The 71,716-nt window shown below is 37.0% G+C and overlaps 6 protein-coding genes across 7 annotated transcripts; 2 read left to right on the forward strand and 4 right to left on the reverse strand.

The window, feature by feature from the left end:
- Positions 1-1,462: 1,462 nt before the first annotated feature.
- Positions 1,463-8,990, reverse strand: LOC594532 (pancreatic triacylglycerol lipase). The gene is made up of 9 exons (XM_030986443.1): positions 8,756-8,990; positions 8,255-8,406; positions 7,519-7,823; positions 5,578-5,684; positions 4,639-4,925; positions 4,009-4,237; positions 3,122-3,252; positions 2,416-2,579; positions 1,463-1,724 (listed from the first exon to the last, which is right to left on the reverse strand). Exons 1-9 carry the CDS (start codon positions 8,988-8,990, stop codon positions 1,592-1,594), a joined length of 1,743 nt encoding a protein of 580 aa, XP_030842303.1. The 3' UTR covers positions 1,463-1,591.
- Positions 8,991-11,439: 2,449 nt separating this feature from the next.
- Positions 11,440-15,005, reverse strand: LOC592819 (pancreatic lipase-related protein 2). The gene is made up of 5 exons (XM_792324.5): positions 14,852-15,005; positions 13,869-14,152; positions 13,120-13,348; positions 12,604-12,758; positions 11,440-12,058 (listed from the first exon to the last, which is right to left on the reverse strand). Exons 1-5 carry the CDS (start codon positions 14,901-14,903, stop codon positions 11,753-11,755), a joined length of 1,026 nt encoding a protein of 341 aa, XP_797417.4. The 5' UTR covers positions 14,904-15,005; the 3' UTR covers positions 11,440-11,752.
- A 1,306-nt stretch (positions 15,006-16,311) lies between these two features.
- Positions 16,312-19,400, reverse strand: LOC583538 (pancreatic triacylglycerol lipase). The gene is made up of 5 exons (XM_783443.4): positions 19,334-19,400; positions 18,589-18,872; positions 17,795-18,026; positions 17,103-17,254; positions 16,312-16,753 (listed from the first exon to the last, which is right to left on the reverse strand). The coding sequence occupies exons 1-5, from the start codon at positions 19,380-19,382 to the stop codon at positions 16,451-16,453; spliced, it is 1,020 nt and encodes a 339-aa protein (XP_788536.1). The 5' UTR covers positions 19,383-19,400; the 3' UTR covers positions 16,312-16,450.
- Positions 19,401-20,243: 843 nt separating this feature from the next.
- On the forward strand, positions 20,244-24,756 carry LOC592851 (pancreatic lipase-related protein 2). The gene is made up of 4 exons (XM_030986444.1): positions 20,244-20,393; positions 20,971-21,263; positions 23,228-23,352; positions 24,639-24,756. The coding sequence occupies exons 1-4, from the start codon at positions 20,342-20,344 to the stop codon at positions 24,754-24,756; spliced, it is 588 nt and encodes a 195-aa protein (XP_030842304.1). The 5' UTR covers positions 20,244-20,341.
- A 2,745-nt stretch (positions 24,757-27,501) lies between these two features.
- LOC584027 (pancreatic lipase-related protein 2) lies at positions 27,502-28,396 on the forward strand. Its single transcript, XM_783911.5, has 2 exons — positions 27,502-27,657; positions 27,957-28,396. The coding sequence occupies exons 1-2, from the start codon at positions 27,502-27,504 to the stop codon at positions 28,248-28,250; spliced, it is 450 nt and encodes a 149-aa protein (XP_789004.4). The 3' UTR covers positions 28,251-28,396.
- A 3,009-nt stretch (positions 28,397-31,405) lies between these two features.
- LOC584043 (zinc transporter ZIP13) lies at positions 31,406-60,481 on the reverse strand. 2 transcript variants are annotated; one of them, XM_030985473.1, is made up of 10 exons: positions 60,029-60,481; positions 58,115-58,216; positions 46,585-46,748; positions 38,964-39,209; positions 38,046-38,135; positions 36,137-36,187; positions 35,364-35,496; positions 34,461-34,560; positions 33,320-33,402; positions 31,406-32,440 (listed from the first exon to the last, which is right to left on the reverse strand). In XM_030985473.1, the coding sequence occupies exons 1-9, from the start codon at positions 60,405-60,407 to the stop codon at positions 33,327-33,329; spliced, it is 1,341 nt and encodes a 446-aa protein (XP_030841333.1). In that variant the 5' UTR covers positions 60,408-60,481; the 3' UTR covers positions 31,406-32,440; positions 33,320-33,326. The 2 variants fall into 2 exon arrangements, with proteins under 2 accessions (XP_030841333.1, XP_030841334.1); XM_030985474.1 differs by lacking the exons at positions 31,406-32,440; positions 33,320-33,402 and adding an exon at positions 33,477-33,532.
- Positions 60,482-71,716: the final 11,235 nt, after the last annotated feature.

Here is a 71,716-nt window from a genome sequence, read left to right on the forward strand (position 1 = left end):
TCGTGTAGTATTGTCCCAAAACCCACTTAAGTACCCTCATATTTATTCCCTTACAAGATGCCCAGTTTGAGATGCACTTAAAAAGCCAAGTATATAAACTATATAATCCTTCCCCATAGAAAGACCAAGCGCATTCATAATCCACTTCACAGGTTTAAGCCCCATACATAAAACTACCAAGTTTCTATTGTTATGGCAAGTCCATTTATTCCTTTGTTTTGGTGGCCCTCATTCATGTCTTTGTTCCCTTGACACAATGTAAAAGGTTCTACCGTTCAATTATGCTCGTTACGAAAAGCATTTTAAATTGAATTTTCCAAGTTCATTTATTGGCATGAATTTAAAAGAGAACTACGCTATCGCCATATAACCTAAGGCCATTAACAAAAATACACATGTTTAGCGTCCCCACCCGCTTCCTTTTGGGGGCCGCCTCCTATTTTTTTTATTTTTTATTTTTTATTTATTTATTTATTTTTAATAATTTTTTTCTTCTTCAATGAATCAAAACATGAAAAATATACTGCTAAAATGATCTATTTCTGATTTTTTTTTTTTTTAATAAAAAATTATACCGGCGGCCATCTTAAAAAATAGCCCGACTGTCAGGAAAAATGTACCGAGCGGCCATTTAAAAAAAAAAGAAGGGCCTCCTCCTTCCTATTTTTCAAAAAGGCAGGACGCGAAACATGTTTTTTTTTTTTGGGGGGGGGGGGGGCCTTATGACATTGAGAAACAAAAGATCAAACAGATTTGTTTGATTAATTACGTCAATACATCAATTTAATGTGGATTTCAAAAACATTAATTTATTTAGATTTAGGGATAAGTATTGATTTCATAATATGTAACGCATGAACATAACTTTACATTTCTCTCTAGTCGGACTATACAAAACGAAATTTGAATATTATTCTAACTTTCACTTTTTTATCATTATAAAAAAGTGTTTTGGTATTCAATTTTTTTTCATAAAGTTGCAGGTCGATTTGGCATCGTACAATTAATCATTTCAATGTTGTATCATTATCATGAAGAATCGGAAGATAATATGAAGTTATTCCTAAATTGATATCTCTTTGAATGAGAGCACGATAATTATAAAGAGATTATAAACATAAATTATACAAATAAAAACGACCTCGGGGACTATTTAACCTAAAACTTGTAAAATAACAAGTTTTCAATGAAAGATGATAGCAAAAAATCACAAATTTGTTATCATTATATGTATTTATTTTATTGTACATTCATGTATTTTTATATACGTTATATTTCTTGTGGAATGAAGTTTAATAAATTGAAACAGTAATTGATTCTCCCACAAAAGCAAAAAATAGACAACACAGTTATTGTATTCCCCGACAACTACAACTCAGAATAGTTCCCCCCCCCCCCCCCCCAAAAAAAAATACTCTTAAGGAAACTATCACCCTGGAAAAGTTATTGACCCCCGAAGGGGACATTTTGGGGGATAGTAATTGTCCTCGCACTATTGTCCGAGGGGATAATTTCTGGGATGATTGTCCGGGTTAGTTGTCCGTCCGGGAGGGTATATTCACTGTCCTGGAAATCTGTCTTGATCAATATTCTATTCTATACAGTAGAGAGACTCGGCGTTTGTACGGAGGTAGTATGAACCTTTTATCGGGTTGATCTCAGCATTGATGCCCATTGACGGGCAGCCCTCATCACCGCACGAATTGCATCGACCGAGACGATAGCTGACAAAGAATAAGATTGGGATACCAATATCAATACTTTTTTAAAAATGAATAACGTGTTTAGGATGTTTATTTACATGACTTCCATTTTGAAGAGGTGAAAAATTGCAAATTAATAGTTCATAACAGTTATCACAAGGAAATGGTGTCATCAATTAGCTTTGTCTTTTTAATGTGACCATTTCTGTGTTTGTCATCTTTGCATTCTTCATTTCTTTTTGATTCATTCTGACCCTCTCTCTCTCTCTCTCTCTCTTGCTTCTCTCTCTCTCTCTCTCTCTCTCTCTCTCTCTCAGTGCACCTCTATTCTTCACTCTAACCATCTCTCAATCAACCTCTCCCTCTCTATATTCCTCTATTCTTTTCTCTAACCTTCTTATCACCCCTCTCTCTCCCCTTTTTTTCTCCCTCGCCTCCCTTCGATCCCCTCTCTGTATTTCTCTATTATTCTCTTTAACCGTCTCTCACTCTATCTTTCTCTCTCTCTCTCCCCTCCCTCTCTTTCTTTTTCCTCCCTTCCCCTTTCTCTATTTCTCCATTCTTCTCTCTAACCGTCTGTCCATCTCCCCTCTCTCTCTTTTTCTGTCGCCTCCTTCCCCTCTCCTAACCCCCTCTTTTTCTCTCTCTAACCGTCTCTCCACCCTCTCCTTCTCTCCTTCTCAATAATTCTTCTCTCTGGCTTAACCCTTACCTATTCCAGTCCGAGCACGGATAGGATGTAAACTGACAGTCTTTGTTGATCAAGCTCTCTAGGAAGTAGTCTCTTCCTCTCATATGACTGCATACAGAGACAACATCAAGAGAGCATCCTTCCTGGTCCGAACCGCCATTGGGATAGAAATCCATGTGACCGAACTGAAAAATAAAATAAGAACAAAAATCGGCAACATTAGATTAAAGGGATCCGATAACGTTGTTTCAGATTCTGAAACAAAATTCTGGATTTAGCTCATGCTGCAATGATAATTATAAACCTTTAGGTCAGTCAGGAACCCCATAACTTTTACAAGCCGATCGCCTGTCTGATTATCAAGATATTTATGATTGGAATTACACATCTTACACTACAGTCTATTGGGGATAACGTATGGTAAAACCGGTCACTCAAAGATTTTTACTTTTTTGAGGCACTTCTTGATCATTTTGAAGCGCAATTTTTTAGGGCGTCAATATTACACCATATCACAGACACTGACAACATGTAGGGCCGTGTATCTCAGATTTAACATTGTTAAACGATCCCTTTAAGATGGTCAACTCCTTTTATCGAAAAAGAAGAATCACACATGAATAAAAGGGGAATCAAACCGAGAAAAATAAATTGAAATTAAAAATAAAATTAAATTAAATCTCAATCTGAAGCAAATTACAAACAACTACAACAATAAGAAACATACCGGTGTTTGTGTTCCATATCCAACTGGTCTCCCGTCGGTGTGTATCACATCTACCAAAATCGCATCACTTTTATCCAGTCTACATTCAGGGACGTCAGTGTTCTGAAAACCTGGTCCAGCAGGGTCGAGACCTATAATGAAGATTAGACCCTGATAATTTTGTTTACATCGAGTTATCATTATATAGTTCAATTTGTAATACTTTTGTTATGAAGCCATCTTAATTTTTTTCAAACAAAAAATTCTCCATTTTGATTTTGATATTAAAATGATTACTGCGACGGTGTATCATTTTTGCAAGTTGTAATGAATAAATAGAGAAAATCTAAACAATGAAAACGGTCAAAGTATCATAAAAAAACGGACGAAAAATAAGAAAGTTATGGAATTTGGGCCGAACTTGGACAATCCTCGTCTTTCAAACTTTACTATCTAATAGCACGTACTGCATTTTGCAATATATTTTTGTTTTCAATCTTATGCAGGTCCTCCATTCCGGTTATATGTGTTGTAAATTTCATTTAAAATCAAATACCATAACGCATAACGGCTTTGATATGACCAGATTCAAATTGAAAAAAATATAGTGTTTAATTTCATGGTAAACAGGAGAGGATATATTACAACAAAAAATAGTCGATCTGTTTACGTTTTGTTTCATGCCTTTAAAATACTTTCGTTATGGTCGTTTAGCATTTTATTTTCGTTTTTTCTATCATTATACAATCGCGTTTGTTGGTTTTTGATTTTTTTCATGAGAACATAAAATGAATGTAGTAGTAGTAGTAGTGGTGGTTATTTTTACGTGACTGCTAAGAAAGCATAAATGCTTGTTAGTAAGCAATTAGAGGGCCGACGGCTTTAGAACCTCTCCGAGGGATACTTACCAGTAATCCTGCCTAGACCAGGGATCTCTTGCCCTACGTACCCGGCTACATGCCCGCCAAGGCTGTACCCCATGATGTGGAAGTCCCGGTAGTACGCTCCGAACTCCCTGTTGAACGCCTGGACGAGGAGACTGAGCTGGCGACCCACCACCCGGGCGTTCTGCATGGCCCGTGGGTAGAGGGTGACGGCCCCTTCTCGCCAGTCGAGCAGGATGAAATTCACATCTTCCTGACGGTGAAGAGAATGATACAAGCCGATCGAGTAAAGACTGTTTAATCTCCTCTAAAGATGAGATAATAGGCCTATATGCAGGGCCGTAGGGGAGGGGGGGGGGCACATACATGTAATTGATCGACGCCCTGGGGAGGGGTCTAAGAAAGTTCTACCGATCTTGGAAATTTTTGGAGGGCACGTGCCCCCCCCCCCCTGCCGATATGACACATCGCTTGCACTTGCATAAAGCTCGTTGTACATAAGTGATTGCAATTTGAAAAGTACATATATGTTTTTATCAATAGGCAAATAGGCTAATTGCATTCACTGGCGCATCTGATTAGCGCATTAATTAGCGTAATCGGAATGACGCCTCGTTCAGTGTGCACCGGGCTCTAGAAAGTAAAATATCTTACCCTGGCAATGAAGGCATCCTTAAACTCGGCGTAGATAGGCTCCGAATAGTTCCCTAGGAATCCGTGCGTCAAAATCTTCGTCTTCTTCTTGGGATCAAAGTTCGAGTTCCGAATGGACCCGACGTCATTCCAGAATAGCTCATAGGGCGTGTCGCGATTGCGGCGCGTGTAGAGGTAAAAATGGAGGTCGATTTCCTCCAATGTTTGTGGCGGGAAACGGTATTTATGGCACTCGAGGTCGTCTGTAAAGCAGCCCAGGCCGTCGTAACAGATCTCCTCGGCTTGAACTTGGAAGGGGGGGGGGGGGGGGGAAAGAGATAGTTTATCATTGACAAACGAAATTCTTCATTAATTTCACAATTTCAGGGGGTGGGGTTGAAGTATTTGTTATGATTAAAAACATAGGGGACCTATACAAGACTAGACCGGGATTTGCCGAATAGCTTGAATGAATGGAAGAGAAGAAAGACAGAGGGAAGGAAAAGATAAAGAAGAGGAAGAGAATGAAAAAGAAGAGAAGAAGAAGGAGGATAAGAAGGAGAAGAAAGAGAAGAAGAAGAAAATTAAGAAGAAGAAAAAGGAGAGTGAGAAAGAAAAAAGAAGAAAAAGAAGAAGCAACTAATATCTATTTTATGCACGGACCCATGTACCATAATCTACGAAATATGAATTTTCTTTTTCTTTTTTAATTTCAGCAAAGTTTTTTAGAAAATGAAAAATTTAATATTTTCATTTGGTTAGACAAATTGTGTCAATTATCGACAAATCAATAACTGATAACCTTCACAGGCCTGTTATCATGACCATCACAAATGAATGAAACTCGATACAAATTGTTATTATTCCCGTAAGAGTACCCCAACAAATCCAAACTGTTATCATATTTGTCTCGAAAAATATAGAATACTTCGTTCAAATAAAATGAGGGGCATAACTCACCAAGATACACATGAAAGAAAGCGAAGAGTAGAACCAAGATGTTCATGATTGCCTTTAAATCTTTAAGTATCGAGAAAACTTGCAGTGTCTTCTGGTTTCGTCTGAGGCTTTACGAGTATGATGGAATTGTAAATAACATGGCCCGATCAACAACTGACCAAGACTGATTCTTTTGCAAAAATTCTCCTGAGAAAAATTGCATCTGTTACTTTATATTAGCCATAAGAAGATTAGCATATCTTCGCTTCAAGAGTGTCTCATCGTAAATGTAAATATTCTTCTTTTCTTTGTATAGGGGCAAACGCCCATTTTTTTGTTACTTAATAAAATATATTAATGTTTCAACATTTTACTTCGTGGGAAGTAGATAATGTTCATACTACAGGCAGATCGCTAGGTGTGAAACGCGTTTATAGTTTCTGAGATGCAACGACGTTGTGCAGCATCTTAGTAATAAAAACATAGATTATTACAAAACAATAAAATCACAAATATACATATATTCATGAAAACAATATGAATATTGAGGGTATAAAGTGAATCATAATATCTGTAGGCCTACTCTAGCGTCCCCAACCAGCCCAATCACAACACCATTGATTCTATAGATGAATAAGCGTGAATATAATTGTTATTGAGAAGCATATTCTAGTGAAATATATCTTCTTTCGAAAAGTTTCGAAAATAAATGAACAAAAACACACACAAACGAACAGGTCATTACATAACATATGTAAAGCGCTTATTGGTACGTATCTAATCGCCGCACAATAATTCTGATCCCCCCCCCCCGATCATTGGAAGCTAGAAATTATTATTTTTATACAATAGTCCACACGCTCCGCTCCCTGGGGAGTACCCCGGTGCCATTTTACAAGTGCACAGAAGCCAATTAAACCACATAAAAGTTTGTAGCCTACCGGGTATCCATTTAAAACCTGGAAGAAGAGTGGCAAATATAGATAATGGTCTTAATTGCAAACGGACACCAGTGCCGTGCCGGGTCTCAAATCCCTATCATAGGGCTTATCGTCATGATCGTTATAATCTTTAATTTTATTATCTTTCATCCTCAACGTAATCGCTGTGATTACCCAAACACCAACACCACCACCACCATCATCGATGTCATCATCACACAACCATGGCCGACGTCACCATTTAAGTACCATTGCAATCAACATCAAGATTATTATCAGCGGTAATGCATCATTTATTATTGTCATCATTGTCATTATGACGTATGTCGCTACCTTCAGTCTTAAGGCCTGACATATCATGAAGCGGTAAATCCGCGGCGGTTTAAAACAAAAGCGTGTACATGAATGGCAACTGCGCTCAACAAAGGTCCTAGAAGGTGTTCACTGAGCTCTGTGTTATAAGATACAGATAAATAAAGCGAATAACAATTACATCATTATATTAAAACAAAATGATATTCCCGCAGTTTACCGTGTCATATTTGAACAAGGCTGTAGATTCTAAACATACTTTGTACATTCCCCCATTGAACCCAGTGCCATTTCTTTTCATTTACTGGAGGCCATACAAATATTTTTCTAAGAAAAAAGAAATACAAAAAAAAAATGTATTGAATATACACTGGTGCCCTGCCATTATAATTATACCCCAGCAATGGCAAGCTACACAAATACACCCGGTTGAAGAATGGCAAATGTGGATTAATATCTTGCCAAAGGACATTAGTGCCGGGCTGAGACTCGAACCATCGGCCCTTGGATTGTGAATCAAGTGAATTAACCACTATACACCTCAATGACAACTAGTTTTCTATGTTAGCTATATCTGCTCTTTATTCGGCAAACAAATTTAATCCAAAATTCTTTATGGTCCAGTTTATATTTTGCACATTTTTCTTCATCTGTGACGAACTAGATCTGTTTATTTTCATCTTAAATCTTCCGGCATAATATATCTTGTCAGTCCTGAAAGCAATACGGCGATCGCGGATTGGTCTGCAGGTAGAATTTACCGGTGACCGCGGTATTCTGATCGGCGTGGTAACCCATAACGGCGCAACCGCTTTCTCCGCAGTCACCGCATTCACCCGCCGTAAACATTCTCCAGCTATCGCACGGATACGCGGTAAAACTGCACGCGGTTGACCGCGCGCTCTCGCTGAATAGAGCAACCGCTCGCATGTGACTGCAGCCTGAGAGGAGGTCGGACTCGGAGCAACCGGGCTGGGTTCGACCGCCGTTTGGGTAAAAGTCCTGATGCCCCATCTGTGAAATAAACGGAATATGATAATGGTTAGATGAAGGGAAGGGGAAGAGTATTAAATCACGAGCAAATAGATATTTGAGATTGTCTTATGTCAAAGATGATAAAGGTTTTTCCCAGAGATTGTAACAACGTGGCTAAGATTATGATGATGATGATGATGATGATAATACTAATAATAATGATAATAATAATATTGATGATTATAAAGATAGTCTTTTACCGGACTTAAATTTTGAAGGACTGTATCAAATTGAATGAAATAAGAGAAGAAAGCAACATGCATATGGAAAGGAACGGAGCTACGCAGTACTAAATATGAATCCGTGTTTAGATTCATTCTCAAGGGTATACGGAGAAGGGTTGTGATGACTTGGATGTTTCTGTGCGTTGTTCTTATTGAAAAAGAACAAAACAAAACAAAGAAACAAACCTGTTGCATCTGTCCCAGTCCTGTGATGTCATTTGAATCTGTGTGCATGACGTCGACAAAGATGGCGTCCGTAGGATCGAGACGACACGCTGGTCCGTTGTTCCGGAAGTCGAGACCCTCGTCACGAAAGTATGGACCAGCGGGGTCGAGACCTAGAACAAGATTAAACAATTATTTTTGGTTTATTTCTGATGCCTAATTCTGGGTTGTTTAGGAGGCTAGGGGTATTTTATGAGATGGTGTTTGTAAGGGGTCACTCTAGAGGCGGCTTGTGGAGGGAAAGGAATGGTTAAGGGAATGAGAAGCTCAGGGAATCTGAGTTGTTTGACAGTGGATAATATGGATTTTGAAAAGGGGGCGGACTCTTCCCCGGAAAAGGAAGGGGATTTATTTAACAAGCTCTTTGAAATCACCTGCTTACTTACGAGCATACACATTCTTTCCTCACAGTTAGGTAAAACCAACCAACCAACCAACCAACCAAACTCATATTTTACCCACCTGTTATTCTTCCGATACCGGGTTGAAACTCGCCGGCGTACCCCACGGCATGTGCCCCTAGACTCATTCCTATCAAATGGACGTCCCTGTAATACATGCCGGTCTCGAGGTTGAGGAAGCGGGCCAGGAGACCGATCTCTCGCCCTACTACCCGGGTGTTCTGATGGCACTTGCTGTAGAGACCTAATGCACCTTCACCCCAGTCCACGCATATGACGTTTGAGTCTTCCTGCATTCGATGATGGTTGAGGGAATAGATACGAACAAAGGAACAATATCAACAAGACTTTCGAGAAATAATCCTTAGGCAATTTCAGCCATGTGCGTCAGCTTTTGAAAATTTGCGAACGCCGGTACGTGGGCATAATCCGAACGTTGTTTCCAAAGCACATTGGTGTCATGAAATTGCTCTAAACACGATTTTTCGAAAGTCCTTGCGATTATGTTAAACAGAACGAGAAAAAAAACACGACAAACCAACATCATTTTGTGACGTCACAGTAGGTCGATAATGATAATGTCTTTCACTGCCTTGATATTAGCTGTTTGCATTTTTTTTTTTAAATATTCCTATTTTACAGAATGCAGTTAAACAATAATACTTAAAGGTTATATTAGGGGATAAAACAAATATACATCAACTTCATTCGAGATATTGGGTAAATCGACCACCGGAATGTTATTTAGGCCTACTTGCGGGTCTCACCTCGAAATCACATATTCAATAGTCTCTCAAACCAGTACATATTTTGATAATTTAATTGGTTTCGTTTGCTAGATATATTTGAAAGTTGATGTCAAAAATAGGATATAGCCAACAGGACAAGAAAGAATAAAACGATATCAAGAGAAAATGCACCTACCGCCTCTAGAAGGGCGTTCTTTTTACCCAGCTCCCACGAAGTGAACGAATCGGAAGTATAACCGTGAGACGAGAATATCGTCTTCTTCATCGAGTCGAAGTTTGACGCTCGGAGACCGTCGACATCGCCTCGTCTTAGTTCCTGAGGTTCGAACTGATTACGTCTCGTGTAGAGAAAGAACCGGGTGTTGATTTCGGATGGTGGTTCGGGCGGGAAGCCTAACCAATGGCAATCTTCGTCCGTAAAACATCCGACATCATCGTAGCAAATTTCTTCGGATAAAACTTTAAATGAAAGGGGCATGATGAAAATGGAAACGAAAATATCAGTTATTGTTCATTGGAAATGTCCCCATGATAATTAAGCTCATCTTCTGCGTCTTTTCTTTCTAACAACAGAAGAGCTTGTTGTTCTTAATGCTGTTCTGTTACACATATCCTTTGCCTTCATTTAAAGGCAAACAGTTCTTTCCCGAGCAAAACAGTTATTCATTATTAATCAAGTCATGTTTAACCTAAACTATTTGTTTTCGCTCGGGTTTATAACCTTGTTGAATCTACGATAGTATTTAGCCAAAAGTGGTACATGGAATATTACTTTCTGGGAAAAATATAAAGATATCATACAAAACATTATAAAATTTGCAACGATCCAGTTTATCCCATCATACCCAAACCAAAAACCTGCCCGTTATTGATACACAGCCCCGGGTATACGTTGGTGCATATACTCGAGATTCATAAGAGCAATTTTCCCACAATATAAATATCTTACCTTGTCTTGAGGCAAAGCTAAGCCAGATCAAAATTATGAAGTGGAAATCCATAATAAACATGTAAAACACATCACTCTGTTGTACTTTTCGACCAAATGTGACCACTCAATATTTGTTTCGGTAAAAAAAAAAAAATGACGATGATTAGTATTATCCGGGTACATGTAAATCATTATCAAATATTTAAGTAGATATATATACCGAATCTGAAGCTTAGAACTGTGTGTACCTTTACATCTGTTATCTGATAATATTGTCGAAAAGGATAAGGAACCTCGTCATAATCTCCAAGCTGAACAAAGTCAACTGTGAGGGTAAAATACTAAGATGAGGACTAGAGAGAGAGGGGGAATTGGATGGAGGGAGAGAGGAGAGGAAGAGAGAAAGAGAGAAAGAGAGAGAAAGAGAGAGAGAGAGAGAGAGGAAGAGAGAGAGAGAGAGAGAGAGAGGGACAGTGTGAAGTATTCGTGACAGAAAGCAGAACGGGAGAGACTAGGGAAAGATAGAGAGAACATAGAACAATGAGAGAGAGAGAGAGAGAGAGAGGACGAGAGTTAGAAAAATAACGAATAAAACGTTTCTTTTTTTTGGCTTGATGGATATTTTGTTATAATTTCTCTCACACGGTTTTTCCCCTCTTCTTTTCTTTTCCTTTTTTACCCTTTCCTTGTACTCTCTTCACTGTTCTATTTTCTTACTCCAAGTATTTTTCTTGTTTTCCTCTCCTGCTCACACCTCTCTTTTTTTAAATACTTTTTCATACTTTTCGCTTTGTTTTCTTCTCCTCTCCTCTACTTTATTCACTCTCTCCTTTTCTCTCCTCTACACATTGTCTTCTTTTCCCTTCTTCACTCACTTCGACTGTTTCTGTAAAATATTAATTCATATCTGAATTAAAACTATACAAAATACAAAGGCACTCACTAACTAAAGGCCTAAATGCAGTGAAATTAACGTAGCAACGAACTAGTACAAACGAAATATCACCCGGACCTGTTCACTAAATCAAACATCGAAATAATCATAATGCAAATCAATAATTGTGCAAATAATAACCGTAACAATTTTATTTCATTTTTGAAGAACAAAAAATACATGGGAGAGAAAAAAATATTGCCATCTGTTTCATATCTAATTAACAAAGTTGTATTTCCTTCAAATACCAAACATCACTAATTGCGTGACTAAATGTATATTGAATACACATATTGATTTACCTAAAAGATTGATTATAAACGACAGACAAAATAGCATTAGGTTTAAAACTTAATCGAAAACAATGTCCCCCTAAAAATTTCGAAATTGATAAAAAAATCATTCACAACGTGCTCTTGGTTATCTCACATCAAATTCATTATGCTATTCGGGTATGCAATAGGGAATGTCCGCGTTTGTAGACAAGTAGAACTTGCCCGTTACCGCGGTATTCTGGTCGGCGTGGTAACCCATGATAGCGCAACCACGTTCACCGCATTCACCGCAGTTACCGGCAACGAACCGAACCCAACTATCGCAAGGGTACGCGGTAAAACTGCACGTCGAGAATCGGATACTGTCTGTAAACAACATCCATGCCCATGAATGACTGCAACCTGTTGTCAGGTCGGGGCCGTCGCAACCGGGTTGATGGCGTCCACCGTTTGGATAGAAGTCTTGATGGCCAAGCTACACAAAAATATAATTTATGTCAAGTCCACATGTGAAGGTTCAGAAAATAGCATACATCAACGAATGAGATGATGATACGCCACTATTTCCGGGTTTTATTGTTTCGTGGTCGATTTGTGACACTGTTCAAATCTTCAACTTTATCCATAGACTACCCTTAATCCAAACCTAACCCAAAACCAAAGCACCATCCCAGTCAATATAATCTTTGGCGGGAAAAGCCGAAACATAAATCACCGGAGCAAATGACGTTTTACGGAGTGCATTGATTTCTTAAAAAATCGAGATGAAAATCACTACGTTTATAAAACCTCACAAAAGCAACCTTCATCAGTTGTGAATCAGGGCACCGGGTGGGGTTGTCGGGATCGCCTTCCGGTTAATCCCAATAACTATGGCAAATTTTAGGTATAACATTTTCATTATAAAAAAATTCCATTTATAACTGTGCCTCTCGGCAGCCTTTTGGTTTCGTACGTTCGTAAAAGAATTTGGTACTTAAGTCCCCTGGCACAGAATCCTGGATCTGTCACCATTCTCACCTGCCCCATTTGACCTGCTCCTATAATATCATTGCCATCCGTATGGATGACGTCAACAAAGATGGCGTCGGTAGGATCGAGACGACACTCGGGACCGTTGTTGAAGAATTCGAAACCTAGCTCGTCACGAAAATACGGACCAGCGGGATCGAGACCTATTGAAAATGGTAATGAATTTGATTTTTACAATAATAGTTTTGCAGACAACATTGAGAGGTAGAACCTCGCATTTAAGGTATCAAGGTGACGAATTAATGCCGATTTAGGATGTTCAAAAATAATAGTCTTTTTCAGGGAAAGTTTTCAAAAAGGTCTTAATTTATACGAAGAATCGTTTAGAGGCGGATTAGAGAAAACTCATGACCAGGGCTTGTTTAAAGTTGCCTGATATTGAAGGATGAGCCATGTTCGTTCCAGAGCTAGCGAATCAAACAGGTAATATTGTTGTTTGATTGGCTACTGCAAATAATGAATATGAGAAGATCGAAGGCGATGGGAATTACCCTCGTCATATACCTGTTATTCTTGCAATTCCAGGCTGAAACTCGCCGGCGTACCCTACTGCGTGTGCCCCCAGACTCATGCCGATGACGTGGAGATCCTTGTAGAACATGCCCATCTCCAAGTTGAGAAAACGAATGAGAAGACCGATCTCTCGCCCGACCACACGAACGTTCTGGTGACTCTTGCTGTACAGATCATTAGCGCCACCGGACCAGTCAACGCAGATGACGTTTGCATCTTCCTGTGTTCGATAAGATGGAGATAATCATGATGGATCGAGGAATTAATTACAGACGCAAAATAAAAGTAGCATCGAGTTGGTAAAAGATAAGTGATTTGATAACTAAATGTGTTGATACCAAAGAAAGAGGTCGTCCCCCTGCAGTAGACATACAGTCAAAAGCAGTCAAAATAAACAAAGACAAAAGAAAAGGAAACAAAAAAGAAATGGCCTACGACCCTACGAGGTTGACAACACGAATAAGTAAGGTAGAGTTGAAGAATGTCCATCTGGATGGCCATCGGTTTAGCGAACCCTCTGAAAAGTGGCCCTATAAATGCGAACGAGACCGAAACTCTTGGTATCATGATGAACCATGGTGTCGGCCTCGTGGGCTCTAACCAAAGAAAACAGAGACACAGGGTTGATTTTAAAGGAAGTTGCCATTATCTTCAAGGCTTGGTTGATGTGTTTTAATTTTAATTTCTCCAAGATTAATAATTATCAGAGAGGAAAATTAAATTGACAATTGTTAAGTTACCGCTTCGAGGAAAGCATCCTTTTTATCCAGTTCCCAGGGCCTAAAGGAATCCGCAGTGTACCCGTGAGAAGAGATCTTCGTCTTCTTCCTCGGGTCAAAGTTCGACGCTCGGAGACCGTCGACATCACCACGTCGTAGCTCTTGAGGTTCGAACTGATTACGTCTCGTATAGAGAAAGAACATGGTGTTGATTTCGGATGGTGGCTTGGGCGGGAAGCCTAACCAATGGCAACCTTCGTCGGTAAAACATCCGACATCATCGTAGCAAACTTCTTCGGATAAAACTTTAAATTAGAACAAAGAGATGGATAATGAGTGGACATTAATAATAGGCTGTCGTACCGGTGCCATTTACGACGAAGTTGATGCCATCTATCTTTTGGTAAATCTACAAGCATTCTCGATGTTATTTGCCCTCATTATTATCCCTTCAAAATTTACGACGATGGATCTATGCATGTATTAGCAGTAAATTATCGACCCAAACGCCAGTGCATTTTAACCTGTAATCTGCGTCAATCACATCTGCCCTTTATTCAACAGCAATGTTATCTAACATTCAACATACACAAATCAGCGTTGTGCACATAACTTTTTAAAAATAACGAAAACATTATAAAAGACAGACATTCCAACCAATATATTCGACACCTCATATTTAAAGCACAAGAACAAAACGATGAAAGTGTGTGAGTCGGTTTGTGTATGTTGTGTGAGGGGGGGGGGGGGGGGTGTCCACACCCCTTGGATACCGAACGCCGAAACTTTCTACATCATCAAAATAATTTCCTAATGTTACACTACATTTCCCCCATCTCATTTTGACAAATTATATCATCTCTACAAAATACCCCCAAACTAGCAACGATAATATTACATATATTATCCTCTTCTCTCTCCCCCCCCCCCCCACACAGCAATCAGCCCAGTATCCGTAAATATTACGTAGGCCTACTTGATTGAAGGAAACGTTTTTGCCTTACCTTGTTTTGAAACGAAACCAAGCAAGAACAAAACCACAATGTGGAAATCCATGGTAAACGACGAAAATAAGCCACTTTAATAACTATCCGGGCGATCAAACTCACAACTAAAACACATCAAGACCAACATGACAAGCGCGTCATGCGTTTTGCTGAAATAATAATCGTGAGGAAACGATTGATTAATTACTATATTATCACAAATTATTTCAAGGGCTATTGCTTATTTAACAATTCATTATATTAATATTTAGCGTGTGAAATTCGGCAGGTGCAGTTGATTAGATTAACAAAACCCCGTTATATCATACGTGATAATCTCTTAACTAAACATCGTCATATAGACGAACGGTTTAATTTTGTTTTTCAGCAAAATGTATATCTGGACGATAGTAAATGAAAAGGGTGTATAATTAAAAATAAGGTAGCCAGACAGACGTGGACAATGAAAGATGGAAAGTGATTAAGATAGATAGCTTAGAGAGCGAAGCGAGAAAAAGAGAAAGAGAGAGAAAAAAAAGAACGATATAACATAGATATATAGAATAAACGGTGAATGAAAGAGAGGTATATACGCACAGAGAGAAAGAGAGAGAGAGAGAAAAAAAAAAGAGAGAGAGATAGAGAAAGAAAGAGAGAGAGAGATAGAGAAAGAAAATAGAGCGGAGTGAAGAAAGTAGGCATGATGTGCCTTCCCCTTTTTTAATTTATACATATATATATATATTTTTTTTTTTAATCCGGTGTTCTCCTCTGAAGTCATCAAGTCTGAAACCAAAGCTAGAAGAAGAACAAGACCAAGGCGTAAATATTCATAATTGGATGACACACGCCCTTAAAACTAAAACAACAACAACAACCTAATAAATAACTAACATCCTCCCTGTATTCACACCACATGTAGAGATGGTCAATGTAATGTTACTCTCAATCTCTGCCATCTCTCTCTCTCTCTCTTATTTTCCCCTACTCTTTCTCTTGTCAACCTATCCTTCCAACATGTTATTTTCTCTCATCTCTTCTCATTGCTTCACTTTTGCTTCTGTTCTGTTCCTTTCTTCTTCACATTTTTTTGCAAATCTGTCGGGGGGGGGGGGGGGCAATGGCACCCCTCCCCCTTTCAAATACAATGGGTCTAATACGGTGTAATGATAAATTGGTAGTATAAAACATACCATTTGCTTGATGGATCATACATTAACGATACCACTCAATAATCACTCATAGGTTTGGAATGTTAATGTTCATTTAATGTTCAAATCATTCTGTTTTCAACATAATATTCATGGAGAAAATGAATCACAACAATTAATGATCATCAGTATAACTCATGATTTATTCGCCTTCTATACGCTATTGTGGTAAAGTCGTAGGCTGGTAGACCTAAATGCTCTCCTTTCCTAAAATCTGACATGGTTTTTCTGGTACTCACAAGAAAACTGTGTATGCCTAATGATAAATATCTCCAATAATTTCCATTGAGATATCTTAAACATGTTGAAGATTCATCGAAACTATGATTCGACATAATGAAATAAAATGAAAATCGAAATTACGATATAACGATCTTAATTCAAATACATGTATATCATTGGTTAACTAGTCCGCCATGCAATATGGACGCTCCCCATTTGTGTACAAGTAGAATTTGCCGGTCACCGCAGTGCTTTCGTCAGCGCGGTAACCCATGATAGGGCAACCGCGTGCACCGCAATCAACGCAGTTCCCGGCCACGAACTGAGCCCAGCTCTCGCAAGGGTACGCGGTAAAGCTGCACGCAGACCGGATACTCTCGGTAAAAAGCTTCCATGACCGCGAATGACTGCATCCCGAGAAGAGGTCCGCGCGGTTGCACCCGGCTTGCCTGCGTCCACCGTTCGGGTAGAAGTCTATATGTCCCAGCTGTTCGGATAGAGGAATATAATTATATTCTAATAAAGGGAATGTTCATATTAGATTTAACAGGCTTCACCAAGATTATTTCTTAACAGGTAAATTCGAAAAAACCAGAGCAGTGGTGCCCGAACATTTTCGAAATAACAAATTATGTTTGTAATATTGAATACATTCTTTGAGTGTTTTTGTGTGCGTTAATTTTGAAAATATGGAGGGAAACCACCCCTTCAAATTTTATTTTGTTGGTCAGATGTTTGGAACTGTAGCCCCCCCCCCCCCCCCCCTGCAGAATACCGGAGTTGCTTGGGTGTGCTTGCCATTAAAAAAACTCACCACTATAGAATTGGTCACTAACCTGAAGCATCTGTCCAAGTCCTGTGATTTCATTGGCATCGGTGTGTATGACGTCAACAAAGATGGCGTCCGTGGGGTCGAGGCGACACTCTGGTCCGTTGTCACGGAATTCGAAGCCCTCGTCGCGGAAGAATGGACCAGCGGGGTCGAGACCTGTAGTAAGAAGTCAAAGGACAAAAATATCTCACCGTGACTTAATCGACACTCACTTACTATGAGCAGTAGAGTATCCAGCAAAGGATTGAACAAGCATTATCATGAAGGCCTTATTTAAAACCTCCCCATTCCAAAATAAAAAGAACATTTAAAACCTGCAGTTGGTTTAGGGCATGCAAGGATGTGCTTTGGCAGCTGAGATATTCCATCTCTAGTGTCAATAGTTGGATATACGCAACTGTAATTTTGCAGTGTCAGACATCAATCGAAGTTTGTAGGCCTATATTTCTTTTTTAATATATCGCTTTCTTTCACTATTTTATTTTCACTTTTATTATCTTGTATTCTCACATGATTCTTACAAGTGCCAAAATGGCATTGCCGATTAATTTTTGTTTGTTGTTGTTGTTTTTATTTATTTTATTTTATTTTATTTTTTTTGGGGGGGGGGGATTTATCCAAATATAGTGACGATAATCCGTAATTTTATTTCTCCAACTTGATTCGTCATCGAAGCAAGAGGAGAAAGTTTCTCACCTGAAATCCGCCCAAATCCAGGCTGATTCTCGCCAGCATACCCTGCCGCGTGCGCACCGAGACTCATCCCTATCAGATGAACATCCTTGAAGAACATCCCAGTCTCGAGGTTGAGGAAGCGAGCTAGAAGCCCGATCTCTCGCCCGACTACCCGGGTGTTCTGATGAGCTACCCCGTAGAGGGGCTCCGCCGCACCCCTCTGCCAGTCAACCACGATGACATTAGCATCCTCCTAGTTTTGATAAGTGATGAAAAAAGAGGATGAATAATGATCAATGGTAAACCTTTTTATATGTTTCAAGACAATGTTGAACACAAGAAATATGAGCGACATGTTAAAAGAACACGGGGGTCTCGATCGTTGATTATCTGACAGGTATATAGGAGTGTCACATATATTACAAAAAAGTTTACAGACGCTTATGCAAATAGCTAAAACGACAGGATAATTTCAAAAAAGTGTATCATCGATTAGGGTTACAAATAAAGTGAAAAGAAAAAATGACAAGAAAAAAAGCAATGATATTTCAAAATTAGCCGACAAGAGTAAAATAACGTGATAAGAAATAAGAACTTGTCGACATAGTTTTCTGCAACATGCCCCTCTCCGATAGCGACACTTCTAAAAAAAGTACCAGATTTAGGATCTATCTTTCTGCTAAATTAAAGTTATTCTCTGCCTTCTTGTTAAATCCATCCTCTATAATAAAGACAAAGAAAATAACAAAATATCAACAAGTTACAAAAGAAGGGGAAATAAAAGAAGGAAAGAAAGAAAAAAACCTGCCACTGACCATTTCAAGGAAGGCATCCTTTCTCTCCAGCTCTTCGGGATCTAGACCATTCGCCCACCATCCATGCACGAACATCTTCGTCGTCCTCTTCGGGTCGAAGTTCGACGCCCGAAGACCGTCGACATCGTGTCGGCTCAGCTCCTGGTAATCGTCCCTGTTCGACCGGGTGAAGAGGAGGAAGCGAGTGTTGATGGTGTCGGGCGATCGTGGTGGGAAGCCGCGAATGTGGCACGGATCGTCGGCGAAGCAACCGACATCGTCGAAGCATACCTCTTCAGCATGGGCTGAGTAATAAAATTAGGAACAAAGGTTTATTTTAAGTTGCAAAGTGGAGTTGGTTGAAGTGTATATTGATCTATAATGTTAAGGTATTAATACATCGCAAAGCGACGGGCAAAAGGATCTCAATTGCATATTTGAGAAATTCCTTCGTTTTCTTTTTCGTGTTTCGACGTTGGACCCACGGGAGAGAGCAAGAAAGGACAGAAAGAACAGACACAGAGATAACACAGTCATCATTTAAGACAGTAATTGCACCATCGGCAGCAAACAATTACAAAAAATGATGAAGTAAATAAAAATAAATCAATAAACTGTGATAAAAGTAAGCGAAAATATAACATTTAAACCATTTACATACGATAATCGTACACTTTAAGCTCACATTCAGGCAACATGAATTTTTAGACAGAAAAGAACAAAAGAAAGTAATTTAATTTGGAAGTTGAAATGTTGCCATAGTTACCTTGTATAATTCCAAGGGTAAGGAAAAATACCAACAGGATGACATCCATTTTTAGGAAACCACTCCACGCAGCCATTAACAAAATGATTAATAAGCTAGCAGATATTCATCACCGATACATCGTTACGTAAGACGATTAAACTCTACGTCTGAAATAGCGGTTTGATAATCTCATTTCATGATAAGATAATTCTTTTCAAGACGGAGAAAATCATATAAATCCATGCCGTTTTTCCTCTTCTTATCTTTTCGAGTAGTATTAAGGATGCTTTCCGTCCGCTTTGCAAAAAGAGATAATTCTTGTTTAGGGACGTGCATAATTATTTATTGTTATTCCTAAGTGGTAATCCGGTGGCAATATCAATTTCAATATGTCTGAATAAAAAAAAATTAGTCTGAAAATACAGAAATACTTTAGGTCCTCAATAGAGACAATATTTTTTAACATAATTCGACTGGGAAGAAATCAACTGAGAATAAAAACAGGGTATTCAAATGAGACACAATATTATTCTGTATATTAAACAATCCAAGATGCGGGCACAGATAACTATAAAATTATAACAAATTACAATTGTTCATGTTATATTTTTCGACGCCCTTGATATCATTGTTTATCTGTAAAACAGAATGTAATCACTATGACGTCACTGCATAATAAATAGGCATTCACATAAAGCCATAAGTTACCTATCCTCGAATAAGCCGATTATAGTAAGAACATAGACACAAGATATTAGTGGTTTTGAGCCAAACTTGAAGGCATCAACGGATTCCTCCGTCTGTGACGCGCTTTCGAACTTCCGTTTCCGTTAATGACGGAGACGTTAATGATAAAGACAACACTTGTCAAAAAAAAAAATCATAATTCACAAACTTTGTATTTAGCAATAGGTGTATACTACAACGGACACAACACTCATCTCCTACTCTTAAGATTTTAAAGAACTTTTCTGAGTTCATATAGTGGTAAAACAGAAGAGAAAATATTGGATATAACACACAAAAATGATGAACCGGATCATTGTGGTGTTGTTTACCTTGCTGTATCTTCAAACAGGTAAGAAAATGATTCATTTTCTAAATTGTTAAACAATTTCAAACGAGTGAGTGCTTTCGTGAACAATTTCGAACCATATTTGGTAATATTTTTCAAGATCTGTATCGTATTATGAGTAAAATCGTATGAGCAGAACCTGATTACAATATAGAGAACATCTCATTGTTGAAAAATACTTTTTCGATCATAATTAGATCATTAATTTGGATACTATTTTTGATTAATAGCTATACTTTTCGTTTCAAATGTTGGGGTATTCAAACAATAATAATTACAACAACAACCCCGTTGCAACAGCAACAAGGTAAAAAGTAATAATTTGACATTCATCCGTATAATCGAAGAATAATTCCACATTACACGTGATAATGTTTTGTTATCATTATGTTCATGATTAATTCTTGGCAGTCAAGCTACTGACACTAAAAAATCAAAACTGATCAAATCAAATCTCTGCCTTTGCTATTTTGTGATATGTTATCAATGAATACAATCACTAAAGATACATATCTGCTCATATCATGAAATTAATAGTTTCATAACTTCTTTTCTTGTACTTTGTTACCCGCACGTCTAGCACTTGCACGCGAAGTCTGCTACGGCGACTTGGAATGTTTCGATAACTCGGCTTCCTGTCACTCACTTCGCTTCCCGCCCGATTCGCCGGCCGCGGTCAACACCCAGTTCTTCCTCTACACGCGGTCGAACCAAGCCCAGAACGACTACCATCTCCTCGACCGTACCGACGACGAGAAGCTAAGATCGTCGCTCTTCGATGGCCAACTCAAGACCAAGTTCATCATCCATGGCTACACCGATACCATCTTTTCTGATTACTTCCAAGCGATCAAAGATTCGCTTCTCAATAAAGTACCTCTTTTCAATTATTTAGTGATTGATTTTATTCGCAACGCCTCCAATATAAAAGAATAACAAATCAAAATTAAGTCAGCTTGATATAAAATGTATTTAACAGATGTAGAGAAACTGTGTACCGTGATATAATTCCTAGCCATTTTATTTTACAAAAAGGCCTTTATTGAAGGGAGAACCATACACAGTTAAAATTTTTGTGAACAAGTTGTTTAAAAGTTTAAACAACTCTTGATTAACGGGTGACCTGATCTAAGAGTTGTTTAAAATGTTAAGCAACTCGAGTTGTTTAAAGTTTAAACACTTAGTTGATCAACATTTTGAACAACTTGTTTAAAATCACAATTTAAACAACCGGTGTTGTTTAAAGACGGTTGTTTAAAACGGAGCTGTTGTTCAGTGGAGGTTGTTTACACCAACTGGGTTGTTTAAAGAAAGTTGTTTAAAAAGGAGCTGTTGTTCAGTGGGGGTTGTTTACACCAACTGGGTTGTTTAAAGAAAGTTGTTTAAAAAGGAGCTGTTGTTCAGTGGGGGTTGTTTACACCAACTGGGTTGCTTAAAGAAAGTTGTTTAAAATGGAGCTGTTGTTCAGTTGGGGTTGTTTAAACCAACTGGGTTGTTTAAAGAAAGTTGTTTAAAAAGGAGCTGTTGTTCAGTGGGGGTTGTTTACAACAAAAGGGTTGTATAATGGGGTATAATTTGGGTTTGATACTCTGAATAAGTGCACCACTACTTCTGGGTCTCTATATAGGTATATGAAGACTAGGGTAATTCTGCAATTCATGAATTAGCGCCAAAACAGTGCCCATTTTGCATGAGCGCGCATGCACGCACGTATAAACTGCATATATAGGGATGCATGCAATCCCTATGGCAAGGAATTTAGCACACGTTATAACCGAGTGCGCGATCAGTGCCGCACTGCATGACGCGACGATTTTAAGTCTACCTGTATTCTGACATTTGCGTACAGATACCGAAAATTTTAACTGTGAACTTACGCTATAAATTAAAAACTTCAAAGTGGTTAATAGAAAAGTGATTTCAATTAAGCCATTGAATCCCCAGTCACTTAGAAGCGCGTCGGTAGCTTGGTCGGCCATGATGTTGTGTTGTGGGTTGGAAAGTAATAACTATTAAGCTAAATAAATGTAAGTATAGAGACAAACAAAATGAAGCCTGCAGAAACACGTGTGGTTGCTTTGGTAGTTTAATCCAGACTCAATGTCCATGTGCTTTTACATATGTATCAATCTGTGTAGTCAGCAAAAGACCCTTGCATACACTTGCATTGTGTGTATGCATCTAATATGAATAACAATGAGCTGTGCCTTAACAGCTGCACTGCATTTCTAAGTGGCATGTCAATTTCAATTGCATGTTAGTTTCAAGGAACCTGTTTCTAAACATAACAATGTGAAATAAAGCCTTTAGCCAACACGCACTTAACTGGCACGAGACACATGACGTCATATGTAAACAACACTGTCTAAAAGCTCTCGTATAGTAAATATAGCAGTCATTAAATTTTAAACAACGAATGTTTAACAAAATTACTTCTGTTTCGAGCAACATTGTTTACAATTTGATCAACTGTTGTTTAAGATAGTGTACAACTGTAAGTGAACATCACTTTTTTAAACAGCGTTTTTACTGTGTAGACCTATGTTCCTAATATACCCAAAACGGGACCCATAAGAGATAAATCGAAGTATAAATATATATGCGAAGACACCATGACAATGACAAGAAAGTTCTTTTTAAAGGATACAATACCTGCAGAATGATGATGATGATGATTGAGTTGTGATCAACCACCAATTTCAAGTAAGGAATATTTGTTTAAACATTTTTTCTCAAGACCGTGAAGAAATTTGATATAACATCAACAGTCTAGATTATATGCTACCATAACTTATTATTATTATTATTTGATTATTTCAACTGCTCTTTCGTCACAGGAGGATATGAACGTGATAATGGTGGATTGGAATGATGGGGCTGTGGGAGGGTACAATTACCTGTGCCGTCAAAACACCCGGGTGGTTGGGCGAGAGATAGCCATGCTTGCACGTGCTCTGAACAGGTATACTTGCCATAATATATTTGCCATAATATGTTTGCCATTTAATATGTTTGCCATTATTTTATTCAAGGACATTCTGACATAATCAATGCGTCATTTAATAATCCCTTCCTATCAGAAACGCCCTTTACAATAAAAATCTATTACATTGTACGACAGAACAGATTCATTGGTTTGTTGTAATTATAGTCTATCGCCTATAAATGAAATTCCCATTTTACGAAAATTAACAAGTTTTCTGGAAGAAGTTTAGTTAATGTCTACAGGAATATTATATATGTTGCCTGTTAAAGATGTTATCATGTAAATACCCCGGCCCCCTATCTCTGGTGTACCCCTTTGCCGGAGATTTTTGGAACGCGCATGCAGTCCCTCCGACCCTGGAGTGGGGAGTGGGGGTGGGGGCTGGGATAAATACGAATTGAATATTACGAAGAGACCATCGTGCTCCTCGAATGTTAACCGATCATTAGCCAAATATTAATTACTTTAACATTCTGATGGAAATGTAGGTCCCCCGTCCCCGCCCCACCCCACACGGTCTTTGTGTGTTGTGTGTTTTCTTTAAGCTTTAAGGAATTTTGCGAGGAGGTTGTTCAGATGGCCGGCCATATACGTTTATTTAATATAAGATTCTTTATTCAAATGTTTCTTCATCAAGAAGTTTAAAGGTACTATGTCCCATTTGCAGCCAACCTCAAATGCTGTAGAACTTTGCAGGAACTATGAATATGTCATGTATGTCCTATCTGTGAAATTTAAACCTTAGCAGTGTCCTCATATTCAAATTATGCAAGGAAACCTGTTTACTTGCTAGACTTCACTGTCAGACACTATTGAGTGACTGACTGGCTTTTTTTCTTCTTTGGTAATAACAAACATGAAAAGAGTTGTAAAGGGTACATGAGCATTTGTCTACATCAATAACCCACTTCTTGTGATGGCCAAGATTAAACTGATTGAATCTTTGCGCAGCATAAAACGTATGACCATTCGGTACAATTGTCTGAAAATCAAGACTATTACTTTTGGGCTCTATAGCCCTAAAGTTGATTTGACAACTAATAGTCGTTATTTCCCCACTTGAAGACATTTTCAAGCCCCACCTTTTTTAGGGAAGTTCTAAATTAGTATTATCTTTCAAATGCAGTTGGAATTTAACTTTTTCATTTTTTTGTCCTGCAAATGGGACATAGTACCTTTAACATGAACAAGTCTGAACCACAATATTGATCTTAATTACAACGTTGTGACATAATAATTATTACAATTTGTCATTCTTTTAGAGTACATGGTGCTGTGTACGGTGACATGCATCTGATCGGGCATAGCCTGGGAGCACACACAGCTGGCTATGCGGGGGCCTTCCAAGCTGGATTTGGTCGCATTACCGGTAATCACTAAATATCTATTTATCGACCTAATCAAGGATAATAAGTATTATCAGATAATGACGTTTACGTCATATCAGCACTGGCGTACCTATTATGGGGGGGGGGGCAGGGGGGGGGCAGAGTGCCCCCCCTGACGGGCTCCAGGGGAAAAAAAGAAAAAGGGGAAAGAAAAGAAAAGAAAGGAAAGGAAAGAAAAAGAAAAAAAGAAAAGGGAAGAAAAAAAGGAAAAAAAGAGAAAAAAGGAAAAAGAGAAAAAGGAAAGAAAAAAGGAAGAAGAGAAAAGGAAGAAAAAGGGAAAAGAAAAGGAAAGGAAAAAAATGGGGAAATTAATTAAAAAAAAGACCATGGCCGTACGCACCAGGGGGGGGGGGGGCAGTTGACCCCAGATATTTTGAAAACGTACAGTTTTTTTCCTGAAAATGTAGTGTAGGCCTATACCAAATCCTTCAATTCTACTTTTGAAAATGCAAAAGTACCCTCATGACCAGTTCGGTCGCTCGAACTCCCTTCACTCCTTTTGCTTTTGAGATTCTTCGAAAACTTTTAACGCATCTTTCCCCCTCTCCCACCAGAAAAATATTCCGCATACGGCCCTGAAAAATTAAGACAAATGAAAATAGGAAAATATAAGTGATATAACAAATTCGAAACTCTTCGCTGGCGCGAACTGCTTGCTAGCCTATTTTGTATTAAATGTTTTCACTGGCTCGTCCCCCTGAAAAAAGAAAAGGATTAGCATTGCCTAGAATACAATTGTGCCTGCCCCGACGGGCCCCGACCTGCAACCATGGCAACAATAACACACAGTGTATGTACCAAATGTTACTAAAAGAGAGTAATTCATTTTTCTCGCTCGCTACACTTGCTCGCGAATAAAATGAATAGATATTGCCTTTGGAAACAATTGTGCCCACCCTTGACCTGCAACAATATCATTAAAAATGGAAGAGTTTTTTCGCCCTCTCGCCAAAAAGGAATTGAATCGCGTTAAACGCGATTGCGTCCATCCTGACCTGCACCAATAAAAACAAGTTTATTTATTAATTTCTATTAAAAGAGAATTTTGTTTTTTGCTTGCTCGCTATGCTCGCTCGCCAAAATGGAATTGACACCGCTAACGTGCCCGCCCCAACCTGCAACAACCAGTTAATAATTATGTACCAAACGTTATTCAAAGAAGTTTTGGTGTGCTCGTGCTCGCCAAAACGGAATTAACATCACCTTAGACGTGATTGTGTAAGCCCTGCCCTGCAACAAGAAAATATGAAATTTATGAACCAATTATCATTACAAAAATTTTGCTCGCTCGCTACGCTCGCTCGCCAAAATAGAAATAACACCGCTTATAATAATCACGTCCCTGACATGGAACAATGAACCCAAGTTTATGTACCATATTTTCCCTATAAAAGAGAAGTGATTTTTTTCGCTCGCTCGCCAAATTAGAAATAACACCGCTTTTAATAATCACGTCCCTGACATGGAACAATGAACCCAAGTTTTATGTACCATATTTTCGCTATTAAAGAGAAGTGATTTTTTTTCGGTCGCTCGCTACGCTCGCTAGCTCGTGGAATTATGTGCCCACCACTAACCTGCTACAATATCATTAAAACGAGAAATGTAGAGGGTTGCCTGTCCGCCAAAATGGGATTGACATTGTCTTAAACACGATTGTGCCCGACCCCGACCTGCAACAATGAAACGAATTTTATATAGCAATTCATTGAGAGAAAGATGTATTTTGGCTCGCTAGCTAAAATGGGTATAAAATCAACCTAAACACAATATTGTTCCCGCACCCTGCATGGGACAATTGAACCAAGTTTAAGTGGCAATTATTAAAAAAGAAGTGATGAAAAAAAAAATGAAATTAACGTCGCTAACAAGTGAATGTTCCCACCCCCAACTTGCAACAATACCAGTTTATATACCAAACGTTACTTAAAGATTTTTTTTTGCTCGCTCGCTCGCCAGAAGTGAAAATTAGCATCGCCTTTTTTGTTTGTTTCGGTCGCTTGCCCCCCCCCTGACGGAGTACCCCAGGTACGCCACTGCATATCAGTATACTGCAGAATAACTACGCTCATCTGACTAATTTGAAAATAATTAAATTATGATAACTTGGAAAAAATATACAATTCTACATAATACATTCCAAACTTTGATTTAGGCAAAAGAAGGAGAAAAATAAAAAGAATCGAAAAAGTTGGCGTCGTTGCTCGATATGCTTTTCACCCTTACTGTAAGTTCTCTATCAGTATGAATATATGGTAACAATTATTTACCAATTATTTAAAGTGCTAGCTTGGCTGGTAAATATATATTCTTTTTCTGTAATATTGTTAATATTTCGGTAGTGAATATCTTCATGAAATAATATGAGAGAAATATAGGCCTAGGCCTGCTAAAAAGAGCGAGTTAGATAATTTAGTCCGATTTTAAAAATACATGTACAAGTACATCCCACACCACCTATTTCCCGGCGTTTTCATCTCCTTTCTTGATATCCTTATGAACACACCGAAAGTCTTCCGTCTCCCAAACCCCTCATTATTAAGCCCATTGCACACGCAGTGTCATTGATTGACGTATGGCTGCGACAGTTAATAGCGCAGTCTTCACGGGCTTTGACGCTGCGTTTGAGAGTGACAATATAGGCCTACAAAAGACGGATGCGAAAAAAATATTGCAATACACGGCGTTTGAATAATTGCTTTCCTAATAACGCAATCGAAAATGACGCATAGTTGCAATGGGTATTTTTTTCACGTTCTCAGGTCTAGATCCAGCTGGTCCTGCTTTCCGAGGGGTTGATCAAGAGTGCAGATTGGATCCGTCTGACGCCCTCTTCGTTGATAACATTCACACGGATACTAACAGAGTCTTGGGAATGGGTATCCTCGAACCGGTAAGTTGTGCAGCTGCATGCAGGATGCATCATGTAATATTGATATGGTAGCTCGATAAGAAAAGTGATCAAGGCTATTGGAGAATTTGTTCTTGGGGATGATTTCGAAATGAATACATTTACATTGTATTCTACAAGTATGAACATCCAATTTTAAACAATATGGAAGTATAGTCTAAGCAACGAATATAATTAGAATCAATTTTTAACTCATTCAATGATGCCGGCAATGATGTTGGTCTCATCAGTCTGTCTTGGGTATAACTATAATAATTTAGTAATTTGTTTTTTTCAAACAGGTCGGTCACGTCGATTTCTACCCGAATGGAGGCGACGACATGCCCGGATGTCCCCTACTTGAGATCGCATGCGATCACTTCCGATCCGTCTACTATTTCGAGGAGAGTATCCGATCGACCGGTTGCGCTTTCACCGCCTATCCGTGCGAGACCTGGAACCAGTACCAAACCGGTCTATGCAACCGCTGCGGGCTAGCCGGATGCCCGGAAATGGGGTACAACGCTGACCAGAGCACAGCCACGGGGTCATTCTATCTCTCAACCAATGACAAGGACACATACTGCAAGCAATAACCATCTGGCTTTTTTGTCACATAATAACACAAATATTATCGTTGGAACGCGAAGTATTAAATGAGAGAGTGTTAAAAGTAAAGCATAAATTAAACGGATCTGTAGATTAACGACCGATCTTCAAAAAAGGTGCAATTGTATTCTGACTTTCATCTTTAAGACAAGAGGTGCACATGAACAAGGAATGTGAAAGATAGGAAGATGGAGGAGATGGAAGAGCGACAAAGAGGAAGAGAGAGAAAGAGGAAGAGGAGAGAAAAGCGAGAGAGAAAGAGAGAGAGAGAAATAGAGAGAGAGAGAGAGAGAGTGGGTCGGAGCATAATTTCTAAATCAACTCCAGACAAGAATGGTGTCCAGAGAAATAATTGAAATTACTTAGGAATGATTTAAAAATGACTCTAAACCCTCACTCTGGTATAAACAAACACACAAATAAAATCATTAATCAGGTATAACATTGTAGACATGAAAAATATGTACATGTATACAAAAACATCAATTATTAAAAACAATTTGAAAATGAATAAACCAAACTCATGCATACAGTGTATCTGTTAGTTCAATAAGTCCTTTTATTTTTTTAATCAGAAAAGAATATTACATGACTTTTAACAAAGGGATTTTTAAGGCAAAATCCAAATTTATTGAGCAATTTAGAAGACCCATACACCAGTACTATCCATGCCACCTTTGGGCAGTGTGTACAAAAATATTTGTATAAACATAATTACATTTGACATGATACTTTACATGAAATATTAGTTCTCTCGTTATTCACCGAAGTAGAAAAGCACAACATATAGATAGGCACTTGTAGAGGCAGGATATAACAATTCAAGTCCATAAAAATATTCATCTCTTAACGATAAAACATGTATTTTAAAGAAGACGTTATTTGTTGAGAGTGGTATATAGTTTCTTTTAGAAAATTGAGCAAATTAAGTAGATAAAGAATCAAAACTGTGTGACTTGTGAACACTGGAAGCAAGGACTCCACATTACAAATTTCATTTTTCGAGGGGGGGGGATGCTATCCATTATTGTCTTTTCTTTTTCTATTCACCCTTCTGCTTTCCAGCATCAAAACTTAAACGCTTCATAATCTGATCAAAAGATTATGCAAACGCTCTTCTGATGAATACACAAATATCATGTTCATTCAGCTTTCTAGATAAATCTAACTCTATTGTCGGGGGCAAGCAGTTCATTTAGTTAGGCAAGTATAATTTACAGAGGGTCAAATTCAACAAAGTACTGAACAATTCTAAAATCATAAGAAAACAAATAATAAAAGCAAATGTGTTACATCTCCTCATAGCATTTATCACGAGTCAGCCTGTATTAAATTCAGGTATAGAGAAACTGTACAACAACAAAAACGTACTTGATTTTGTACACAAGATTTACACAATTCAAATTTGTAATACAAAACTGAAATTAAATCAGATTAGGATCTAAATTTTGACGTTTGTCAGAAATAAAGGTCCAAGTACCACAATAAGTCGTGAAAACATGTAAATCAAATCGAAACACAAATTAAATTCTAACCTAAATACGTCACATTTGTCCACATCACTGGCTCAAATCTTGCCAGACTTTGTTACTATTTAACACATCACATTTTGTGCGGGGCTTAAACAGATTCACTCAGAGAATATATACATTATCTTTAAAATGTACTCTCTGTATTTTTAAAGTTTAGCTGGAAATAAATAATGACCTAATCGTAAACCATATTTTTTGCCAAACTTGGCAAGTACACATAAAAAGCTCAATAGCACCCTGTTTTTATCAATATGTATTTACACATTATTATTATTTTGAATCTGATAACAGTAAAATCTAAATGAGATGTAATTAATTCTGTGCATCAAGTCATCTTTCCATGATTAACTTCATCAGCTAAGGCTTACATTGTACATTTTAACATCCACGACAAGTTCACATTATTGATTTTATGGACCTGTAGAAAAATAAATCTTTGTTGACACAACAAATTTCTAACTAAAGATTATCATCCAACAGATTACTCACAGCAGACTAACTGAGGCTTATCAATTTCACTGTTATTGTAAATTTTGTCTCAAAATACCTCAATGTCATAATCAATGCCCTTAACCGTTCATGTTTTCATATTCAATAATATCCAAATAAATATTCATAATTTAAATAAAAGTTATCTGGCAGCCCATGTAACCGTTTACATAATTGCTTGTATATAATATCCAAAGTTAAAAATATTTATCCAGTTAAATACAAAATATCAAATAATGTCATGCATTGAGGAATACCTCAGATCTCAGACCCATAACAAGTAAAAACCCTGAATATAAGAACAAAATTCTGATAACGAACCAAGAGCTACTTTTGAAAATTGAGAATGATCAAAATCTTATTATGTGATTTGATTCAATGACACAGTTACCATGGCAACATGATTGGTTCTATACATACACAGGCTTAAAAAAAACAAGGGAAACGCTTTCGGCGGTCTCACCTGCATTACGCAATTTGTTATGATGAAAAATTGAGGTTGGGAAATTATTTATAGGCAGGGTGGCCCATTAGCAGGCCCCCAAAAATGAAATCCTTTGAATATAATCAACATTTTGAAGTGAATATTGACTAAGAATCATCAGAAGAATTATTTACTATTATTTGTACCAAGATCGATAACTTCAATAAAATATAAACACAAATAACAAAAATTGAATTCTCATATTAAGTTGTAAGATCATAATCCAAGTCTACTGACCTAAAATGACCTTTGACCTTGTGACTTGGAAGTTGTGTCATATGATTTGTGATACTTGTTAAACCTTGGGTACAAGTTTCATGGAATTTGAACAAACACTTTTGAAAATATGCTCAAAATTCAAAATCTTGATGTTAATGCCACAACAAAGTCTAAGTTTGTTGACCTAAAATGACTTTTGACCTTAACCAAGTGACCTGAAATTCAACTCGAATGATTGGGGATACTTGATAACCCTATAGTCCAAGTTTCATTGACTAAGAACTTATACTTTCAAAATAATATCAAAAATTCAAAAACTTAACCTTAGGTTAAGTTTTTGATGTTGACGCCGCCACCGTCGCCGCCGTTACCGGAAAAGCGGTGCCTATGTCTCGCTTTTTGCTACGCAGGCGAGACAAAAATCACCTAAATTTGTTGTAAGTGGTTGCTTAGATACAGCAATCTTCTATTTAAAAAAAAAAATTATCTTGCTTAATGATCTCTGTTAATCTTGAATACATACAGTGTTATGTATGTAAATTTCCTGGCAAGTACATGTATAACTTTATCATAAACAAATACGATTATAAATTACATGTAGTAAAAAAATGAAATCGAAAGAGATGATGGCTGAACATCTCTTCTTTACTCTACCTCACAAAATATAAATAATCAATTTACAAAAAGTTAAATAAGAAAAATATTTTGAACTGACATGTTGTGATATCACGTTGCCTACTTGATTAAAATATGCGATTAATTTACCTTTACCCAAGGGTTTACTTCAGTACTTGAAAGGATGAGACAAAGCAAAATAAAAAAATAAGAAATATATTTTGAACTGAGATGTTGTGATATCACGTTGCCTACTTGATTAAAATACATGATTAATTTACCTTTATCCAAGAGTTTACTTCAGTACTTGAAATTATAAGACATTTTTATTTCAGAGGTACATTAAGAATAGAAAAATTGATCATTGAACTAAATTTCCTTTAATTGATGGCACAATTGCCTTGTTTAAATCATAACATAGGTCCATGTAGACAGAAACTCTTTCTGTGTCTTTTGTTAGTCTATTTTTCAGTAGGATACTGCGGCAGTTCAAAGCATTTTAAGTAATTTTAATTGACTTTGCTTCATAATTGGTGTACAAAAATATGAAATTTCAGCAATTCCTTGGACTCTGGTTATAAAATTTTGAATCGGTGAACTTATTGGCAATCTTTGTTCCGAAGAGCATGATGAATAGGAAGAATATGAATGAATGGGCAAAATAAGGCGTTTTCAACGCAAATTTTTTCCTTGGCAGGAAAAGTGCAAAAAATATCTGCTACCGTAGTAGCTTCGCTTGTACTCCAGATGGTGTTTTTTGTGAAGGTGCGGAATCACACAGCATGGCTCCAGTATAACTTGGTTGAAGCTCCCAGGCAGGAAATGTATTATTCTATATCTAATGAAATAAAAAGAGAATTGAGAAATGCAATTGTGACAATCATGCTTGTCTGAAGTCACTATCGTACCCACATGAACAGATGGTCCTGATTATCTTTGCACTGATGAATAGGGGATTAGTGATTTCAGGTAACATCTGTGTTATGATATACATATTATATTGACTGCTTTGGAGACTGCAAGGAGAACTATGCCCAGTCAATATTTTTTTGCTATACTGCCCAGCAGTCAGAAGCAAATTTCATACTTGCAATTTTGAACAATCTGGTGCTCAGAATCTTCCTCTGTGGTATGTAATACATAATTAACATCTAATTAAAATAACGAGAAGTAAGTTACCACTATATTATATGTACATGTACATGTATTTCAGGATTAAGCTAGAAGCTGATGAGTCGAAGCTCAAACTCAAAATTAAAACAGGAAGTCTAACGTTTGATAACAACAGGAATGTCACCGAGTGGGGTGTGTCATGAGTGGACATGTGGCATCATCTCCCCTATTATTTCCTGTCTGAGAAATTATACTAAGTTTCAAGTCGTCAGCACTTGCTTAGGTCCATTGACAAGAATAGTGAAAATATATACTCGTAAGCTGGAGGGTTGGGGGAGAGTGCACAACTGAAAATGTGTTAGTCAGTTTACATGTCCCCCCCCCCCTTAACAAAAAGGAAAGAATGGGGTAGCGATGCCCCAGGATACAGTCAAAGTTTATAGAAGATTCATAACTACCCCCCCCCCCCCTATAATAAGATACTATGGGTGTGTCCAACAAATTAAATTGTTTCCTTCAATAATACATGTATAAGTGCTGGCCATGTTCAACAAAAGGATCAACTTACAACTTATCTACATATCATCGCTAGACTTGAACTTACCAGAAAGTTACTCTATCAAGACGGTCACTGCACCCATTACAGCTATACCGCACAACAGACACGTCATCTGTTTCATAGACTCTCTGGAATAAAGACAAACAAATCACAGAGAATGCCCATGATACACAGAATTCAACAAAAAGCTGTTGTATTGCCCAAAATTGCTATTCCTTTATGCCACACAACAAACATGTCATCTGTTTCATAGACTCTCTGATATAAAGACACAAATCACAGAGAATACATGTACACATGATACATGAAAGTCAACAAAAATCTGTTGTATAATTGCCATTCCTTTATGAACAGACAGGGTTCTAGGCGTTTCATAAACCAACCTTCCTGATTTTTTTTCCCATGAATTTTCAAAATTGGAGGATCATTAAAGCCTATCTGCACTATTTTGGTCTGGAGGGATTGAACCTCCCTGCATGGTCACTGACAGGTGGTTATCTCATCGAATCAGCTCTAAATTAACACAAAAAAAGGGAACCATGGGGGACCAATGGTCACTGATAAGGCATTGTTTGCTATATAGAGGTAGCTATAGAAGTAGCTATGAGTAGTGCAGTGGGGCTTTAAAGCAGCCGCAAAAACTTTATTGCAACCCTAAGCCTGAATCTTTGACTAAATAGAGCCAAGATCACATGCCAAAAGAGCGAATCTTGGAAAAACTGGCTGCTATGAGGCAGAAGATCATTGAACGTATGTACAGTGATACAATTTAATGCCCTTCTGGATAATAGCAAAGTGTTTAAAGTGACTCGTTAACATTGCCTCAGATTCTGAAACAAAATCCTGGATTTAGCTCATGCTGCAATCAACCTTTAGGTGAGTCAGGAATCCCATGATTTTTACCAGCAGATCGCCTGTCTGATTATCAAGATATTTATGATTGAAAATCAAAATTTCATTTTTCGTTTTTGTTTTCCTAACGGTTTTTATAAGAATACAATCCATTGGGGAAAATGAGTGTGGTAAAACCGGTCACTCAAAGATTTTCACTTATTTGAGTCATTTCATGTTCAGTATGAAGCGAAATTTGTTTAGGGCTTCAATATTACACCATAACACAGACACTGATAACACGTAGGGCCATGCATCTCAGATTTAACATTGTTAAATGATGCCTTAAACTTACTTCCAACTTGTCTCTTGAAGAATTTCCGGAAGAACAGTAGCTAGAGCAATGTGAATAAAACCCCCGGCAGTGAATGGAAGAATCCAGGCAGCACGGTCACCTACAAAGAAAACAACAACAACATACACATAGTACAGAGATAAACAGTATACAATTTTAGCCGTGAATCTCTGCAATCTATTCCAGCTCCACATGGTTTCAATAGTATACAGGATTGTATGGTGGAACATGGTTATCACTAATTCTTTGGCCTGTAGTTTACTAAAATTCAAACAAACATCACAAACTATTATTCACTGTGTTATGGACGTGTCTTTATGTGCCACATTTCGCTATGCCAACTTAAAAACCTTTGTAGCACATTGCTACTTCTTTTTCAACCAAACTTCTATTAGGTATACATTAAAAAAAAAAAATCATTTTGCTGCAGCTATTTATGAGGCAGTTTATCACGTCTTGTATGAATGAGGCTAAGGGTGCATTCAAGCAATTTTTTAAAGCTAGAATCACAAACATGAATCACAAATCAAAACGCCGTTAAAAACACGGTTACTGCGGGAGAGCGTTCAAGCGATTTTTCATCAATGCTGATTCTTGCTCATTTCAAGCCCAGCCACTGCTCATCACACTGCGCAGTTTGACCCAGGAAGTATAGGTCAACTTTGCCGCATGCTTTCCGTCTGTGTTTACGGTCGATTGTCGGTCAAACCATGGACCTACTATGGTCAAACCTGAGCAGGCTCTGTTTGTTCAAGCGAATTTAATTACAAAAAGCATCTTTTTCAGCGTTTCATGTTTGTGTTTTTAAACACATTTTTTTTTTACGACTGATAAAAAAATTGCTTGAACCCAACCGTGTTTTCAACTAAACGCCTTTGTTTAGTTCTGGTCTTTCTCACTGACCTGTTTCTTGAGCCGATTCTGAGAGGAGAGTAAGCACTGCACCAAGGAGACCTCCCACGGCCGTCGAGATCTGGGATTTAGTTGCCTGAGTTCTGGAGAATCCTGATCGCAGGAGGATAGCAAAGTCTCCAACCTGTTGGTACAAAGGAAACACATCAAGATCACCATGGGGCAAAACAGTACTCAAATAAAAACCCTTAGTATGTTTGTATTCAAATCAAATGTCTCATATCTTTCAAGAAAACATTACTTTTAAAAGTGCTTTAAAAACAAAAAATATCTGGGACTTTGTTGCCTGCATTCTGGAGAATCTTGATCTCAATAGAATAGCAAAGTCCCCAACCTGTCTGTAAACCTCCCCCCCCCCCCCCCATCAAGATCACCATGGGGCAGTAATCAAATGCAAACCCTTAGTAAATGTAAATAGGAATTTAAATCTTCCGTCTTTCAGAAATTTTCATTTGAAAGCGTGAACCACTTAAACAGTGATAAAACATCAAGTATTTAATTATTTTTTTTGTTGAAAGAAAGAAAAGAAAAGAAAAGAAATAAATTAAGGTACAGGGCACTGGCATACTCAAAGGAGGCACAACAGGCATGTGCCCCCCCCCCTTTATGCACAATCTTGCATTCTTAAAACACCAAGAGAAATGTTATTTTTTTAGTATGAGATCTTTATGCAGATCAGATGATGGAGTCTTCAATATCTCCAATATCTTAAATCTAATATCGGGAGTAAAACAATCATTAAAAAGAAGAAAATGCACTCTTACCTCATGGGGAACTTCATGTAACAAAATGGCTGCCGTTGTAAGCATTCCAACCTGTTAAATAATTGCAGACAGAATAACCATTAGGTATCAAAGGGTTGATATACAATAGATATTTATAGAAAAAACATAGAGAGAAGTACAGAAAGAGAGAGAGAGAGAGAGAGAGAGAGAGAGAGAGAGAGAGAGATAGAGAGAGAGAGTGGTGATCTAAATTATGTAAAACAATGAAATTGATTTTCATTGCAAATTCTGCAAAATGAGGAAGTGGAAACGTTCAAGGCAAGGCCATCATCATCGCCTTTGTCTGGGCGATGTTTTAAGTCCCATTAACAATTTATTTCACAATGCTTTCTCACATCCTGCTAGAATTCAATTTCATTATTATGGTATTAAACCAGTGGCAGAGTAGATCAGCATCTTGTCAAAGAAGTACTGTGAAACTAAAACCTTGCCCATGCATGAAATTTTTGCCATTATGCAAGTACAGTGAAACCTGTCTATAAAAACCACACCAGAGAAACAAAGAGAGACAAGAAAAGTGGTCTTCATAGGCAGGTGGGCTTTATGTACAGGTTCCTTTAATAGTACGTTACAATGAGAAACCTTTTTCAAGGGAGACAAAAAAAAGTGGTCTTTGTAGACAGGTGGTCACTAAAGCAGGTTTGACTGTACATGTAACCCAAATCCACACAAGCTTCACACTGCAACACTGAATTTGTGCATATAAACAAAAAGGGATCTTTAGTAATTTACGGTTTATACTGGTAACTTAAAATTTGGTAAGCTAAAAAGCACAACCTGTATCAGGATAAAGTTCACACATAGTCAATAAATGTTGTTAATTTTCTTGGAATAAGTTCAAGGAAACTTTTTTTACATACTTTTCTCAAATTGTTGCTTTGCAATCGGAATAAACACTTTTTCACAAAGGATAGAGTGTATAATGTGTACATTCTATTCAGGAAGTTTGACATCTGCTATTCCACCACACACCTTCCTTCCTGTCCAGTGTCAGTGACAATTCTTAAAGCTATTTCCAACATTTGTGAAATGACAGGTGTGTGGTTCAAAGCTTCATGTTTTTATGTTTTGATTCTGAATTAGGAGATGATCAACAAAAAAGTATCATAATCATCCTCATTCTTCAAGAATTAAAAAGCTTAAGTTGTTATGTTCTGATTCTGAAGTAGGAGATGATTAAAAAAGAAAGTATTATCCTCATTCATCAAGAATTAAAAAGCTTCATGTTTTTATGTTTTAATTCTGAATTAGGAGATGATTAACAAGAGAGTATTATCCTCATTCATCAAGAATTAAAGAGCTTATGTTGTTATGTTTTGATTATGAATGAGACGATTAAAAAAGATAGTATTATCCTCATTCATCAAGAATAAAAAAGCTTATGTTGTTATGTTCTGATTATGAATTAGGAGACGATTAAAAAAAGATAGTATTATCCTCATTCATTAAGAATAAAAACCATTTTCAAATTTCAAGTTTCAAGAGTTTTATTTAAAGAACTGTCACAACACCAAACTCAGTGTATGACAAACTTTTGTTTGATACCTTTAAAGGTCTCACAATGTACATGTTAGTTGTTATCAATCAATACAGTCATTTCTTACACACATATCGAGGGGTCAGTGATTCAAAGACGTAACTCCATTTTGGCCATTTTGAGAAAAAGTGGTTATGTGTCACTGAGCACCTGAGTTAAGTTTACTCGCTATTGACTTCAATGGGATGTTGGGTGGAGTTAAGTCTTTGTGTTTCCTGGAAAGCCCACAGTTTTCTGAACATTTTGATATCAAATACTCATTTTGACAAAATATTGAGTTATGTCTTTGTGTCACCGAACCCTCAATATAATATATCTTTGTATATGAACAGTGCAATTTTAAAAACTCACCTTTTTGCTAACAAGGAAGCTCCCAGCCACAGCTATGCCATGAGTAAAATTATCAATGAAATTAGCTAACAGGTTCAGATATCCTACGACCTGATACAAGAAAATGAAAACAAATATGAAAGAAAGTGAGCCATAAAAATCAAATTTCATGTGTAATCCTACAACTACAAATTTCAGATTGCAAGTTAATCATCAAAAGAATAAAGATACCGGCAGTCTCAAATTTCAGCAATTCGATTGAATGTAAATTTATTATCTACCAGTAATTTTGAGGATAAAATCAAAGCTGAAAGAAAGTAAAAGAAAACAGTAATTCAATCATTTTAAGTATCTGATATCATTTTGCATATACTTGATAGCTTTTTTAAATAAGGAACTCATAGTACTTTCCAGCTTAATGTTTTTACAATATGAATATTTTTAACACAGCATGAATTCTTAGTAACAATTATATATACATGTACTTCCAACAGGCTAGGTACATGTAAGTAAATATTTAAAGCAATCTAAGCACATTCACACAGAAATTATGACTGGTTGTAAAGGAAGGAAGGAAAGTAACTTTGTTATCTAACATTCAGACTATAAAATGAATCACTTAATCATCAGATGCTTATCACACATGTAGGCCTACGTTGTAGCTACACAGTTTCTTTGTATACATTGTAGATACATTGTACATGTACATCCTGCAAATTTACTTGTCCAATCAGTTTTGCTTATCTGAAAGGAGGGGGGAGGGGGGGGGGGGGTACATAAAGGATTGACAATTGATGTGATTCACACATTCATACATGTATAATGTATATGTACATGTAAGTGCTACCATATTTTGATGGGTCAAACCACAACAAAGCCTTCATCTTTTATCCATTTCCTCCCGTATCCCACAAAACTAAAACAACTTTGCATGTATACCTTCACTTTCTTTTCCTTGGTATCCTTGCTTTGATCCTCCATCAATGACTGGATCACCTTGTGGCCTCCATTGGTGTGCCCCAAACTGTTAACTCCATTCATTTCCTCTGACCTTCCGATATTACAGGAGTTCCCATTCAATGGTTTCCTCCGTAACATGCCATTTTTGTCGAAGCCGTTGAGAGGACGGTGGTGGGACTTCTCTCCGTTTGCAATGGTTGAGGGGGCGCCATTGAGGATAGTCGCCTGGAATGAGAGTAATTAAAGGGCGATGCAACCCATGTTATAATTTCATTTTCATGAAATCACAAAAAATAAATACGAGAAACAGAATGGTAAAAGTTTGAAATAAATGGGATCAATAATAAGAAAGTTATGAGTGTTTGAAACTTGAGATCACCAAATCTATGCTAATCGCAAATTGGCAAGTTGGTCACTGGATTGTGACATATTCACGGACTACTCTCCTGATTGTTGTGTACAAAAACATAAATTTCTGTTTTTCTCCTATAAGCACACCTCTTTTTTGGGCATGTCTCATTGTGGGTAGCATACATGTATACCCTCCTGAGTCATACATTTTCAAAAAATTATATGTTTTACGGTAGTCATTTTGTGTAGGAACAAATGGGAAAGTTGTCTGGCACTTTGTCAGAGTGGCACTGTGATTCAGCCAATTTGAAGAGCCCATATGTACAAATGTATAGTGATTACATCTTTAAGAAACATCATAACCTTTTCATCTTTGTCCGTTTTTTAAAAACTTTCTTTTCCTGCTTGCTTTTAGAGTAGTTAAGAGTAAGGTTGGATTTCCCTTTAAAAGAAAAAATGATCAAGTCCTATTGATTTCATGTACAAAATGGATATAAATTGTCATGGATATATATGTATGTCATGATGCTATTCACATGCTGTCTAATAAATACATGTATGTACATGATGTCATTTGAAATTGATCATTTAAAATTTTACAAGAAAAGTAATAACAAATGTATGTTCCTCATATGAAGACACACATATACATGTACATGTAGAGGTGAATGTTATGGTTGATTTTAATAAATGCAAGAAAGAATGTAAAAATCAAATACCTGACAAGACATAAAATCCTAAAATAGCAAATTTAACTTTTCCTGTGTCTGTGCATGACTACAAGTTGGCCAATGTTTATACTACAAACATAATCTATACACAATTCCATCTCAGAAAATTGAATATAATAAAACAGGCAGTAAGGTGGATTTTTTGCACCCAAGTTCCCCATATTCTCTTTTATTGATGTTGCATTGAAAAACAAACGTGTTATGTAAATTGCATTGTAAATATCACCCAAAGATCATCACACAATATTGAAAGGTAAATTCCCCAGGATTTTTTATTAATGCTTGTGTTTTTACCTGTCATTATTTGACCGCTGTGTAAATATGAAGAGCTCCATTGTATTTGTCATCATATTCATCATATTTATGTCTAGTAATGTAAGTACTACATCACATGCAAGCTTTACAGGAACATAACTGAATTGGTATAAGTCAAGAGCTCGGGAAACAATTTTCATGAAGCATGCAAAAATGTACACATTGAGCAGATATGTTGTATATATTTTTGTATCTACATGTACATGTACAGTACATGTACAATGTACAGTATGTAGTGATGTAGTCTTCAAACATTTCAAAGACTTCAATGTAATCCTCCTTTTTTCTTCTATATTCAGGAAAATTTGTATGACAGAAGTGGATTTACATTCCTCCACATCTGTGCATCGAACATATCTAGGTACAGTAGGTACAGTACATATCTTTGTATATTTTCACTCACAATCTTTACTTTTATCAAACAAGCAGATAAGACAGATAGCTATATTTGTAGCCTGAAATGGAGATAACGACTACAATGTACATTGTATGTATAGTTGTATACCAGTGAACTATATAGAAAGTAAATGCAAAAAAAACACCTTACCATCTGTGCATTTTATATCAAATAATTATCATGTAGAGACACACATACATACACAAACTTATATTTATTCATTTATTTCTAATTTTTTGACAGGGTAGCCCATTAACCAATAAGTAGTGGTCTTCCATGAGGCCCTGAATAATAATAAACATATTTACATCAAAAAGCATAACGTTTATATACAGAAGAGATAAAAATTAAATTCCATAGTACATTTAAAAAGATATAACACAGCAATAATAGATGTGGCACAAACAAATACTTGTTTGCAAAATATTTATATATGACCAAAGGCTGTTGATAATACTCTTTTGGCTCACTATCTTTGGTTCAGGTCAGTACTCAAATATTGAAACAAAAATGCATAACATGAACTTGAAGAACTGTACAAAGTCAAAGTCAGTACAAATATTCATGAGGATTTTTTTTCACTTGGATATTGCAAGCATGGAAGCGATGTGTTTAATGAAAGCAGATTTCATTATGTCTGTACAGACAAAACAAAATTAATTTTGGCATAAAAAAAAAGAAAGCATAATCTACATACATGTATGTACTGTATGTACCGGTACACAAATGTATCGGTATATCATTAAAGTCTGATTTAAGGCTTCTCTCAAAGCTAACAATGCTTATGATGTAATGTGGATGAAAAGGGGTTTTCCCTTTGATTTAAGCAAATATGAAATCAACAATAATATAATGCGCAAACTTGAAAGAGAATTTTCTCTGTAAGTGTGAATTGCCATTGTCAAAGTCACCACACACATACAACACCTGTATATCAATACGCCCACCTGGTGGTTATCCTAATATTGTTTATTTCGTTACCACAATGCATATACCCCTAATTGGTACATATATGTACATGTCAATGTAGACTCTAAAGTAAATATACCACCCATGGTTTTGAGGTCCACCTTCATGACTACTTGGTTTTAATGAATGCAGAAAAATGAAAGAAACTGATCAAGCTGCATTAAAATTAAATATTTTGCAAGGAAAGTAAAAAAAAAAAAAAAAAGCTTTTCAAAATTTCCAAACTTTTGAGAGCTCAATTTGTCATCACCTGGTGCATTCGAATCAGGAGATAACTACCATAAAGAGCTTACAATTAAAAGGTTAAATCCCAAAGCTGAGGGAGCTATGTTTGCTCAAGCCAAACACGCTTGTCTATATTGGATTGCACTAAACTGATTGAATCAAGGTCCACTGGAAGTTCTGTTTATTTTAGCTTTAATATGCCTAACGTCAGATTGATCAGATGTATGATGAAATTTGAATAAGAACGTTTTATATGCAAAAAAAAGCTATTAAAAATAATATTATTGGCAAAATCCCGGTCCCTTGGGGTACTCGTATGCATGTTCCCTCCCTTTGAAAGCACCCCCTACATGATCTCCAGTGTGCATAAGTCAATACCCCTTTACCAGAGATTTGGGGAACGCGTCACGAATCGGTCCCTTCTAGTAGGGAGTGCAAAATATAGTGGAAAACACATTGACAGTTTCTTATGCTATATCAATTCACACATTTTTATTCCCTGAATGCGTTGTATTCTGTCCTAAGCATTATAAAGAGTAAACAAAATGATGGCTGTTGCCAATTTGAGCATGTAAAGCGTCCCCTATGGCTTCAAAAAAATATACCCCGGTAAGCAGTACAGTAATAAGGAAGTGCAACAACATGAAAGTGGATCTCTAAATCTTGTTGTTTAATTTTGATATGTAATTCAAACCCCTCATGTAATTGTGCCATATTATTTAAAGAAACAATCAGGGCTGTGTTTGATCAGATACATGTGTATCTCGATAAAACCACTACTACATACATGTACATGTAGTACAGGAGCATTTACCATTCAGTAGCTTATATCCAATGATAACAGGTGATAGAAAATCATTTGTAGGCAATAAAGACTGGAAATGGGTCATTAGAGGAGGCTTTCATGATACACAGTGAATCATGATACGACAATTAATTGGTGCCTGCTTTCTATCCTGATCTATTGTCCACAAAGAAGGCAATTGAACAACAGGTTATCTATTCATTGATTATACATGTACTTGGCAAACAGGGTTACCATAATAGCTATCCAATTAGTTTTATACACTTGAAAGTTGAAACACTATTTAAATAGAAATTATTTTAATGCATTCCTGAGTCCTGACAAGGATATTTAATTAATCAAAAAGTCATCTAAATAATCTGGTCAGAAATGGTTTTATTACTGAATCTTATTATTGGTTTAAATAATAAACATATCAATTATAAACTCCTATTTTACAAGTAACCATATTTTCTCCTTTCTTTCTTTCTTTTCCCTTATTTTTTAAATTCCTTCTTCTTCTTCTCTTTATTTCTTTTATCATATCAATTTCACTTGTGAATGTCTTATTTCATAGTTGCCTATTTCACATTGTACTATTTGCACACATTTTATATGTTTTATTTGGAAATTCCATGTACAGTAGCTGTGACTTTGAACTGTTATCAATAAACCTTGTCAATTCAATTCAATGTCAAACCTACAATAAACATGCACTAGGAGGACCCGTGGAAAATCCACGGGATTCTAGGGGGTGGGTGGTTGTTAATAATGTGCTATCGATTTTTTAAATTTTCATGTTTGTTTTTCTGTTTTTGTTCCCCCTTTTATTTTCAATTTCATTTTCCCTCTTGGTATAGGCCTACTTTTTATCATTTTATTCTTTTTCTACTCTTGTTATTAATATTTAATTTGATAGAATATTAACCTTTTGTTTGCTGTTTCATATATCATTTTGAAATGTTTTTTTTATTTGTAACATATAATAAAACTTGAAGATTGAAAGAAAAAATTAAATAAGTAATTTGTAAACAAACTGATGCAAACTATTTTACGCTTTAACTTTCGTTTTCACTTTCATTATTTATGATTATTGTTTTTCATTCATTCCCATATTATAGTATTAATGACTGCTTTGAGAGAAATAGTTGTTTTATTACGCTCAAGGGAAGGTTAGAATTGTGCTATTCCCCGAGGCTTGCCGAGGGGAATAGCCCAATTGTAACCTTCCCGAGAGCGTATGAAAACAACTATGTCTCGAATATTAAAGCAGTCATTAATACTTTTATATGCCGAAAAAAAATAGACTAAAAAATGAAAAATTAAAAATATTTATCATTTTTGTCGAAGACGGGATTCGAACTCTTGCGTACAACAAGAGGTGTACCGAAAACCAACGCTTAGACCACTCGGCCATGGCCCGCCGTTAACATGCTTGGCAGTTTTCTCCAATATATACATTAAAATGGATTGAAACCGGCTTCGCGTGTGATGAATGCTTCGCAAAAGCTCCATATACGGACTCTTCTTTTACTTTTGCAATGCATATTGGCACGAACTTAGATCAAGATCTATCGGCAGATGTTTTTTTGTTTTTGGAAGTTTATTTTCGTCTTCATGTCAACAATGCAAGATAAAATTGTCGGTAAGATCGATCGAGATTCAATTGTATTGAAATTACCGACCAATCCTTCGCACACATACGGCATCCTCCATCGCTCAAACCATTTTTTAACATGTAAACCTATGGGGTAACCATGGAGGCTGACCAACTGTTTTTAATAACCATGGTTATTAAAAATATTGAAATGCATGGTTACCGAGAATTTTACAGGAACAGTTGAAGTTTATGAATGCAATTCGACCAATCAGATGGCTGGATTTCTTAAGTGAGGTATATAAATATCCTTATTCTCATTATCCATTTCCCGTCCAGTTTCTTACGAATACTGTTCTCAATCCTCCCATTCTCATTTTTCATATTTTCACTCATCTCTAATTAGAACTTGTCCCAAATCAAAACATGAGTAACAATAATTGTTTAACTTGGCTTAACATACATTATTAAAACTAAATGTTCTATTAAACAAAATTATCAACAAAATGATATTTTGCATGGATGATACAAAGAACTTCAGAGAGGTCCCAGAGGTCTCAGTGAAAATATACAAATATTGACTGCTCATGAGGATGAAATTATCATTTCCAAGGTGGAGTTCATACCGGTCCTTCTATCACCCGAAGCAAAGCCGAGGGGGTAATAGAAGGGCCAGTATTTGAACGAAATCGAGGGAGTGATAATTTCCACCACCATCCAATTACAGAGCAGTCCTTATTTTTTTTGTTTATCCCTCATGCTTTCATTAACAGGTCAGTAGAAAAGAAATCCAACATCAAGAGTCTATTTAACATATTTACAGTCTTTCGGAGTTCAAAAGTTTCAAATAACCAACGCTAAACGAAATCAAACATACGGAAATCAAATCTATACAGTGTAGTGCAGTAACTGCGGCGCAGCGTAAAACGATGGCTTGAGCGCCGTGATGACACGCCTGAGTTGGGGGCTGGAAGGCATTTGAAATCCTGTTTGCTCTGTGTGTGTGCATGAATCGCAGATTGGTCAGGCGTACTATCACAGATCTATTTGCGTTATTATTGTTGTTATTTCGAGGTAGTTTTCATGAAAAGACCAATAAAACAGAAGCTTGGACTATGAATATGTTGGCATAGATCACAGAATTTGTATAATTATTTTCAGAGTAAAGATTTTACGCGAAAATAGGTCCATGGTTTGCGCCAATTGTCGCAATCGCCACGACTCGAATCGAGTGTGTGTACGTGTGTGACGGTGAGCGTGAAATACACGTATACTATGGGCGCCTGGCCTACAAAGCATATCCTATAGAAAGACGCATAACACGGGTAAGCCCTACCCGTGAGAGCGTGCATTTCTTACACCCCCTCACCCGCGTGAGTCATCTGTTAATGTGTATTTCTCTTACACGCTACAAAGCGAATCCTATAGCAAGAGGCCTTACTCAAGATACGCCGCAGCCTTTACAATGAGACTTGCTACACCCGTTGACGCGAGTGGATTCTCGTCCATCGTGTGTCTCTTCGTCTCTCTTTGATAATTAGATAGAGGGCGGGTGCACGCCTTGTCAACTCGCTCTCGCGGGTTCGTCGCCTCCTCGCAATCCACGACGCCCGCCGTGCTCTCGTCCGCCCGTCCTCCCCGGCACCCCGAAACCGCGTTTAACGGCATGGACGTCGATCGCGGGGTCGAGGTGGCACGCGGGTTACGGGAGACAGGCCTCGTGGAATTGTGCCACCGTTCCCGCGCCATGGCGGAGGCGAGCGGGGTCGGGGAAAGGCGTTTTTGAGGAACCGTTTTGCCCCGTTTTGGACCCCCCGCGGCGATTTTGCGTATTAATAATATAGATTGTCTGCTCGGGAACAGAAAGGCATTGACCTATATCCTTTTAAAAAGAGTTGATGCTCCCCTGGCTCTCAAAGGAAACTTGTTTACGTTGACTTTATCCCTTATATACATTGTACGTGTGAAACTGTATTGTATGATCGCATTGCATGTACATATTTGGGAATGCTTTCTACCAAATGGGTGTTCCCTTTTTTTCTTCCTTGCAAAGACAAACAGGGATTTCAATATGCTGATTACATAATACTCAATATTTTGGTCACTACATCACAAAAATTCAAAGAAAAATATCAGCTATGTATATACTGTATATAACTAACATATATTATGTTACATTCATATTATAGTCTAATTTGGAATTTTGACAAGTAGATAACCCTAATACATACCTTATCGCCATTTTGCATTATTGCTGTTTTGATACCGCCATTTTGTTCTTCCTTTGGACATGAACTTTCTGCTTCTTCTTCACCAAAGATCTTCTCTATGGACAAGAAAAGGACCATTCCAAAGATGACCCACAGACCAACTGTGATTTGCCCGTTATAATCATCTAAAAGAAAATGGGAGACAGAATCATTAGAAGGAAGTTAAAATTCAGATTTCAGAACAAATTACATCCTTTTATAAATGTAATGCTTCCTGGGAGAAATTTCAATAGTTTAAACATATTTGTGGCTTACACCCAGTAAATAAGATCGATTGATCGATCTGTAATTGAAAAACAGTCAGTCAAAATACATAAATAAATCAAATAATTAGACCTTTTCAAAAAAACATGTAGTTGAAAAATCATTCCAAAAGAGAAAAAAATGCAGGAGACCGCCAATACAAATTATCAGGGACTACATAGATTTACATTGTGTAGAACAAAAATTACAGTAATTTAGTTTCCATCCATGAAAATACATGTAGATCAATAACAGAGAGAGTTGGTTCCATCTAATGTAACGTGTGATTGATGACATACAGTAATTACTTAATAAAAAAACATAACTTTTGCAATTACATGTACATTAACCGTGGCACGAAGCACCTCAATTATTATGAGCCAATCAATTTAAAAAGTGTGGCAACTCTCTACTGTGCATTAATGGAAAAACTCATGTCAGGATTCGAGAAGAATGATTTAATTTTGTTTCATTTCTTTAGGTCTTCGGGTACATGTACATGTACATTATGATTTCTCAGTACACGTCTTGTATAAATGTAATTGAGTTTAACTTGAGTTTAAAGAAAACAGTCAATACTCATACAATTCGCCTTCTCATCTGATAGTTGGTTTAAAAATATGATGACCTAATTTTTCACAATTTCTGGAATTGTGCCCCCCACCCCCACCCGAATCTGCATCTGTTGCAACTCCAGGTTGAACGTAATTGCCCTATATTACACATGGGATGAATATATGACCCCCTCCATGGCTGCATGGCAAGGGTCAATAATGTGGCATATAAGATATACTGTAGAGTGACCATACTGCTAATCAATCAGCTTCCTATCAGTGAATACCAGATGTGGATTCATAACATTGCAAGGTTTGCAGCCAGTTTATTTGCAGTACACAGAAGGCCTACATGTAACCATGGACCTACTTCCATGGTGTAAATAGATTAGGACGAGCTGCATGTCTGCATGTCTACTATAAGCAATGAGCACCTTGTTACTCTCATCTTAGGCCAAATAAAAAACAAAAAACATGTTTAGCGTCCTGTTTTTTTCGAAAAATAGGAAGGAGGAGGCCCTTTTTATTTTTTATTTTTTCTTTCAAAATGGCCGCTCAAAATGGCCGCTCGGTGCATTTTCCCTGACAGTCGGGGTTATTTTTTTTCAAGATGGCCGCCGACAATTTTAAATTTTCTTTTTTTTTTAACAGAAATAGAGCCATTTTAGCAGTGTTTTTCATGTTTTTTTTCTTTCAAAAAAAAAAAAAAAAAAAAAAAAAAAAAAAAAAAAAAAAAAATAGGAGGCGGCCCCCAAAAAGGAAGCGGGCGGGGACGCTAAACATGTATATTTTTTTTAATGGCCTTATGTAGGCCTATATGTACATGTACTTACTTGGTTTAATATTCAACACGTTGTATCCTCCGAAAAAGTGCTCTATAAAACCAACTACCGGTATATGTATACATTTATAATCATCAGGGGCTGTCAAATTCAAACTCTGGTGTACATCTGTACTACGCCAGTTCCAGGTACATGTATATGGATTTGCCTACCGGTACATGTTCATTTGATTGCAGGGATTCCAAATATATGATTAAAGTTTGGATGCCAAGCAGGTCACAAAAGACAGGAAATCAAACGTCCATGGAGTTATTAGGACAATAACTCCGTGGCACTGGTCAGGGAAATGCTGGGCAAGCAATTTGAGTCATGAATCACTTGTACATGTAGGCCACTTTATAATCTACATTATACATATACAAATACAATAAATAAAATAGACTGCATAACGTCTTGCAGAAGTTACATATCAATTATCAATGAACCTTAGAAGTTATTAGAAGCCTACATGTAGATGTACAGGTAGTGAGTCTAATGCCAGTACAGGTGTAATCCATGTACAATGAGATGTAGCATTCTGAACTTCATAGTGTGTAGCTTGACCGGCTTCACTTTTACAGGTATTTTTGTGGCGTACAAAAGCTGTACATGTAAGTTCTTGCTTTAAAGGTACTACATGTATGTCCCTTTTGCAGCCAACCTCAAATTCTGTAGAACTTTGCAGGAATTATGAATATGTCATGTATGTCCTATCTGTGAAATTTAAACGTTAGCAGTGTCCTCATATTCAAATTATGCAAGGAAACCCGTTTACTTGCTAGACTTCACTGTCAGACACTATTGAGTGACTGACTGGCCTTTTTTCTTCTTTGGTAATAACATACATGAAAAGAGTTGTAAAGGGTACATGAGCATTTGTCTACATCAATAACCCACTTCTTGTGATGGCCAAGATTAAACTGATTGAATCTTTGCGCAGCATAAAACGTATGACCATTCGGTTCAATTGTCTGAAAATCAAGACTATTACTTTTGGGCTCTATAGCCCTAAAGTCGATTTGACAACTAATAGTCATTATTTTCCCACTTGAAGACATTTTCAAGCCCCACCTTTTTTAGGGAAGTTCTAAATAAGTATTATCTTTCAAATGCAGTTGGAACTTTTTCATTTTTTTGGCCTGCAAATGGGACATAGTACCTTTAATGACAAATTTATGTAAAATAAATCATTGCTCTACACGAGGGAGACAGTATAGTATACAGGACCTGCAGAAATAACATAATATGGGACCAGATGGCAAGTACATGTATGTTTTGATTGGACGAGAATATGCCGTTAACTACTGGTTTCAGGAGCATGCAGTGCTGGGGAAAATATCATCAAAACAGATTTATAGATGTACCTCTGAGAAGGGCCTTCAAATATTATTGTAAAGCCAGGTGTATTTTTCAACACACATAGGGTTTATTGATTTCAGCAGTGATACAAAATTACATAGACAGTAAAAGACCTGTCTGGACATTTCTTGCCACATGTACCTCAATACATGTACAAGTATGATAGGGAAGGGGGGGGGGGGGGGTCTGATGTCACCAATAACAAGTTTCAGTTTCCCAATTTAAAATAATAATAAAACTTACGTATAACATTACAGTGTATACTGCCATTGAATTAAACCAAAAGTTTGATGCTGCTGATCACGGTTCAAATTAATTTTTTGTCCATGGGGGCTCTTCCCCCCAAAAAAGAGCCCGTGAGCCTTCTCACGGGGGCTCTTTTAGTACTGACGGGGGCTCTTTTTTATACAAATATCCATTGAATTGGTACCTATGATACTCCTCAATTATTTGCTATTTCATCATTATCATTTCAATCAGCATTTTCCCTCTTACAAATTTACAAGCTACATAGCTGTTACTGGCCTGTGTATAATACGCATACAACACTGATCTTTATGATGTCTTTAACGTGACATATCTTCTTCTCCCCTTGCAAACGAGAAAGAAAACAAGGTCATTAAAAGGGATTAAGCGACAAATAATGATTGTGATTCAAATTGATGCGAATATTTGTTTGAATAAGCACTGCTATTCACCCGAATCTTCTTTGTAAAAACAACTTTTACAAATCTCAGCCATGCTTACTGAGTTGAGACGTTCCATTCAATGTAAAATACTCATTAAAGAATAAACTTCTCCTAATCTGAAAGTGATCTTACAACACAGTGGCAGATTTGCATGGCTGAGATTTGTAAAAGTCGTTTTTACAAAGAAGATTCTGGTGAAAAGCATTGCTTATTCAAAAAAAAATCCTTGCATCAATTTGAATCACAATGATTATTTGTCACATGATCCTTTTATTAAATAACCTTGTTTTCTTTTTTGTTTGCAGTGTTTGCACTGCGAGCTGAATCGGTAATAGTCCGGCAGCCAAATCCAGATTATTGGCCTAACCTTGTTTTAGGGTCTATAGTTTTTTTTTCAATGGATTTTGATTGCCTAGACCTTCTATTTCAAGAATCCGATTGCTGACACTCTGTCAGCCTTGAGCAATTTAAGATATATGACGTCATACAAAATGGCCGCCAAAGTACATGATTTTCCTTTAAAAATGAATAATAAATATATAATAAGGGTTTTTTTCTACAATTTTTGGCAGCCAAATGTCTGTATCTCTCTAAGACCATCACTAAAAAAATGTTTCGTGATGTTGCATGGCCATAGATGACCAGCTTATTTGCATATTTTGAAATAGCGCCCTCTATAAACATATTAATTTGAATGAAATATGTGTGCCAGCGAAATGCCAATTTCTTAAATTTATGTCACGTTGAAATCATATTTAATGCTTTTTGGGGCAACAATTGCAGTTGTGCTGCATTAATCTTTCATCGTGTTTGGTACAAATGAAGAGTTTCATTCCAAAAGGAGCTAAATCCACTTTGGGTACTTCTGAGTAAATCAACTTTTTTTATATCTCCATTTTCCCTTTAGCCATGTTGTTATATATGTTAAAGGTGTCACCCTGGACCAATAATATATGAAAAGAAAAAATCTACCAGTTTTTCCTGATTTTTACTAAATTTTTAGATTTTTGTTTATCGTGGATTTAGCTCCTTTTGGAATGAAACATGATATTGTACCTGAAAAATGTCATATTTTCTCAATAAAGTCACTGAAATTTATTTAAATTTAGTAGCAAACCTTTCCTTTTAAATAATAATAGTAAAATCACAACTAAAAAACCTTTGAAAAGAAAATAAACAACATATCACAGTTTTCATTCCAAAAGGAGCTAAATCCGTTTCATTCCAAAAGGAGCTAAATCCATGTTTCATTCCAAAAGGAGCTAAATCCACAAAATCTAAAAAATTAGTGAAAATCAGAAATAACTGGTAGATTTTTTTTCTTATCATATATTATTGGTCCAGGGTGACACGTTTAACATAAATAACAATATGAAGGTACATGGCTAAAGGGAAAGTGGAAAAATAAAAAAAGGTGATTTTCTCAGAAGTACCCAAAGTGGATTTAGCTCCGTTTGGAATGAAACCGATTTGGATTTAGCTCCTTTTGGAATGAAACATGATATTGTACCTAAATATTTTCATACTTCCTGGTGAAATTTTTTAATGTTATATATTGCATTTTGTCCCCATGTAGTAAATAAGTATTTTAAGACAAATAACTCAATTTTGATAAAATATGGATTTAGCTCCTTTTGGAATCAAGCTCTTCAAATATAGATAGGGTAGGTCTGGGGAATGGAAGAACCTTAAGTACATTTGCATAATTTACATAAACATGAACAATGTTACACATACAGACATTTTTGTATTCTCTTTAGTATTTTTTCTCTTTATTTGGTAACGAAATTGTGGTCATGATGTAACAGATTAATAAGATAAAAATGATTAATGACGTCATCACCAAAGGTCTCTCATTACCTACATGTGTAGGTAATAAGGGACAGTTACAAATCCAGACATTTTAAATACAATTTGAATGAAAATTGAAATTGGGATTGTTATAGTTAGTTCAAACACTTTTTGAAAGAGATACATGCAGCCAATGAACTTACTGTAATTTTGAAACGATTTTAAAACAATGTGGCCCAAAATATTTCTGTAGCTTTTTGTTTACAGTAATAAAGGTGCTCTCAATTATGTTAAAATACTTTCAGAATAATGTTCTGGCAGTATGACTTTTACATTGATCAAACTCACAGCATAGAAACAACTTCTTAAAATTAAATGAATTCAAATTAGAATGGTGACACGTACAACCAAATATGTTTCATGATAGTGCCTTTCAACATGAAATGGACAACTGGGGAGAAGTAGGCCCCCATCTTGGACCTGGTGTCCCCCATTACCTACACACATTTCTGATCAGACACCATTCATAATGTGAATTGCAACACCCATTCACAATACACAATGGCCATAAGCTTTCTGTGATGGTTGGCACATTTCATAAACTTCCTTTTAAAACTAAATTTTAAGAGCCCCCCCCTAAATATCTGCATACACCACAACATTCAGTGAAAATTGTGTTTTTATATCAGAGCAAAATTTTACGATCAAAATTGCTTATCTTGGTCAATTTTGCCAATTTTCTCAGAGAGAGAACGCATTGTAGTCTTCGAAATGAATTGGATATATGCAGTAGTATTGTTGAAGGCCACATATGTCGCTATATCAATATTGGAGCCAACACGGACAGACAGTGATGGGTTCAAGCTTGGTGGTCTCCAATTCCCTACACCTACCCTACATATGTCAAGAAAAAAATGGCTATGAAAGAATTAATTTTTCATCAAATCGGTGAGAAGTGGTTTTACGGCACACATTGTTATTCAATTGATAGGCTTTATTTAGACCAGCATTGCTCCAACGTCAGTGAATGTGGATAAAGCAGTTGACATCTATACTAGACAGATGCATGATTTTCAAAAGAAATTACGTGGTAGATTCTATGACACAATTTCCAAGAAAGTTCAAACCGTGGCAGCCATGAAGAAGTCAATGTTGGGATACGAAAGTCTATGAAAAGTTGATCTACTCCAGAGTAGTAGGACTGCAGACAAGTTCAAGAGAGGTCAATGTCAAGGACATTTTGTCATAAGAGCTTTCACCAGTCCCAACAGCACTTTTTGATGATTCTGGAAACGAGCACTCCCATGTCAAAGACGGACTTATAGAATTTGACAAAAGTTGAGATGTCAGCCAGGCATAAGACACTGGAACAATCTTGTACAGTCATTGATGGTTGTGCTCTGCTGTGGATGAAAATCTGATGATGTTTGCTTGGTGTTTGACAGATCCGAGAGTATCTAGAGGTCATAACGGGTCGAGAGTCTTCCAACTGAGTCCCGCGTCACTGCTGCCCTCCAAGAAACTATCTCTTACTGTTCGTCGTCGTCGTCGTCATATAGATCATGGCTCACCCTTGTGACCCGTTTGATGAGACCTTTCGATCGGCATCTGTCTCCCGGTAGAGTGTCTTTAGTATTTAGAGGGTGGCTAGTGATTTCCCTAGGTCGTCAGTCCATCTGAACTTGAGTCTTCCTTTGTTACGTGTTCCTTCAAAGGTACCTTGAATGATAATTTGTCAAGGTTGTCTCCTGATCTTCGGCTAACGTGACCAAACTATTGTAGCTTGTACTTGTCAATCCTGGTAGCAAGTGGCAGTTGATCTCCGATGATGGACATTAATTGTGTCCATTGGTGTTGTAATCTCTTCATGATATCCCAAGTAGTTTCCTCCAACACCACATTTCAAAGGCAGATATTGCCGAGCTTCCATCCTCCTTGACAATCATTGACCCAAGAACATTATATAAACTTGTCCATTTGATCAACTTCTTCTCCATCAACCACCATGCTCTGTTGCACGTAGTTAATTTCCACCAATCATGATCTTGGTCTTTTTCACATTGGGTAGGGTCCAAATTATTAACTTGCATCCTTCACTCTTTTTTAAGGAGTTCTAGTAGTTCTTCTGATGTTCTTGTTATAAGTTTTGTCAGTGGCATACTGAGCAAAAACACTTAAAGGGGCAGAAAAACAATCTGCATCACCACCACTCATACATGTTACATGCAGGCCCCGCGGAACTTTTTAAAGCGGGGTGGGGGGGGGGGTGAAGTGTTTACGATCAGGAAGAGAGGAGCGCAAATTGGCGTGGTGTTCAAGGGGCACAGCCCCCGGAAGCTCAATGGTTTCAGGCATTTATTAACTGTAAGATGAACATATTTTGATACCTCATTTCACCTCGGGTCACTTTCTTTCTTTCTTTCTAGTTCTCTTTAACATACTTTATACAAAAAGTGAGGGGAGCTCAAGTCCCCTGAGCCCCGCTGTTCTGCGGACCCTGACATGTAGGCTTTGAAATAAGCATATTTTGTGCTTGACTGTGAATTTAGGATTTGTCATTTTCCAACATACGCTTAACAAATAATAATTTACTAAAAAGTGAGAAAAAACCCAGGAAAATCATGTCATTTCAGCAACATTTGTAAATCACTGGTATCGAATATATAGAAAAAACAGTTTGAATTTTGTTTGGGGGTTCAACTGTCCCCAACCCCCCCCCCCCCAACCCTTCCCCATCAATACGCCAGAGAGTGTTGTATTGCCGGCGTATCTTAGGTTGGTGATCGTTCGTCCACCAACAGAAACTTGACCATAAAATGCCTTTCTCATGATGAATTCAGCATAGATGTTGAAAAGTTATGGTGATAGGATGCAGCCTTGACGGACAACTTGACCAATAGTAAACCTTTCGGTGTAGCCATTCTCTGTTCTTACTGTTGCTTCTTGGTATTGGTAGAGCGACTGGATGAGTTGAATTATATGTGCTGGAAAGCCCATCTAGCTCATAATCTTCCATAGGCGTTTATGTTGTACGCAGTCAAAAGCTTTGGAAAGATCAATAAAGCTAGGGAGAGAAGTTGTTGAAACGTGTCTCTAGTGTTGCTAACTTCACTATCTTTTCATGACAACAAACTACAGTTGATCGACATCATAATTATATGCGCGAGTCTGCAGGATGATTGGGTGATCAGAAAAAGGCAAAAGCACAAGCAGGCCTTTACCGTCAAGATGAGGTTCTTGTTGAAATGATTCCAGGCAGTGATGTCATGCCAAGGAAAAGTCTGTCCACAACATAGTTATCTGACATGATGAAGCAGGCAACATCAGGCAACATCAAAGTACAGCAAGCGATTTGAATTGATGCTAATGAGAAGATGTATGTTAGGGTCCTAGTGGATGACACAGACGTCTACGTACTACTTTTGCATCATTATCTACATGACGAACTTATAAAACGCCAATGACCATGGAGACGCCCCTTCACAAATCGCACCGTTATTGATGTTCCTGCCAATGTAGACAAGTTAGAAGATATCATTCCATCGATGTTGGCAGGACATGCGTTGACGGGATGCGACACTCTTGGGGCATACTTTGGCATTGGATAGGGTACAATGCTGAAAGTGATGAAGCAGAAGATTCGACTCCCTTAGGACTCAGTTGGCAATGTTGATGCAGCATGGTCATATGTCATCACTCAACCTACTCAATGCTTTGCTTCATGTTGTGGACAGTCAACAACCAACTGAATGTCAGAGGCTCGTATCAACGTGTGGCTATCAAGGGTCCGAAGACTAAGAGCTCCAAATACCCCCAAACCTTGCCTCACTACCTCAAACTACTGAAGCGTTTGTAGAAAATGTTAAGAGAGCTCATTTGCAAACATGCGTGTGGAAGCACGCATTACAGTCACGACCTCACTTTGCAGAATTAAGTGTTAAATGACACCCTCTTCCGCATGGAATATTTTAGGGTTCCCAACACTTTAGAGGGCTTTTAAACAAATTTCAAGATTTCGAAGCAAACTTATAAACGGATATAGTCCTGTATCGTATTGGTAGTTCGTAATTTTTAGGTTAATTAAAAAGAATCTAGTACCTTAGAATACAAATCTAGTTTCTTAACGCTGTCGCTGAAAATGGGCATTTATCAGCATATGCCACCTCATAGCTATGGGACAGAGAGCATAAAATTCAACCGTGTTTTCTTCGAGTATCAAATTACAAAATAAAAATAAATGTGCAGCACAATTTTTACTCACTGTATCCAGTGCATCTGACTCATGACATATGATAATCTCATGTTAGAAATTGGTATTTGGCCATCATTTTGAACTATGCAAGTTAAAGGCCCACTGCACTACTGGTAGCTACTTGCGCCCTCTATATAACAAACAATGCCTAATCGGTGACTATTAGTCCCCCATGATCCTCTTTTTCTTATGTTAACTGAGAGCTGAGTTGATGAGATAACCATCTGTCCAGTGACCTTGCAGACCGGTCTAATCCCTCCTGTAAACTACGGCAGATAAGCTTTAATGTGTCTATAGAGGGCGCCATTCCAAATTATGCAAATTTGCATATCATTTGTGATCATACAGCATCGCAATTTTTATTTAGTGATGATTCTAGAAAAAAAATCAAGATATTTGACTGCCATTTAATGTAGTAAAATGCTGTTAAAACTTTTTATATCATTAATTTTGGTTAAAAAGGGGATTTTGGCGGCCATTTTGTATGACGTCACATATCTCAAATTGCTCAATGCTGACAGAGTGTCAGCAATCGAATTCTTCAAATTGATGGTCTAAGGAACTATAATCCGAAGAAAAAAAAACTATAGACCCTAAAACAAGGTATACCGAGATGGCTGCCGGACTATAATAACTAGGCCTACTTATAAAACGAGAAATCTTGCACGCTAATCTAAGTTCCATTTCATTGGTTTAAGGTTTAAAAATTGAAACTCAATATTGTGTTAAAGATATAACAGAAAAGATAATCTTTATTTTATAATTCCACGGGGGCGATTTTTAATTTTGTAATCGCCCCCGTGAGCAACCTGACGGGGGCGATTATGTAGCTCATGGGGGCGAATCGCCCACCGCCCCCGTGTATTTTGAGCTCTGGTCTGGACATTTCTTGCCACATGTACCTCAATACATGTACAAGTATTGTATCTGGGCACATTTCTACTGGGAAGGGAGGGGGGGGGGGTCTGATGTCACTTACCAAATAACAACTTTCAGTTTCCCAATTTAAAAAATAATAAAACTTACAACATTTTAGGACAACCCTACAGTTAATACTGCCATTGAATTAAACCAAAAGTTTGATGCTGCTGATTGTATCATACAGGTTGGTCCAAAAGTTTACATACACCTGGAAGAAAAACATTGGAAGAAAAACATTTCACTCATATCGTCCTTGTTTTCAAGAAGTGACGGTAGTGAGGAAAATCATAACGCAAAGTGAATGCAATTTTTTTTCACTACTGTCACTTCGTGAAAACAGCGACGATATATTCTCAACTGCACTCATTCCTATCAAAGTTAACATTATAAATGTCTCAGAGTGAATAGTAATGTGTATACTTTATAAAACAGAAACCAAAACTTGTCTATCTTCCTAAAGTAAAAAGGTTGACAGGAATGAGTGAAGTTGTGATAATGTGTATGTACAGCTGTAAACTATTCAGCTCAACTGTACATGAACATGTAGCAATTGCATTGCATGTTTTTACAGGTGCATAGCTTTATTTCCCCTGTTGCGTGTGGACCCACTGCCATATTATTACAGTTAAGGTCTACCTGTAGATGTAAATGTACAGATTGAACTATGAATAATTAATAAAAACACTCAACAGCAAACAAAAAAAATATAACAAAACTAACATGCACTGTTACACCAAACTGTCCTAAGAACAAGTTCGCAAACATCCCATTTAAAAGCATATCAAAATTATTACAATTTTAAAGGGATGTTGGTGTACTTGTATTTTTTATGGTTTTGTGAAACAATGCCTAGAGACTTACCATGATCAATATGAGCCCAAGCTTCAGGAAGTAGATGTATGAAGACGTCTCCAAGCAGACCTCCGACAGCAAAACTTAGGATACAATTAAACTTGGCTGCCCCTGAAATGACAAATCATGAAATCATGTATTTAAAAAAAAACAAGAAAGTACTATTTGAGAAATATGTTGTCCCATTCTTATATGCACATGTGATGTGTTTATCTAGTTTGCAGGTGATGGTATGAAAATAAAATGACTATCTCTCTCCCATTGGCAATTCAGTCATGATATTTCATTTGCCATACTGGTACTCAATACATTTAAAGAGAAGGTTGAGTTCTGGGGAGACGTAATAAATAATTTGTGAGTGTTATCATTATTGTTATGCAAGTGTGGAAGAACATCAGATAAAAAGATGTTCCCAGAAAAGCATGGCTCTTCAAATGCTTCATATTATAAATGTGACATCTTATAGCTTAAGAATGAGGACCACATTTTTATGCCGCATGTTTGTGTAGTCTCATACAATGTATACCTCTTTCTAAGAACAGTGCTTGTTCCTTTTACCATGACTGGGCCAAATTTCTTATCATTTTGATGATTCCAGTATCCTTGCAGTACACACCACAATACATACATGTACTAGTATACTTATTTGCTACAAGATCAACTGTTTCTGATCAACACCGTCTCTTTCACAATGCAATCGCATGACCAGAAGTCAACTTTATCTTTAACTTAGGGCAGATAATCAAATATTGACAATAGAAACAATAGTGACACAATCATTCTCCAGATACATGTACAAGTATCAGTGAAAAAAATACACGGGGGCTCGGGCGAATTAGCCCCCGAAATGCCTAAAAGAGCCCCCGAAAATCAGAAAAGAGCCCCAGTAAATTTGCATAGAGTTCAATGCAAAACAAATTTTAGAATGTTATTTTCATGCAGGCAAGGTTGAAAAGTAGCCCCCGAAAAATAAATATTAATTTTTTCCCTGACAAGTATATCTCAGTGCTGAGAGTGCAAAGCAAACTTCACTTCTGTCTTTATCAAAATGATATTATAAAAACATGTACATACACATGTACATAGTCTACATCATGCAAAATGGAGTAAAAAATTGTGAGAAGATTTTGTTTTCTCTTCAAGCTATTCCATTTACAAACCTTAATTGGCCAATTAATCTTTAAGTAAACAACCCCAAACTACGTGTGCATTTTCAATTGAATGTGTGCACAAAGACGGTCATGGGCAATTGGGCATAGAAATATTCAGGAGCACTTTTTGTATCCACATACACAATGATTGAAAATAAAATTGATAAACAAAACCAGAAAAAAACTAAAGTTTTTTAAAACTAGAGTTGGTAAAATTGAAATCTTCTACCATATAATGTTTTCAATTTTACAGCACACAACAAGTTTACTTTTAAAAACTACTACATGTCAAAGTCTGCATGTACCTGGCTGTATGCACAGATGTTGTGTGTCCGGATAGTTGATTAACACAGCAATTTGAAGAAGTTTACAAACAATATATCATACACCAAACAATATACAACTGTATCATACACCTTCTAAGATTTATATTAGACAATATTTCAAAAGGACAAATATTCATAATGGTTAGTGCTACCGGTGTTTGATGAATATGGTCCTGTCATATCCAAAGGATAGGTCTAGTTGATTTAACAACGCAATTTGAAGAAGTTGACAAACAATATTTCAAATGACATATTCATAATGGTTAGACCTAGAGCTATTTGAGAAGTACATGGATTTAAGTTTGAAAAGTGTCCGGACACTCCCCCCCCCCCCCCCCCCCCCCCCCCCCCCCCCCCCCCGCCACCATCAAACTGTCATACATTTACATGCAGGATATGGCCATGGTAATGTACAGTACAGTATTTGACGAAAAACACGAATTTACCTCTTTCATCATGAGCTGATGGGTCGATTTCAATTGGCAAAAATAGAGGAACTATGCCACTCAGACCCACAAGAACAGTTGCTCCTAAAGCATAGATCCAGGCCTCGGTCTGGGAATAAGCATTATTTGTAAAGTCGTCTGTCTCTAAATCTTCTCTTCCACCATCCGACACTGGCTGTTCATCGTCGCCCAGCACCGTAAGCGTGCCCTCTGATCCCGGGTATGCCTTCGAGGTAGCCCTGGCCACTCGCGATGTTCGAGTTCGATGAATTTCACACCCGGCTAAACTCAGCGAAGACAGGAAAATAAGCCCTCCAAATACTATCAAGAAAGTACTACTAGATCTACATCTCTCACGAGATGAGATGGAGATGGCCATATTCTATCATAGTTCGGACTTCGAAATACATTCGAACTTCCTTTTTTTACTCCGGCGGCGGCCCGGGCAGGAATCAAAACAAACTCCACTCCTGTCGAATTCACCTGTCGCGTCGTACAAACCACCACTATGCCAAGATCAATTACTCACTCAACATCATTCGCAATCGTATGGTAGTATAGTAGAGAACCGATGCCTTTCACCCGGAGCGTTTTGTGAAAATGCACTAATTTGTTGTTTTGTCGAAAGCAAAGTCTGGTCCCCTTCCTTCCGGTGAATAAGAAATAATATTTTTTTTTAGACCTACATCAACAAATCCTTCTGATAATTCAACAATTATGGGTCTCAAGGAAAAAATGAAGAAGAAATTACCAAACTTTTTTACTTTTAGAGCCATCTGACAATCCCTCTCCAACATTCATTTTTGTTTATTTCATTTAAAAAAAAAAATTTATTTCATTTCCGGGAACTTAAAGGAGTTAGGCAATAACAAAGAATACAAGAAAACAAAGTATAATAAAAACAATATCACAAAAACAAAAACAAATTCAACGAATGCCTGGAGACTACTATAAGAAACTGCTGACTTTCTAAAGGCTCTCCTCATTGAGTGGTATTTTTGAAAGAGTTTTACCTTGAATTGAATGCCATGCAGTACCCCAAAAATGCCATCCAAAGTAAAACAAAACAAAAAACGATGATAATAAGGGTTGTCCATGTTTTATGGCTCCTGTCGACAATTTTTTTTTATCCGAAACCTAAATTTTTGATATTTATTAATTTATTAAAGGTAAAGACCAGTATTGGAAACGCCCCAGTTTCAAAAAATGAGATGGAAGCTCTCATTACCAATCATGACTTGTGAAAGAATATGTTTTGACTAATACATGATGATAAAAAATTTGCCGGGAAACCGCCTACTAATTCATATATTTGGTAAATTTGTTTCTCTCATGGTCTGTGAGAGATATAGGGTAGTCCCATATAATCTTTCTGTGTATAGTGCTTGTAACTTTACGAAGAATGGGCCAAATTTCTTATCATTTTGATGATTCCAGAACCTTGCAGATGCTAGATGCTAGATGATCAACCTTTTCTGATCGATTCCACAACGTTTCTTTCACAATGCAATCGCATGACCATAACTGGTCTTTATCTTTAATTTATTTTTCTTCTTCTTTTCATATATTAATTTGTTCATTTTTACATTGTCTAAGTATTGGTGGTGGTTGTTATTTTACCTGACTGCTAAGAAAGCATAAATGCTTGTAAAGCAACCAGACGGCCGACTCCTCTCCGACAGGACCTAAATGCCTTTTAGGGGTGAAATCTAGAGGCTTTGTTTATTCGTAAGGCTTGATATTAAGGGGAGGCAGAGTTAGATGTAATTAGTTTGCAGGCACAAACCCTTGACATGACAGTCGTTATTTTGTTTATACGTGTACCAGGAAATTAAATAAATAGAGAAAAACAATTCTGCACAGGATAAGGCTGACTGCATACAGCATAGCATGAAAGGCTATGTACTTTAATGAGCTTTTCCTGAAACAGCTTCCTTCTTCATCATCGTCGGTTGATTTTATTTGGCAATTAGCCATGCAGAATGGACTATTTTCGTCATAACATTTTTCTATTTTGAGGTCGGCAGACAAACGATCCGCCATGCAAGACTTCCAGATTAAGATTCCACTGCGCGCCGGGTACTACAGCTACAGACAGAGTAATCACTCTCTTACAGTTCAAGCCTTTCTAACTGGTCTTCAGCTGATAATATGCTTCATCAGCGTATTGTGTTTACGTGGACGTCTGTCCATGAACGGAAGCATGTCATGTCATCGAAGCCTAGGCTACTGTGCACTGAATAATTGCTCTAACACCCGGATATTTTTGTCTAGACGTAGGCCTAAATAACTCATAGAACAGTGATGAATGTTTCTCTCTGAATTTCATGACTTTTTTTCCTCCGCAGTCCATTTTTTGCTTCTTAATTTTTGCAATCAGGATGGCCTGTCGCTTTCTGAATGGGCGCCATTCAGGGCGTCACTATACGATTTTATAGGAGGAGTGTGAATTTTCCCGACACGGGACCATGGAGAGAGAGAGAGAGAGAGAGAGAGAGAGAGAGAGAGAGAGAGAGAGAGAGAGCGGGGGAGAGAGAATGCTTTCATTCCTCCTATGTGAGATGAGTTTATATATATTTATGCAAAAAATGCAATAAAAAGAAGAATGAAATAAAAAGAAGAATGAAATAGAATGGAGGATGAAATAAGAAGAATTAATAAATCAATGAAAATACTTTGAATGGGGTCGTACATGCATGCAGGCCTACAATCTGTTTTCCACAAAAATATAATCACGAAAACAAAAAGGGAAAAAATATTGAAATTTGAGGAAATATTCCAATTATACATTTTGTGCCTGTTTTTTGTTTAGTTTTACTTTGTTTTCTTTTGTGTCCTTTTTTCTCCTTCATCACTCTTTACAAAAGGATAAGGAAGGAAAAGTTTCAGTGTATTGTTTCATATTTCACAAGTTTGCATTTTACAATGTTTACACGAATAAAATGATACTAACAAACAAACATGGATATTAAATATTGTCATTTACAACAACAGAAAATAAGTACCTCATATAAATTATGACAGCTTGCATGGAGTGTTAATTGAAAAGATTGAAATAAAAGCAAAGTAAAATAGCAGTATATAGGCTTTCGAAATAGGTTCATCAGGGAATATCCACCGTGCTACTATAATGAGAGAAAATCATAAAAAGCACTATACCCACTTTAGCATGTTTGGCGACGTGGGGGTTTGGGGGGGGGGGGGGGGGGTCACGTAAAATACCGAAATACTATTTATATTGTATTTCAAAGATAATTTGAAAATCGGTTTCGATAATGCATTTGTTACATGCTTTTAAGAAATCTGTTTTGGGGAGTGATTTGGTATCACGTCATGAAGTGGCATTCCATTAGTTGATGATTGGCCTAATAATGACGATCAAAATAATGATAGCAACGACGATGTCAATAGAAACAAGAAAATGGAAAGAAGATGACAAAGACGAAGAAGGGGAATGAGAAGGAGAAAAAGTAAAAGAAGAAGAAGAAGAAGAAGAAGAAGAAGAAGAAGAAGAAGAAGAAGAAGAAGAAGAAAGAAGAAGAAGAAGAAGAAGAAGAAGAAGAAGAGAAGAAGAAGAAGAAGAAGAAGAAGAAGAAGAAGAAGAAGAAGAAGAAGAAGAAGTAGGAGGAGTAGGAGGAGGAGGAGGAAGACTCGGAGGACTCGGAGGAGCCGAATGAAAAGAAAGAAGAAGTAAACAATTTCAAGCATTCAAATAATTTCTTCCTTCCGAATACCCATTTACTCCTGACTATATACCTGGATGGCGAATGGCAGATGTAGATTGAAAAGCTGCCAGAGGACCCTTATAGTGGGGTGGCAGGTATTCGAACCCCGTGCCATGTGCTTTATCGCCCCTGCCTTAGCCACTAGACATGCTAGACCGGAATACCTCAGCACTTTCCTTTCATATCCCATTAATTATTTTCATCATTACAAAATTAAAAACTGAGTATGTGTTGGCACAATCATTAGCATCAGCATGATATAAATCCGCTGTGAGTTAGTAAAGGGAACACCCCCTCCCCACGCCCCTTGAGACAATAAATTATTATCGACAGTCCGATTTTTGACACTATAGGTAGGAAAAGAACATTCATTGGGTTGGTATGTTTTGATAATGAATATTTTGCATTTAGCAATACAATGGAAGAAGTAGCGAAAATCTCCCCCTTTTGTTTTTTGACAATGACAGGTGTATGCAAACGAGGTCCTCAAAGTTTGGAAGGAAAGAAATACCTCAAACTTGATCAAACAAAGGGCATTGTAACGGGTATGTCTCTAGATGGCGCTATTCATACTAGTACTACTGAAATATTTATTCCTCATTGCCCGTGTTCCGTTAAAACTTAAACCCCACACTGGATTTAAAAAAAAAATCCTTGTCAACGTGCTTGGTTAGTGTAATAAGGATCGATACGTTGAATGCAGAAACCAAACGATTGCAGTATAGGCACTGAGTTAAAGATGTAATTTGTAGATTCCCTCCCCCCCCCCCCAAAAAAAAAGAAGAAGAAGATTATGCAGGGATGAAAATATATGACCACGAGCGCCAGAAGAGACACAGAAATTGAGAGAAGCTAGGCAGGAGAACAGGATGGGAATGTAAATTTAGACAAAAGTCTAAGATCAAAATAATTTAGTTTCTTTCAATCGAGCGTAATCGAAATACTGTAGCTACATATTATTTTTAAATCTCCGTGTTACAGCTCATCCCCATCTTTCTAGGGGTAACTAGAATTCATTTTGAAATGAGGAAACATTATGTATTGTAATACCCAAATTCTACCACTTTGATTGAAAATCGGTTCGAGTGAGAGAGAGAAGTCCGGATTGTGATGGATGTTTGGCAGGGAGGAGGTGATCCAATCCCTCCCGAAAAAATTGCGTATTCTATCTCGGGTATACTCGAATTACTTCTACCAGGGGATGGGGTGGGGTAGTTCCCCTGCCGTTCCACCCCCCCCCCCCCCACCCCTCCCATCCCTCTATCTGCAAATGCCCATCGAAGAACGCCTGGAAGTGCATCTGAGATCGGAGATGTGAAAATGTGACAGCGCCCTCTCATTAGAATTTCGGGAAAGAGTGTTCACAAACTTACGAACTGCAGAAACTTTTGACTTCTCCAATCGCAGATATAGTTTACGGTCTCAGTCTAACTTAAGTCATGTGTTTAAATGAAACATCTCTCCCCCCCTCCCCTCCCCGTCTGTCTCCTCTCTCTATCGTTCCCTTACCGTCATTTTCTTTTTCCATTTCCTTTATCTATCTTTTTGCTGTATCTATGTTCCCCGCCGACATTATTGTTCATTTTCATCGAGCGCCTGCATGATCTTTTTTGCCTTCTTCGTGTTCTCTGCATTCAGAAAAATTTGATAGGAAACCATGCGAAACAATGACGTAGAAAATATATTTCGAAGAAACGATGGAAATGTCTATTATTAAACCAAAGATTACTGAACAATGGATACACGTCAGAATATGAAAGTCATGCACCGTTTTATTCTCGAAAAATCGATGAGGAGGAAATCGATTGGTTGTTTTTGTCCAGCCTGAGAAGTATTTTTTCCGCCATGGTTTAAGAAAGATGATGCTATGTGGCCTTCGTACGTCTGCTTTGTATTCAATGATGCTAAGCCAATTTTCCAAACCAGTAGATCAATATCAATTCTAATCGAGTTTCAGTGCACAGTCAAAGACATTACATAATATTGCAACATGCTGCATGTGGTGTTATATAGAACGTGTAATACACATGTCTTAATACAAAAAGTAATAATTCCTGCTCGTTAAAATGTAGTTTGCCTAATGTGGTGTCAGAGCGTAAGGTACTGTTGCAAATAGATAATTCAACATGCTTTACATATCCTTTCCCATTTCCCCTTTCCTTTACACTGTCATTTGACATGCGTATGCAACCATTGAAGAGTGAGGCACCTTTTCGTTATAATGTCAACATGAACAAAAACATAAGAAGCGATCTAGTATACGACAGCCACCCCCCCCCCCGGTTCCCGACGCCAGTGCGCCCTAACAACTGGAACCAGTCTACGCTTCTACCCCCAAACCACTTGTGACCATGTCTGTAAAAATTTGCCATTATTAATGGATATATTAAATTGTAAGCTGTTAAACCAGGGACATGCATGCATGACTGTGTCGACATTTGCAAAATGTTATCATAAAACGTTACGAGTGAAAGAAATGTTAAAAACACAAATCATGTAAATATATTTTGTTTTCGATGAATCATTATGCATTACAAGCGTATTCACAGAACGGTATGAAGTTTCTTCCTCCTCGCAACAATAATTATCTTTGTCTGTAACAGTATGGATTGCATCGACAGTTCTTTTATTTAATGCAGAGGCGAAAAACTCAGCTGAGTGTGTGATACGTATATAGTTTAGTGAAGAAAACACTTTTTGAGAACCTACTAACATTACTATGGAGAAACTGATTCGAAAAAACTTATTTGGGGGAAGAAAATGCAAGTCTTTCATATTTCATGAGTTTATGTGTGCAACCGTGTATAATCATTGACTCATAAACCACCAGTATACGATTATTACAACATGAATTTTGACTAGAATTCAAATCACCCTTTAATATCATAGATTAAAACTAATATCAATATCCGAAACTTTTTGAATACATCAGAGAATCGAATTTACGGGAATAAATTAATTTTGAAAATATTATGGTACTAATGTCCCTCGTTCGAGTTTTTCGATTAATATTAGATATCTCCGCTCTCTCTATCATGATCTACCCCCCTCACTCTCTCTCTCTCTCTCTCTCTCTCTGTCACAGTCTTCTTCCCTCCCATCCCTCTATACCCTCTCCCCTCTCCCTCTCTCTCTCTCTCCCCCCCCTCTCTCTCATTGATTATGTAATCACCACCTTCTTAAAAAGTCACCCTTTATTCACATTGACAATAACACTTATCTTAATCTCTTAATTAATACTGACGTGTGAAATGAGCCCAGATACACTAGGGATCCGAATCCGGTTCAATAACTCCTTTTGATCCTCTCATTCGAAAGAATAATTAAAGGTCATCACGAGTTCAACAAAATATTCGTAAAAATAAAGCAAAACAAACAAAACAAAAGAAACGAAACTTAGAGTAAAATGCACGCACTGAAAACCCCTAAGAAAGATATTTTACACACTTATTTACTGATGGTGGCTTTTACACACCAGTGACCCATTTCAGTGGTTTCACAAAGCCCTTTTTTAATGACAAATGACAAAAATCAGTGACAAATTTGCTGATAACCAATCAGAAGCAAGGATTACACTAGCTTATAACAAAAACTGTCGTTTGTCACTGATGATAAGTTTTGTGAAATAATGACGATTTGAACATTCTGTCATTTATTTCGCAAAACGTATATTAATTAATTTCGATGGGTAACTTTATAAATGTACGTAACGTAATACAATATTCAATAGGAATTAACCTGAATTAGGCATATTTAGAATTTATAGAAGAAAAAAAAAATCATCGGATGTATTCTTTGATAATTACTAAAACTCAGAAAAATAAAGATTTGAATAGATAACATTGCGTTTAGATTTCTCATAAATATTTGTACAAACCTTCTGATTTCAGGTTAATCTTCGTTGTATTTTAGGACCATGTTTGTCTTTTTGTCATCAGCAGAAAGTCAATTTTACCTTTAAGTTAAAGTTCAGAGTCCTCCAACATCACTTGTATCCAAAGAATCGACGTAGGGGGTCACGACCTCATGTTGAATAATAGACCGATCGATTGTTCAGGGCGATCGATAGGATTGGATTAGTGTCCTGTTCATTTTGCACGAACTATACGCTGATTGAGAGTGGTATATAGGGAAGACAGATACGAGAAGAGGTGTGCATGGGAGAGAGTGGTGGTGGGGGTGTCGAGAGTAAAGATAGGAGAAAGTCCGGGGATATAGGGAGAGAAATGAAGAGGGTGGGATAGTGAGAGAGAAAGTGGTAACGAGAAAGACAGATAGATATATAGAGAGCGAGGTAGTTAGATAGCTACATGTAGAAGGAACGAAAAGGTAGATAAAAAGATAAGTGGATTATAGGCCGTTTGCGCTTTAATTTTATTATAACCACTGGCTAATAGTCGTTTGGAGTTGATAAATGTTACTCCTGCATTAATTCCGATATAAATACACTCTACAGAATCAAATAAGATATACGACGAATGCTCGTGACTGAAAGACGTGAAATTTACAAAAAATAGTTTATAAAGGATATTAGATATCTGGAAAGGGACCAAAATGAAGATGATTGCGAAATTGACAGATGAGCACGATCTTTTGTGAATTAAGTTGGTGTACATAAGGATATGAACGGTTTTCTATTTCCCGTATTTCCTTTTATATATACGGTTGTTTACCCCGTTGTTTACATTTTTGCCGGGAAAACAACCCAATCACCGTTCCCTGCGTTAGTAAGAGTGACAGTGCAAAACAAGTTTGATTATATTACACGATAACACATTTGGTGGCCATGCACTCTTTGAAATGAGGTTACAGACCCTGAGCTTCACAATGCATCTCATTTTCGCTATAACATTGTACTGTCAAACCTGCTTTAGCGACCACCTGTATATAAAGACAACCTGTCTACAAAGACCACATGTTTTGTTTCCCTTGAAAATGGTTTCTCATTGAAACATGTACTAAAGGAACCAGGACATCAGGACCACCTGTCTATAAAGACCATTTTTTGGTCTCCCTTGGGTGGTCTTTATAGACAGGTTTCACTGTATTTCGTTCACTTTCCCTACAGATCTACGCAGACCACTACCAACAACATTTCAAAGAGGTAAAAGCATGAAGCTCCCGAAACGTAACCAAGGAGAAGAAGTTACAAAAAAGAACGGTTCTTTAAGAATGCGTCCACCCGTCCAGGAGAACTGACGCCAAAGTAACTTCGAGTGGTCTTATATCACGTAGAATAATAGGCCATGGTGAATGCATCGAAGTATATAGCTCGGTAATGGAAGGTAAAATAGCTTTAATGGGCCATTTCTTTGCTAGTTTTGTGATAACACGTAGAGTCGAGTTCTGCTGACGTGATGACACCGTGAAAGAAACTCTAGGAAATTGTTCATTGTGTATGACACAGGAATGCCTAATAGAGTATACAGTGAATTTTTGTGATCAACAAACGATAAGAAATCGACCAATTCTTGTCGATAAATGATAGATAGATAGATAGATAAATGGTATTTTATTGCATCTTCCATGAATGGCAGTTTCACAACTGAATTGCACATGAGTTACACGAATTGGATATATACATTATAAAAAAACTTACATAAAACGTGTCACGTTACTACTGCCTAAATACCATAAACAATGATTGAAAAACACTTAATGAACATAATTTCTACCAAATAAAAAAGGTATAAACATAATTACATGCCAACATAATAAGGACTAAGACAAATTATACAACAGTTCGCCATGTTACAATATTGCAGTTGTGGGTATAGTGGTAAAATAATCAATGATAGCGGCAAGAGCAGGTGTATGACAATTTAGTAATATTTGAAATAATTATTCAAATTTAAAAATAAAAAACAATTCAATATCATTAAAACATAGCGGTACGATATACAAAATCATTACAAGAATGTACAGGAATCGAGAGATTTCAATGATAAATCATTACAATAGATATAAACATGAGCAAATTAACTGTTATTATACAGGCGAATCAAATTTGGAATAGGACTATTTTGCATGCGACTGGTTTTACATTTAAAATCCGAAATTTTCTTTGAATTTCAAAGTGTTCTAGTGCAATTTTTTTTTTCGGAGAAATTATTTAAATTGATCAGTGAGTGATAATGTTTTTTGAAAGAAAGTAGTACATAAATATTTGTTATTGAGATTGTGCAAGTGAAATTGTATAGTTATCATAATCCCTCCGAAAAAATACAGCATATACAGGTATATGGGACTCCACACGGTTAGGCTGAAGATTTGATCTGAAGTTACGATAAAAGGCCTTACGATAGCTATTTTTACTTAGTCATATTTCGAATTTGAGGACATTATGAAAGGCTCTTTTTTAAAAGAGACTTTTAAGCTAGGATATTATTCCCTCCATACAAGAGTGAGGAAACTAAAAAACTAAAACAAATTTCAACCTTTCGCTAAACATTGACAATGTAAAGGTCCATACACGCTGCAAGTCCAAATTATCACGACCGTGATTATGATCACGCTCAGAAAACTATATAAAAATTGAGGAGATTCTTTCGTCTATGATGATAATAACAATGATAATCATCATAATCACGATAAGGATCATGATGATACTACTTCTACTACTTCTACTACTACTACTACTTCTACTACTACTACTTCTACTACTACTACTACTACTACTACTACTACTACTAATACTATGTATTATACCATTATGGTTCCATAACTTGCTATTTCTACCACTACTACTACTGCTTCTTTTTACGATAATATATAATAATGATAATAATATTGATAATAACAATGATAATAATAATAAAAATAATAATAATAATGATGATAATAATAATGATAATACTAATATTATGATAATAACAATATCAACATCAATGTTAATAATAACAACAACAACAACATCGTTTACTTCAGTACCACAATCAAAAATATGTGGTATAGGAAATTCGTAATCCCTTTTGCCTTATCTTTTTCTCACGATAATCAGTAGACCTACTGTAATTTTGACATTAAATATATGCGTTTAGAGAGCTATGAAGGCCTTTCCTTAGAAAATTAGTGATCATTGTAGATCAGCTCAACTATTATTATATAAATGAAGGTTAAATCTATTTTAAGGAAAAGAATACACTTATCTAACTGGCTTAAAGTCAGTGACCAGAAGGGTCCGTCCAGAAAGTTTGGGCAATTTTTGTGATATACCTGAAGTGAGAAACTATGTCTCCTATCAACTGTAACAATGTTTGCTCAAATTGAGTTTTGCATAAAAAGCATAGCCAACTATCTTCAGAAGTACTCAAGCTTCATGGTGAATCAATATTATGGACCCAAATTGTATGTAATGTTATATGAATATGGTGTCCATGTAACGCTGGTAAAAGGAGAAATGTGTATTAAGCAAAGATTTTGAAGAAAAGCAACTGAAACAGGAACGATTCTGACATGGCCCTACGATATATATTAATTGCATACAGATATTTCATCTTCAATGTGAAGTACAAGATCACATACCTACGTTACATGGACACTTTGTCCTTGTAACCTTGTCCCGTATTTTGAACCCCAAAGTGTGTTCCAGTGGAACCTTCCTGATATGGTAATAAGGGAAATCGTTGTCGACTATCATCATTAGGGACCTTTAGATTTGCGTGGAAAGATACGTGTGACGTCCGTTCAAGGCAGTGCATGAAAAGGACGTCGATCGTAGCAATCCACGTTGTCGTTGTGCAAATCTAAAAGTCCCTAATATCTAAAATTATGTAAAGAAAAATCACAAGAGTATAAAGTCATATTCTCTTCTGTTGTGATAGAATACATAATAAACGAGGGAGACCATTATCAATGACAGGTCTCACATCCTCCAAGACATCGAAATACATAATCATTTCTGATCCATCATATTTTATTTGCTTGACGTACATCCGCTTCATCTTGATCAAAGGAAATATTT

The sequence above is a fragment of the Strongylocentrotus purpuratus genome, unplaced genomic scaffold, assembly GCF_000002235.5.
Source record: "Strongylocentrotus purpuratus isolate Spur 01 unplaced genomic scaffold, Spur_5.0 spur5_scaffold_15, whole genome shotgun sequence".
Classification (NCBI taxonomy): domain Eukaryota; kingdom Metazoa; phylum Echinodermata; class Echinoidea; order Camarodonta; family Strongylocentrotidae; genus Strongylocentrotus; species Strongylocentrotus purpuratus.

Excerpts from the sequence above, each read along its gene's own strand:
- LOC594532 (XM_030986443.1), bottom strand. The coding sequence starts at position 8,990 with ATGCAGGAAGACTCAAACGTCATATGCGTGGACTGGGGTGAAGGTGCA. Across the intron at positions 4,238-4,638 it reads AGGATGCCTTCATTGCCAGG|GAAGATGTGAATTTCATCCT; the intron begins GTAAGATATTTT and ends CTTCACCGTCAG. Across the intron at positions 2,580-3,121 it reads GATATGGAACACAAACACCG|TTCGGTCACATGGATTTCTA; the intron begins GTATGTTTCTTA and ends TTTATTTTTCAG.
- LOC592819 (XM_792324.5), bottom strand. The coding sequence starts at position 14,903 with ATGGATTTCCACATTGTGGTTTTGTTCTTGCTTGGTTTCGTTTCAAAA. Across the intron at positions 13,349-13,868 it reads AGGATGCTTTCCTCGAAGCG|GAAGATGCAAACGTCATCTG; the intron begins GTAACTTAACAA and ends TATCGAACACAG. Across the intron at positions 12,759-13,119 it reads TGGAATTGCAAGAATAACAG|GTCTCGATCCCGCTGGTCCG; the intron begins GTATATGACGAG and ends CATTTTCAATAG.
- LOC583538 (XM_783443.4), bottom strand. The coding sequence starts at position 19,382 with ATGGATGTCATCCTGTTGGTATTTTTCCTTACCCTTGGAATTATACAA. Across the intron at positions 18,027-18,588 it reads AGGATGCCTTCCTTGAAATG|GAGGATGCTAATGTCATCGT; the intron begins GTCAGTGGCAGG and ends TATCAAAACTAG. Across the intron at positions 17,255-17,794 it reads TGGATTTGGGCGGATTTCAG|GTCTCGACCCCGCTGGTCCA; the intron begins GTGAGAAACTTT and ends TTCTTACTACAG.
- LOC592851 (XM_030986444.1), top strand. The coding sequence starts at position 20,342 with ATGATGAACCGGATCATTGTGGTGTTGTTTACCTTGCTGTATCTTCAA. Across the intron at positions 20,394-20,970 it reads CTTGCTGTATCTTCAAACAG|CACTTGCACGCGAAGTCTGC; the intron begins GTAAGAAAATGA and ends CCGCACGTCTAG. Across the intron at positions 21,264-23,227 it reads AAGATTCGCTTCTCAATAAA|GAGGATATGAACGTGATAAT; the intron begins GTACCTCTTTTC and ends CTTTCGTCACAG.
- LOC584027 (XM_783911.5), top strand. The coding sequence starts at position 27,502 with ATGGGTATTTTTTTCACGTTCTCAGGTCTAGATCCAGCTGGTCCTGCT. Across the intron at positions 27,658-27,956 it reads GAATGGGTATCCTCGAACCG|GTCGGTCACGTCGATTTCTA; the intron begins GTAAGTTGTGCA and ends TTTTTCAAACAG.
- LOC584043 (XM_030985473.1), bottom strand. The coding sequence starts at position 60,407 with ATGGCCATCTCCATCTCATCTCGTGAGAGATGTAGATCTAGTAGTACT. Across the intron at positions 46,749-58,114 it reads TTGGGCTCATATTGATCATG|ATGATTATAACGGGCAAATC; the intron begins GTAAGTCTCTAG and ends ATTTTCTTTTAG. Across the intron at positions 36,188-38,045 it reads GCTTCCTTGTTAGCAAAAAG|GTTGGAATGCTTACAACGGC; the intron begins GTGAGTTTTTAA and ends ATTATTTAACAG.